This window comes from Macrotis lagotis, chromosome 8 (genome assembly GCF_037893015.1).
Source record: "Macrotis lagotis isolate mMagLag1 chromosome 8, bilby.v1.9.chrom.fasta, whole genome shotgun sequence".
Taxonomy (NCBI): domain Eukaryota; kingdom Metazoa; phylum Chordata; class Mammalia; order Peramelemorphia; family Peramelidae; genus Macrotis; species Macrotis lagotis.
Window position 1 is genome coordinate 96,418,781 of NC_133665.1, and position 72,089 is coordinate 96,490,869.

The window sequence follows — 72,089 nt, forward strand, 5'->3', positions numbered from 1 at the left end:
TCTGTTAATTGAGAAGGTTCATATGAGTATTATCAGTGTCATTTTTCTATACAGGAATACATGCAGTTCATCATCATTAAGTCCCTCATATTTTCCCCTTCTCCTCCAATCTCTATGCTTCACCTGAGTCCTGTATCTGAATATCAAACCTTCTGTTCAGCTCTGGCCATTCCAACAGGAACATTTGAAATTCCCCTGGTTCATTGAAAGTCCATCTTTTTCCCTGGAAGAAGACATTCAGTTTTGCTGGTTAGTTGATTCTCATTTGCATTCTAAGCTCGTTTGCCTTCCAGAATATTATATTCCAAGCCCTACAAGCTTTTGATGTAGTTGCTTCTAAGTCCTGTGAGATCCTGATTGCAGCTCCACAGTATTTGAATTGGGTCCTTCTGGTTGCTTGTAATATTTTCTCTTTGACTTGGGAGTTCTGGAACTTGGCTACAATATTCCTGGGAGGGGTGGTTTTTTGAGATCTCTTTCTTGGGGGGATCAGTGGATTCTCTCCATTTCTATTTTGCCCTCTACTTCTAGGATATCAGGGCAATTTTCCTATAGTAATTCTTTGAAAATGATGTCAAGGCTCTTGTCCTGATCATGACTTTCAAGTATTCCAATAATTTTTAAATTATCTTTTCTAAATCTGTTTTCCATATCAGTTGTTTTTTCAATTAGATGTTTCACATTTTCTTCTAATTTTTCATTCTTTTGGTTTTGAAGTATTGAGTCCTGATTTCTCGTAAATTCAGCAGTCTCCCTGAGTTCTATTCTTTGTCTGAAGGAATTGCTTTCCTCAGAGAGCTTTCTTATCTCTTTTTCCATCTGGCCAATTCTGCTTTTTAAAGCATTCTTCTCCTCAATAACTTTTTGAACTGTTTTATCCATTTGACCTAAGCTGGTTTTTAGCATGCTATTTTCTTCAGCATTTTTTGGATTTCCTTGACTAAGCTGCTGACTTCATTTTCATGTTTTTGCTGCATCTCTCTCATTTCTTTTCCCAGTTTTTCTTCTAACTCCCTCATTTGATTTTCAAAGTCTTTTTTGAGCTCTGTCATAGCCTGAGCCCAATTTCTGTTTTTTCTTGGAGTCTTTACATGCAGGAGCTTGTGCTTCCTCACCTTCAGACTGAGTGTTTTGATCCTTCTTGGGCTCACAGGCAAAATATTTCTCAATGGTGTTCCTCTTTTTTCTCTGCTTGCTCATTTTCTCAGCCTGAGCCTGGTTTGGGGGGCTGCTTCCTGAGCTTTTGGGACACTCCCACAAGGATCTCAGTGTGTGATGCTCTGTCCTCCCTCCTGGTCTGTGAATGACCATAAGCACCCCCCTCCACCACGGGGATGAGGTGGGGGGGCCCTGCTGTTCTATGGGGGAACCTAGACTTCGATCAGGATCTGAATGTGGTCAGAACCTCAGAGTCCTGTTCCAGGGACAGAGGACAGAGCTGGGAAGTCTCTCTTCACTCCCTTCCCTAGGCACAATGGGCTCATGCCCTGGGGGCTTCTGCTTACCCGCTCTGCCTGCTTCTGTTTCCTGGATATGGACTGCATTGGCCAAGCTGCTCACTGTGTGCCCTGAGGGCTGGGCTTCACATGCCCATTCTGGCTGTTCCCCCAAGTTGTTCCCGGTGCTCCCCAGGGCATTGGTCAGGAAACTCCCCAGCTGCTGTGAGCACCCTGGGGCTGCCTCTGGGAGGCTGAAGTTCTTTCACTCTGTTGGGCCACCCCTCTGGTGGGCCGCCCCTCCAACCCCAGGGAGCAGAGCCTTTCTGCTCTTTTCCAGTTACCTTGAATATGAGAACTGCCTCACTGGGTCCCTCTGTGGGTTCTGTCTCTTGAAAATTTAGTTAGAGTCCTTAGTTTTTAAGTTTTATGAGAGAGAGCGCCTTGTTGATCCTCTCTTGTCACTATCTTGGCTCCGCCCCCCCCTGGAAAAATATTCTTAAGAAAAAATAAGACTATTCCAAATTACAGCAGCTAGCTTCCAAGGGCATCCTGTGGAATCCCAGCTGTCTCCTTGATCTTCTGTATTACTTTTTAGTCTTCTACAACTCTGAAGAAAGGGCATTCTCTTCCAGGAATCTCTTATAAGGCTCATTTTCCCTTTTCTAGTCTTTTCACAATTCCCTAGGTACTTTCTAGAAGCCCCTGGTCTTTCATCCCAAGTCCCACTGACCTTTCTCAGCATCTATCTGCTTATTCTCATCCTTGAATAAATGCCCCTCATCCCTTCCTTTCATTGATTTCTCCCTTCCCACACCCAGGCTTCTGAGTATGGCTAACCAAAATAACCTTTTTTCTTCTATTTATGATGCCAGCTACTGTTTAGTGATCCTTTCTTGTCTTCATGACATATCCTGTTCTCCACAATAACTGCTCCAAACCTTTTCCTATTTTCTCTTATTCCTAACTACATCCTTCACCATCTTCCTCACTGATAGCATATAAATTAAACTATGAGAAAACTGAAAGAAGTAAGTGATGCTATCTCTCCTCCTCTTCAGGCTTTTCCCCATTATCTTTGTCATCATTTCTGTCTCAGAAGAACTAGTTTTACTATAGCTCCAAATTTTTGACCCAGAAAACACATAGGACTGAGTGCCTAACTATCTCATCTCCTCTTTTTTACAAGAGTTAAAACTAGAAGGGACCTTAAATATGATCTAATTCATAGAGGTTTTAGAGTTCACCACCACTAGGAAAGGTATCAAGGTGAAATAGTGGGTAGAGTGCTGGGCCTGGAGTTAGGAAGACTCCTCTTCCTCAATTCAAATCTGACCTCACACTAACCATATAACCCTGGGCAAGTCACTTAACTTAGATTGCCTTAGTTTCCTAATCTTTAAAATGAATTGGAGAAGCAAATGGTAAATCATTCCAGTATCTTTGCCAAGAAAACCCAAAGGGGTCCACAAAGAATTGGACACAACTAAAATAACTGAATAATAACAATAGAATCTTCAAGAAGGGGAAGTAACTTGCACACCACCAAGGTCCTATGAACCTAAGTCTTCTGACTTCAAATCCAAGATGTTTCCTTCCAAAGCAGGCTGTCCCCCTTCCCTATCCCAATTTCACCTCTCCAGGACAGTTGGATGTCACAGTAGATAGGGCACTAGACTTGGAATCAGGAGGATGAGGGTTTGAATCCGGCCTCAGATACTTGATACTCAATGGCTGTGTGACCTTGGGTAAGTCACTTGACCTGATTGCCTCAATCCAGGGCCTTCTCCAGTCATCCTGATTCATATATGGCCACTGAATCCAGATGACTCTAGGGAAGAAAGTAAGGCTGGTGACTTAGCACAGCATCCCCTCACTCAGATCCAATTCATGATATCATGGTCTTTAAGAAAAAAGGACAGGAGCAGCTAGGTGGCACAGTGGATAGAGCACCAGCCCTGGAGCCAGGAGAACCTGAATTTAAATCTGACCCCAGATACTTAATAATTACCTATCTATGTGACCTTGGGCAAGTTACTTAATCCCATTGCTTTGCAAAAAAAATAAAATAAAAAATGAAGGACAAATATCAACATCAGCTTGTCTTCATATCAAATTGATCTGATTTCTTTCTGTCCTTCCTTCATTATGAAGTCTTACAGTTTTAATTCTCTCATTTCTCTGGAAATATAACCCTCTACTAAACCACAACCTTGCAACCCCTTACAAAAAGGTTAGCTTGGGGATGAAACAAAAAGGCCAAAACTAGTGATATGCCCCAAGACTGATGAGGTCAGCAGTATAAAAAATGCTTCCTTGTGTTCTGTCTGATAGTTTGCATTGCCATTGTTCTTCTATAGAGGAAGCTTGTTTTCAGGTTGGGGATATTCTCATAGTTTCAGAAATCTAACTCAAACAAAATCATAACTTTCCCTAGTACACAGTTATTAAATTCGTCTGCACATTTTTATAAAAATGTATTTCATAAAGAAATAAAATTGTTGTTTGAACATATAGATACCTCGGTATATTTGTGGAATTATGAATGAACCCTGCAGGACCATCTCAAATGTCCTTCAGCATCACTTTCTTATATTTAGATAGCCCCTTTCATAAAGCAAAGTGTTTTGGCATATATTATCTCATTTGAATCTCACAATAGAAGTCCTATGGTTATCCAAATTTTATAGATGAGAAAGCTAAAGCTAAGATAGGTTATATGACTTATCCAGGGTCACACAACTCATCAGTGAGCAAGGTAAGATTGTATGTCCAGTCTTCCTGACGGCAAGCCTGTCCTATATCTACTCTGTCACTTAGCTGACTACATTACAGGCATTCTGGGAATATCAGAAAGCTGAGAAATGCTTATCTATCTCTCTGTCCATATCTACATATATTTACATACACAAATACAAATATACATACGTATACAAACACATACACATATATGTGTTTCACATCTAGTTCTTTAAGAGGAAGTATGTGACCTAAAATAAAGATGCTCATTCAGAAAGAATTTTCTTGAGACAACTAACGTGCAATCTTTCTGAGATAAAGAATGACTAGGAAGAACATGTTAGGGTACTAAGAAATTGTTATTAAGCCACATGAGAGAGCATGAATAATTGAAATTTTAGGATAAATTTTATAATTTGAATCATGGAGAACTGTAGAAGGTGATAGCTGGAAGTAAGAAAGGGCCATTAAATGTTAACAACAGCTTCCACAGGGAGAAAAATTCCTGAGAGTTACATTGCTACTGTTCTATAGAGGAAGTTTACTTTTAAGTAGAATCTGCCTTATTAAAGTTTTCTTCATCATTTTTAATGTCTAGACAGTTAAAAAATATAAATCAGAACCCACATTTGTAGTGTTTCCTGAGCTGTAGGTGCTCACACTGAAACTTTAAACCAGCTCTCTGAGCCAGCACTTGCTGGTTCCAACATCCATCTACCCCAAGACTGACAGTAACCTTAAAGATTCTAAGAACCAACAGGAGAGTTTCTGTAAAGTTCTCTCTCACAACATGTAAACTGAATATGGGATAATTGTCTTCAAGTGTTTAAAGTTTTTTTTTAAATTTAAACTTTAATCTGTTTGGCCCTTAGAGTAGAACTAAGAGAAAAGGATCTAAATTGTGAAGAAGCAAATTTAGGCTTGATTAGACTTGTCCACAAGCAGAAAGGATTGCTTGGAGGTTGGATGCAATGGCATGTATCATCCCTCACTAGAGCTCTTCAAGCAAAGGTTGCTAGTGACATGATGACTATATGGTCAAGGAAACCCTTTTCAGGTTGTCCATTAAGGTCCCTTCTAACACTAATATCAGTGAATTTTTTATCTGCCAGACTCTAACCAAGTCACCAAAAGTAGCTACTTAACCTTTCAGAGCTATTTTTTTTTTACTTATCTCCAATGTGTTGCCTATATCACAGGGCTATGATAAAAAAAAATATTCTTGTTAACTGAGATATGTCAAAGACCTGTGGTTTTGTAGGTGTGGAAACTTCTCACTAAAGCACACCACAATCCATCTACAACATAATGTTAAGCCTTAGAAACTGCCTACGATTTAGAGAAGTTAAGTGCTTTGTTCTGGTTACACATCTATTGCCCACTATATCACAATGCCTTTTGCTATATCAACCATAAATATTACAAAAATGTAAGCTTACTGTTGTTTTTCAGTCATCTTTTAATCACGTCCAACTCTTCATGAAGCCATTTGGTGTTTTCTTGACAAAGATACTAGAGTGGTTTTCCATCTTCTTCCCCAGCTCATTCTACAGATGAGGAAACTGAGTCATGCAGATTTAAGTGATTTGACCAGTCACACAGCTAATAAGTGTCTGAGGCCACCTTTGAACTCAGGAAGAGGAGTCTTCCAGATTCCAGGTCCAGTATTCTATTCCCTTGTACAACATAGCTGCTGTATCACATAAATGCAGGTAGTCATCATTATTGTCATTTTATAGACATTAAATATAACAATACCAAAAATAATTGCTCATTATACAAAATAAAGACTTCATAACCCTAAAATTTCCATAATGGGTATGACCTAGTCTAAACTACCATAGAAATTTAACATTGTCAATCTTTTCTTCATTTTCTCTTATTACCCTTCTAGGCTATATACAGACACCTGGATTCTGTATGCTTCCATTTTGTTGGTGATTGTCTTCATTAAAAAAAATCAAATTCATTGATGAACTCTTAAATTGAGCATGGGAAAAGATCTCAATAAAATTAATTTAGAAGTGCCTCTGGCATTACTTGTATCATAAAAAAGAGCCTTCTCTTATACCAGTAGGGTAGCAAAATCCTCAGTAGAAAAGTCCATCTCACAAAGTAAATCAATAGGCTCTAAGGTGGAAAATCACTGATAAATAGGCCTCTTCTGGATCAAGGATTCCATATAGCTTTATTTACAAAAATACATAAAAAAGAAAGTGATGACCATATCATTGACTAACTAAAAATTATGTTAATACTTTAAGATTTGAGATTTTGTCTATATGGACACTACTTCCACCAAAATAATTCTCAATCCATCCATGTGGTAGTAGATAAGTTTCATGAGTTGTATTTAAACAAAGTCTTTCTGACAACAGACACACTTGATCCATATATCCTGGGGGGAAAAAAGTTTAAACTGCCTCCAGAGTCACTAAATTGTGCTTATACTTTGTCCAAGAGATGTCATGACTAGCCCTATACCCGAAAGAAATCAAAGAAAAAGGAAAGGGACTTACATATAGAAAAATATTCATATAACTACTCTTTTCATAGTAGTTCCAAATTGGAAACTAAAAAGATACCCACCTATTGTTGATGTTGTTCAGTCATTTTAGTCATGTCCAACTCTTCATGAACCCATTTGCAAAGGTTTTCTTGGGAAAAGGTACTGATGTGGTTTGTCATTTCCTTCTCCAAATCATTTTACAGATGAGGAAACTGAGGCAAACAGAGCTAACTGGCTTGCCCAGAATCACACAGTTGGTAAATGTCTGAGGTCAGATTTGAGTTCAAGAAGATGTATCTTCCGGACTACAGATCTAGCTCTCTATCTACTGCCCTACCTAGCTGTTCTCTGCCACCTTGCTGCCCACCTATTGCTGAATTGCTAAACTAAGAACAGATGCAATGAAGTGAGCAGAATTAGAAGAAAAATTTATACAAAGACAACATTATAAAGAAAAGCAACTTTGAAAGGCCTTTAGACCACTAATCAATGCAAGAGGAGCCTTAATTCCAGAGCATCAGAGATAGCACATATTATCCACTTCTTTCCAAAGAAGTGGTAGACCTAAAGTTTATTATTAGACAAACATTTTTGACAATGTCAAAGTAGGAAATTTGATTTCCTTAATTGCATATTTGTTTTAAGTATTTTATTTTACTTTTTATCATTTAATTGGAGAATAGAAGTAAGAGGGGGAAATGTTAATTGGAAAAAAATTTATTATCCCAGCACAACAATTTATTATCCCACACAACTTTGGGATAATGATCCTATCCAATTCTAGACTATAGGCACAATGGTTGAAAACCAGTTTTATTCTCCAGCTAAATAGGAGATTCCAGAGCTTATATTCCATAGGAAAGTCTTGCTCAGCCCAGAGCAACATCAACAATATAGAGGAAGACTTTAGTGGAAGAAGCCCCAGGGAAAAAGAGCACAATTCACAAATTGGAATCCCCAGGAAATTCAGGATTGGAATGGCTAGGACAAAAATGGAGATCTGACAACACCATGCTCAGGGGAAGACAGATGGAGCTGTGAAAAGTAGAATCTTTGATGGAATCTCCAAAGATTACATAAGAGTAAATTTTCTCTTCAGATGGAAGCAAGATAAGCTATCAGCCTAAAACAGGAGAGAGAGAAAAATCTCACCCAAGAGAGGTCTAAGGACATGCAGTGAGGTGGCAGCAGGTGAGGTAGAACTGAGCCTCACCTCTGATTGTAAAGGGTTGAAGCATACACCTAGCATGCACATCCCTAAAGTTCCTCCTCAGCAGTTGTGAGCCCAAGCAACCAAGGGTATAATGAGGTTGAGTTCTATACATCATTCTAGATATAAAAGCTCCAGTCTTCCATTATAAAGTTTCTTTCAATCTTTTTATTTATTTGAGCTTCATCCCCAACATAGCTCCAATAAACTTGAAGGAATTCCCTTCTTTCCTTATACAATAGCATGACTGACCATTTGATCAATCAGGAACCATATCTCCTAGCAGGTATATAGAGGGCTAGACTCTGGTGTTCAGTCATGCCTACCTGGGAGTGGACTATATTCATATATGTATTCTCAGAGTCTGTCCCCTAGTAGATCCTTAGTAAAATCTTGTTGATCAATTAATTGAAATGTAGGTAAATGTATTTATTTAAAGGGTGAACAAATCACTACATTTATCAGTTTAGTCATTACCTCCTCTCTTGAGACCTCAGTTTCTTCACCTGTAAAATAAGGGACTAGAACTAGATGACTTCAAATATCCCCTTATAGCTCTAAATCTTTGATCTCATGAAAGTGGCTGATGGTTGGCAGAGGTTTCAGTTAACTATCATTCCTGTAAAGGAAACAAAAGAGTATGGGAAGCTGAGATGTAATAGTGTTGGCATCCTGTGTTTTAGCAGTGTTTAAATAATTTGTACTACCTCCCCAGAGCTATTTGACTGCACAGTTGCCTTGGAAAGTAGATCAGAACCAGTACAGAGCAACTGGGAAACATAATGAGAAATAAATACAAGAAGGCAGGGCATAGCAGACTTTCCCTTTGGTAGAATTAATTAAATTACACTGTCATTCTTCCAAAAGAACAAATTCTCTGAACTCTCCTCTAAAAAGGACCTCAGATTCGATTTTCAGCTTTGACTTAATATAGAAATTTTAGTCGATTCATTTCTCGAATCAGACCTAATCTCCACCTTTCACCCTCTGAAATGTCTGTGCATTTTCTAGTAGAGTTCTTGCTAGCAGCCTGTAGGTATTCCCAACTCTCTACTGAAATTGCTTTCAGGTTAAAATGTCTAACCTTAGGTCTGCCTTTCTACTACCTCTGAAAGGCAGAAGACCCCTGGCAACAACTACTTGCCTCTTTCTGACCTGGTTCAGTTATGTTATTAATACAGGTACATTTTGGATCCCAGGCTCATAACTGCCTTTATCTACTGAATCCATCTTTCACACATTTTAAGGTACTTCTCTACCCAGGAGTGTGATGGGCTAGGTAGAACCTCTGGGGAGCTCATTTGTTCTCTAGAAGGCAAAGGTAGGCCCAGATCAATTGCCTACACTCTAAGGAGCACCAATGGCTTGGTAAGGGCCTTGAGAAGTGGAGGCACTTCTGAAATTGAAATTCTGACCCTGGGAATTCTCCTTTTCTCCACATCTGCCAGCATCACCTTTGACTTCATTCTTTGTCATTTAGCAAAACTCTCTATACCTACGGAGGAAAATAGCTTCCTGCTATTCCTGCTAAGACTGCTTAGAAGTTATTTTCTCTGTCACATGGGTATTATTAAAGGGGATCCCTTTTTACATTTAGAAAAATAGTATTAATGTTGGATTCAAGGCAAAGATTATTTGAACTATATGAGGACAGTGTAGAAGGGTGGGGTCCAATTGGAGGGAGCAAGATGATGTAAATGGATGGAGTCAGAGTCAGTAAAAAGCTAAGTTCAAAATCTGCTTCAGACGCATATTAGGTATGAGTATTTGATATCAGAGAGGAGTAGATCTTCTGGTGTGAGGGTTTATCAAGTTCTTTTTGATCTGTTTACCTACCTTTGTTGCCCACCTGCCACCCAGCTCTCATCTATGACTCCAAATATGTATACCATTCACTACAGTCACATCCCACCAAGCCATCTCAATAGACAGCTAAATCACATTAATGGTAACCAACAGGCTTAAAATCCATTGGTGACTTAGAGAGATGCCTATCCCAAGAATGTGAAGGCTCCTCCTGGCAGAATGAGTGGATGAGAAAAATTTGTTCCAACAACAGTTTGTTCCAACATGAAGGTGGTTGAAACAAGCATTGTGGAGAGCTTAAAACTTGATAAGACATTGAAGGTGCCAAAGTCATTCACTATGTACCAAGTCATTTTCAACTGTCCCTGACTTTTGTCTCACCACTTGACTTTGATAACTCAGGAAGAGAGAGTGAAGTTGATGACTTTGTACAATTCTGTCTCACTTAAATCTGACTCAACCATAAATCAATACATCACTCATCATAATGTCATTGGCTTCTTCAAAAAGAAGGGATGAACAATAACAATGTACATGACCCTTGGCAAATTGCTTAAACTCTCTCAGCCTCAGTTTCTTCATCAACCAAATGAGTACCTACGTACCAGGGTTTTTGAGAGGATTAAATGAGATAATATGTGTAAAAAGGTTTGCAAACCATAAAGTGATAAATGTTAACCATCATCATCATCATCATCATCATCATCATCATCATCATCATCATCATCATTATTATTATTATTATTATTATTAATTTCACTGTGTATAGAACTCCCATTATGGTGATAGAAATACTTTCTGACAAAGTAGATCTATAATTCTTGAATCTATAATCTTGGATAGTAACCCAGGACCCTGAGAGGTTGTGACTTTCTCAGAGTCACAAAATATACTGTTGCTTAACATAGTTAGAAAAGTAAAGGTAGATCAGAAAACACATTTCAACTTAACTGATTTTTAATTTTTCAAATTTTGTTCAAATTTTTCTTTTAAATCTCAAGAATTGTATATTAAGAAATACTCATATATTTTAGATCTTTATCTTTTACCTACCTATCTATCTTTATATATATATATATATGAATTATATCTCAGAAAATATTTATAAATATAGATATAGCATAAAGATATAGATATACACATATACATGCAAGACCTTCCCTTTCATTGTTAAAATAGAGAAAGATTTTTTTTCCTTACTGATGTCAACTGCTACTACCTAGGAGCAGGTTTCCTCTGCAGTAGTGGTGACTGAAGCATGCAGTCACAGTACACGAGCAACCCCAGGGCAAGAAACACTGGAAGGACGTATTATTGTCACCATATGCTGAAGAAACTGTGAAAGCAGAAAAGTCAATTTTCCCTTTTTTAAAAAAATATGAGAAACTGAGAAAGGTGGCTCAAATATAATCAGTCTGGGTACATCTGGCTGCTTTGCTATTCATCACTTTTGCACTGTGGTGTCAACACAATTTTAATTGAGTTTGTGTGAGCGCTTTCAAATGCCAACCCAACAAGCAACATGAGAAAGTGCTGCTAGTGCACAAAGATGCCTATTTATAGGGAACTATGAACCATCACAAACTAGCTGTCTCTGCCTGCCAGGAATTAACTACCAGAAAAGACAGATGCCTTGTACAGAGTATTAGGGAGAAACTGAAAAATGAAAACTGTACATTTCTAGATGGAGTGACAGGTTGAATTCTAACAATCATAAACCTCTGATGACCATTTGACTTGAAATAAAACATTTTACTTTAGGAATCAACCTTGCATTGCTCTGATCAGAGAAGAAATTTCAAGCCAGCATATTCTCACACCTTGTACGTGGGGACTGAAATGAAAGGAAATGGAAGTGAACTTACATTCTGCCCCTTCCTCTTTTTCCCCTTCACTTGCCTTTATCTGTCTGACCCTGGACAAGTCACTTGAAAAGAATAATAACTAGTATTTATATAGTATTATGAAGTATTTCATGTATGCTTCAACCTTTGATCCGCCTGAGAATTCTATGAAATAAAAGTTGTTCTTATCCTTATTTGACAGATGAGGAAACTGAGACTGGGCCAGTTAAATAACTTTCCCAGTGATACACAGATAGAAACTGCCGATGAAAGGGTTCTAACTCACATGCAAGAAATTTCTGTGCTAAACACATTACAAATATTATCCCTTTTAATCGCCACAGCTCTAGGAAATGGATATTATTATTATTCCTATCTTTTACATTTAAGGTAACTGAGGCAAACAGAAGATAAGGAACTTGTCCAGTTTTCCATAGCTATTAAGTATGTGAGGCTGGATTGTCAGCACAAGTGCATTAAGAATAAGTTCCTTCAAACTAACCTCATTTCCTTTTCTGACAGGATTCCCAGATATACCTAAATTTCAGCAAAGCATCTGACACAGTCTCTTTTGTTATCTTTATGAACAGGATAAAGAAATGGAACAGGATGATGATTTAGTGAAATGGATTAAGGATCGGTGTAGTGATCTGAACCACAAAGTTAGTGGGGAACCCAAAGTTGGGGGGGGAACCCTCAGAAATTATCTATTTCAACCCATACTTAACCATGAAGTGGACTTCCATTCTTTTGCTCGAAGACATCTTAAGCCATGAAAATTGCTGAAACACTTTATATCATTGGACAGCTCTACTGTTTAGAACAAAGGAGAGAATATTTGCTCCAAAATATCCTAGTATAAGATAACTGGTGGAATGCCAAGGGACTTGTTCTTAACACCATTTTCTTTGTGCTGGAGCAATGAAGTTGAAAATAGCAATGGCAATGGTCACTTACTACTGAAGACTTACTTATCTCATAACCTCATCCCCTACACTAAATCCCATTTACCTAAATGCAAAAATTTTGTGGATATATCCTCACAGCAAACACTGATAATTAATAGATGATGCCATTGTAACAAGGAAAAAATAGACAGGATGTGAGAGTAGCAAAAGGGATATATGGTGCAGAGTCCTGGACTGATCATAGACTTATCCTCAACAAGTCAAACAATCCCATTAACCAAAGCAGCAGCCCCAAGACAACTACTAGAAGATTTAATGTCAATAGATTAATGTGCTCCTCTGAGCATAAGTTTATTGCTAATTTGGAGGGAAATCTTAGCCAACACATGTTTGGCAACAGTGAAGTAGAAAAGGAATGGACAATTTTTATAGATTCAATGTACAGCACCACATTTACTCATTTGGGCCAGAAAAATCAAACATCAAGATTTATTTAATGAAAATTCAGAAGTTGCTAAACCAAAAATGAGAATTCCACAGGGTTTACCAGTAAAAAAAAGTCCATCCAGCTCCAAGAAGTCAGTGTTAAATTCCATCAAAAATAAAGTGCAAGCTAAGTTTGGGGAGATGCAGGATTCTTGGCTTAGTAAGAAGGCATATTTTCAAAATTCCATTTTTTGCTAGTAGTAAAACCAAAAGCATTTTTAAGATGTCCTAAAGACTATTTATGTGACAAAGACCTATGATGCATCTCAACTATTAAGCATTGATGAAACCATACTGATCAGTAATAAAGACATGATCTTGGACAGAAGGAATGAATGCTTCCATACTATTCTCAACAGAGTATCCCCAACCAATGCTGAAGCCATTGATCTTATACTTCATGTTGAAGTCATTCCCTCTCTAATCAAATTTCCAACTGAAAAAGAGGTTTTGAATGCCATAAGACTCCTCTCAAGTAGTTCCTTGTGCTAATTCCATCTCAGCAGATATCTACAAGATGGGGTTCCACTGCTCATCAAGAAACTGACTGAAATCTTCTGATTATTTGGAAAGAGAAAGTTCTGCCCAAAGAGTTCAAAGATGCCTCTATTATCCATCTCTCTAATAGAAAAGGAAATAAGATTGTCCTATGACAATTATGGTGGATGGGAGAGGGAATTAAGGGGTTCTCTCCCTTACTCATTGCCAGGATGATTCTTTCCAAAGTCCTCCTTAATAGGCTGATCCTTCTGCTAGAAGATGACCATCTATTCATGAGCCAAGGAATAGTTGATATGGTGTCAACTTCAAAAGATGTTCAACTCCAGAAGAAATGCCAGGAGAAGAATAGAGGTCTGTATGCAAAGTTCATCCCTCTGATCAAGTCCTTTGGAACTTTTAGTTATGATGACTTGTGGAAAATTATGGGCAAATGAGCTTGCCCGGATACGTTTATCAGTATTGTGCATCAGATTCACAATGGCATGCTTCCACAGGTTCTGGATAATGGATGAAGCTCTTGTGCCTTCCCAGTCACCATTTGAGTAAAGCAAGCCTATATACTTGTTCCCATGCTTTTTAATATGTTTTCAGTGATGCAGTCAGTTGCCTTCAACAAGCACTAAAATATCAAGCTCAGTTACCTCACGTATGGCAAATTATTTAACTTGAAAAGACTGTTAAAAAGAATAAAGTAGAGGGAGAGTTGGCATGTGACTTTTTGTTTGCAAGTGATTGTGCAACTCAATGCAGCTTTTAGGTTGAGGTGTAATAAAATATGGATCATTTCTCCACTGCTTTGGTTATTTTTGGCATGACAAATTATACCAAGAAAATGAAATTTCTCCAGTAATCACCACATCACCATCCATATGTGAAATCAAAAAGGAGACATTTTGAAGATGTGGACCACTTACTTTGACAGTATACTTTCCAGGAATATCCACGTAGTTGATGAGAATGGTACATGCATTGCCAGAGTTAGTTCAGTATTTGGGAGACTCTGAAAGAAAGGAAGGTAAAGAAGAGGTATTCAACTGCCTTCCAAAGTAAAGGTCTGCAAATCCATTGTGCTGACCTCATTGTTGTAATCCTGTGAAACCTGGACAGTCTACTACCCACTTGCCAGGAAACTGAATCACTTCCATTTAAATTATCTTGGGAGGATTCTGAAAATCGCCTGGCAGGTAAAGGTACTTGTCACTGAAGTCTTTTCTTGAGCTGAACTGCCAAGCTTTCAAAGTCCAATTGATTAGCCATGTTGTTTGAATAACAAATGGATGTTTGCCTAAAAGACCATTTTTTGTGAAGAAATCACACAAAACATGCTCACATGATTGTCAGAAGAAGCAATGTAAGTACCCTCTCTGGGTTTCTCTAGAGAAATTTGAAATCAATGGTGATACATGGGTGACTGGCACAGGACTTCCCAGCATGGCATGCCTACACTGTGCTCTATAAGCAAAGTTAAACCAGTAGCTCTAAAGAAACTTGATATTTACAAATGTTAGGATATCTCATTCCAAATATTCATAAGGACTATTTGTGCCTGATCTTTGATAGACCCTTATGAGCAAAGTTCATATTTGTCTGAGTAACCACAGTCAGACACACTTTACCTTCACCCCAATAGAGTGATATCATTTGAGACTTCTTCAAACAGAAAAACCAACAATCAATTGATCTGTTTAAAAGATCAGGTGATGATCTGCTTATCAAATATGTAGCTAACATGAAGCTGGAAGAACAACTTATATATTAACACATAATTATAACAGGAGTCAATATCCAATTAGTTGCTATATCTTATTGGTTCTATCCCTACAAAATCTTGATATCTATAGTTATTTCTTTGGTCACATGGCAATCACACCATTTCAAATGTTCATCACTCCTCCTCCTCCTCCTCCTCCTCCTCCTCCTCCTTCTAGTTTTTAGGGTCTTCACTCTCCAATAATCCTCCACACAACTATCAAAATAATCATCCTAAAATACAAATGGCCATGTCATTCTCCTCTACTCTTAGACTACCTTTCCAAATTTGTGCCCTATTATTCCCTTTCACACACTATAGACCAGACAAATTAATCTATTTACTATTTTCCTAAACATTCCACTTCCTTTACACTTTTGTACAGATTGTATCACATATCTAGAATGCACTTCTTTCTCTCTTTTAGAATTCCTACATTTCCTTAGAGCTCAGCAAATATGCACCTGCTAGGCATAGCCTTCTCACCATCACCATGCCCAGTTGTTAGATCTCTTTCCAACATCAAATTACCTGGTATATTCTAATTAGTTTATAGATTGTTTGCCTCAGTAGATTCTAAGCTGAGGACAGAGACTACCTTTTCATTTTGTCTTTATATCCCCAAAGGTCAAGTATGCACAGTGAACATTTTAAAGAAAATTATATTTGGATTAGATCCAAAAAACTGTCACTAGGCTAGAACAATGAACCAAATCTAATCAAATTTAATTTAATAATGAAATTTTAATGGCTTGGCTTGAATTTTTTTCTAAAAACTATTGCTTCAGTACAAAATGGAAGAAATGTGCCTAGATATTAGGTCAAATGGGAAGAAAGACTTGGGAATTTTAATGAACTACAATGTCAGCATAAGTCAATAGGAAACTATGGTAGCTACGTGGTATAGTGGATAGAGCACTGGCCTTGGAGTCAAGAGGATGAGAGTTTGAATTTTGCCTCTGAAACTTAATAGCTATGTGACCTTGAGCAAGTCACTTAATCCTGATTGCCTCACATTCAGTGTCTTCTCCAGTCAACCTGATTCATGTCTAGACACTGTATCCAGATAGCTCTTGAGGAGAAAGTAAGTTGGTGACTCAGTATAGCACCCCCTCACTCAAATCTAGTTCATTTACATTGGTCACAACATCTCCTAATATCATGATCTTCTTCGAGAATAAAGGACAAACATCATTATCATTATCATCATCATCATCATCATCATCAAACATCATTATGGCAGCTCTTTCATTCTCACATTCAAAACAAATTACTTATGACTTCAGGATAAATTAATAATGTCTAGAACAAGAGAGAAGACAGTCCTGCTGTATTCTACCCAAGTCAGTCCATATCTAAAGTATTATAAGAACCACATTAACCACATATTAAGATGAGGAGAGGTTTGGGAATTCAAAACTACATCATATCAGGATCAGTAGAAGGAATGAAGAAATTTTGCTTGGAGAATAGAAATCTGGAAAGGAACATGAAAGTGGTCTCCTGTATTTCAAGAGCTATCTTGGAAGAGGAATTAGACTTGTTTTGCTTTGCCTCAGAGAGAAAAACTAGAACAAATGGGTAAAAGTTGCATGGAGATTGATTAAGTTTAAAATTTTAAAAAATATATATATATATATATATATATATATATATATATATATACATATATATATATATATATATATATATATCCTTACAAGTTTCAAGGATTGAGGGTTGTAGTGTCAGGCAAGATGATCTCCCAAACCATCCTGGCTCTAGGATTTGAAACTGAAGCAAAAAGATATTATCAATTTCTCAGGATCACACAGAAAATGCTGCAGAAGACAGATGAAAACCCAGCAGGAAGCAGATGAAAACCCAGCAGGAGGCTTAAGATCTAACTAGAACTACATACAGCAGCCACTTCATGGTCCTGGCAGATATAACAAAGGCTTCTGTATTCCCATTGACTCAATCTAATTACTTCATTCCAGGTTCTCTAGTAAAAGAAGATGAATCAATAAAAGCTAAGTAGCATCATAATCCTATGTAAAAAGTCACAGACACTGGTTCTAATGAGAGGAGAAACTCAACTTAGCCTATCTTCAACTATGCTAGAGAAAAAAGAATATAGACAGTCAATTTATCTCCTTTATCCCCCCTCACACAGCTGCCAGTGGCTTGTATACATGAGCAAGACAAGAGGCACACATAGTAGATGAGCATTCCTTCCGGATGACACAAGGGAGAATAGAAATCTTTCATCATTCACCTGAGCACAGAAAGATATATCCCACTGGTAATGCTATTAAACTGCACTTGCAACAGAAGGACTAATTATACTTCTCTATGCAAAACAACAATGTTATAAAAAATACAGAGAAATTTCATTCATTAAACCCAAACTAATTTGAAATTTGCAATGAGATTGTGCTGAAATTTAACTTTGCTCTATAAACAAGATGTTTCCTAAATAGTTCTATATGTTGTACATTAAGGAATACTGGGCAGGAATTATGTGATATTATTTCTATTTCAATGGCAGATTGGTTGAGCAGAAAAATCTCCATTCCTAAAATCAGGAAACCAAGGTTCAAATCATGGTTCTGATGCTTACTAGCTATGCAACTCTGGGACAATTACTAAATCAATGGTTCTCAAAGATCATGTTAGGTATAAACTCAAACTCTACCCCTTACCTAGTCCTGGTCCTGAACCACCATTTGCTGCCTTCTCTTCTCAGTCTGACATCAGGAAGGTCACAATAGTGCCTTGACCTATGGAACTACAGAACCATTTCTTATGCTCCTACCACTAGTTCTTCAGCATCAAAGATCACACCAACCAACCAAGTGATTGGTTGCAATTCTGTTTATTACAGTGAGGGGTATATTGTGCAAGGCATCCTTCTCACTTGCCTTATCCAGAATTGTTCCACCCCCATGGTCCAATTGTTTAGGAAATAGGAGTATTGGAGATGGAATGGCTGCTGAGGGAATCTCTTGGTCTTAAATTGTTTTCACTTCCTCCTGCATCATCATCAAGGCATCATGGCTCACCATCAAGGCTGGGCAAACACCAGTATGTCACATCTGGAGAAAGAATGCTATAATCCTATACATCCTAACTTGTCTCTCAATGGTCCAATTGTCAGTATGACCTTTCCTCTCAGACCTTCTACTTTTGTGCTACTTATCATTATACTTACATCAGCAAGGCATGACAGGGCACTACCAACAGGGAAGAGAGAGAGAGAGAGAGAGAGAGAGAGAGAGAGAGAGAGAGAGAGAGAGAGAAAGAAAGAAAGAAAGAAAGAAAGAAAGAAAGAAAGAAAGAAAGAAAGAAAGAAAGAAAACATGGAGGGTTTGGTGAAGGAGAGGCAAAAAAAATTCTAATGCTCAAGGAATAGGTATGAGAACAGACTTCCCATGAACCCTTATTTATTACCAACTTAAATGTTCAGAAAGGCCCAGTTTCTCCCAGAAAATACTATTGTGGTGAACACAAAACGTTTTACAAATTGAGAAGCCTGGTACTAAACTCAAGTCTCCATTTTCCCATCGGAAATACTGAGGTATGTAGGTATATACATACATACATACATATATATATATATATGTGCCTGTATGCATGTATGTAAGAGATATTATATATGATATAGAGGTACACAGATATGGATGCTATAGACACATAGATATATGATATAATATAGAGAGAGATGATAGATAAAAAGATGATATTGATATAGAGATACAGACAGGTAGACAGATAGATATTAGTGGGTAGAGACAGACAGATATATATGATATAGGTAAAGATTATAGCTAAATTTCTACCATTTACCCCTTAGATAAGCTTTAAGGAAAATTTTTTGTGAGTCTAAAAACTTAACATATAAATCTGATCCATCAATTTAAGATCTTCAGGTTTTTATACATTTAGAGTATCTATGGTAAATACTGTAATGTTTTCCAGATCTCTGAAGTAATAAAGATCAATCAGGTCAAACACCTGGGATCTATCACAACTTGAGACAAATTAAACAAGAGGGTAAAAGGGATGTTTACCTTACTAAAGAGAGCAAAATGTTTTTCAAGCATAGATATGAATTGTTTTTAATAATTCATATGCTAATTATGAATTATTGACCTATTCATTAAAACAGATCTCTTTTATTAGGCAAATCTAATTCACAGACTTATGTACTTAAAATAATAAAGCTAATTTATTTTCAAAATTCCATAATTCAATGATTTTCACCAGTTGCCAGACCTACTTTGCCTAGGAAGCACCTTCAATAGAGAACTAGAGGGGAGTCAGAAAGATCTGAATCCAAGCACTATTCCAAATATTTATGAATTGTGTGTTTCTGGACAAATTGTTTCACCTCTCAACGACTCAGTTTTCTGATCTGTAAAATGGGGATAATGATAATACTTAACAAAGTTTTGTGAGGATAACATAAGAAAAGATTTGTAAAGCACTCTGAAAACCTTAAAGCACAATATAAATGCTAGCTACTATTATTATTGCTCCCATTTCATCTGGACCAATGTCACAGAGAGAAAATATTCCCTTTATTTAATCAATGCTGGTTTCTATGTCTTACATGTTGCTAAATTTTCATTTTGCCTGCCTATCATCTGGATTGGAGATGCTAATTATATGCTTTGGGACATAGAAATATAGCTTACACAGTAGTCTTTGTAACTAAGCCAACAGATAGATGGATGGATGGAAAGATAAACAAATGCGAACAGATATGGTAGTGTTTTATAAATCAGGATGAATATATAAATATGTATATATACATATATATATATATATATTTGATTTTTTGAAAGGTAATGGGGTTTAGTGACTTGCCCAAGGTTACACAGCTAGGTAATTATTAAGTGTTTGAGATCAGATTTGAACTCAGGTCCTCCTGACTCCAGGGCTGGTGCTGTATTCATTTTACCACTAGCTGTCCCATATATATGTAAACATATATTCATAAATAAATATATATTCATAAATATATATTTACATTCATAATATATGTTTATATTCATAAATACATATATTAAGCTCTTTAAATACTATATATTTAATGTATATTTAATGTAGAAGACTGCACTAAAATACTAGCTCTGCTACTTATTAGCTGTGACCTGCACTGTTTACTGCTTTCTGGGCTTCAGTTTGTATATTTCTACAATGAGAAACTTGGACAACATAATTTATAAGATCCTTTCTAAATCCTGGGATCCTATTGGGACTTTTGTCTAGTTCAGTCATCTTATTTTACAGATGTGGAAATTACAACCAAGAGAAGTATCATATTCACATAACCAACTAGTTACAGTTAAGACTAGGAGAAAGGAAGGAAATAAGCATTTTAAGAGCCTAATATTTATGTATGTGTGTGTGTATATATGTGTGTGTGTGTGTGTGTGTGTGTGTGTGTGTGTGTGTGTATCTATATATACACATTCCAGACACTGTGCTAAAAACTTTACAAATATCTCATTTGATAAAGGCAGCTAGGTGGTACAATGGATAAAGCACTGACCTTGGAGTCATTAGGACAGAAGTTTGACTTCAGCCCCAGATATTTGACAGTTACTAGCTGTGTCACCTTGAGCAAGTCACTTTACCTGGATTGCCTCACACCCAGAGCCAGTTCCAGTTGTCTTGATTATATCTGGCCACTGGTCTCAGATAGTCCTGGAGGAGAAAGTGAGGCTGATAATTTAACACATGTGACCCCCCACCCCAGCCAAACCAATTCATGTGGCATCACCTCCCTCCTGTTGTCATGGCCTTCTTTGAGAAGTAGTCATCTCCTCCAGAGTCATCTGAACTCAATGGTTAGATATGAATCAGGACAACTGGAGATGACCCTGGAAGCATTGAAAGACCTTAACCTTTTTAAGCAAAAGTCTTTACCAGATCTCAATTTGACTGTGGCAACACCCATTCTAGATAGTGAGATACAAACTCACTCTTGCCTTCCAGGAATTTGAATTATACTGGTAGAGACAACACACAATCAAATAAGTAACAGAGAGCTACCAACTAGAGGTACGAGAAAGGCCAAACTGTAGTTTATCCAGTTGCTTCTCCGGTTATTTTCATTTTCCTAAACCAGATAGTGAAAATGAAGACCTGGATTCAAACTTTATTTCTGAAATCTTACCTATGTGACCCTGGGCAAGTCAATTAAGCATCTACCAAGCACCAGACATTTGATCCTCATAATAACCTTTTGAGCTAGATGCTCATTGTAATCCCATGTTTATAGTTGAGGAAACTGAGGCAAACAGAGGTTAAGCATCACAGGCTCAGGGTCACACAACTAGTAAGTTGTGACTTCAGCCCCAGCACTATCCACTCTATCCACTATGCCTCTCTGCTCCAAGCAATTCTCTGAGACCATTAAATTATAAATAAATTGCAAATCAAAATAATAGAACCCTATACTGGGCAGCTAGATTGCACTGTGGATCAAGCACCAGGCTGGTGTCATGATAAGCTGAGTTCAAATTTGTCCTTAGACACTTTCCAGCTGTTTGACCATAGGCAAGTCATTTAACCCTGTTTACCTCAAGTCTTCATCTGTAAAATGAACTGGAGAAAGAAATGGCAAGACACTCTAGTATCTTTGCTGAGAAAACCCCTAATGGAATCATGAAATGCCTCAACAACCTATATTACCGAACCAACCAGATACCTCCCCAAAAAATTCAATTCTGTTTTCATTCCATTGACTAAACCCACTCCTCATCTTGCCTTCATTTCTCTACTAGGGGAAAATGGCTCCTTTCTACTTTGCTATGTCATTAGCTTCCAATGAAAGTTGTTAACCACTTTCAATCCAATTCTGGGTTGACCTGGAGAATTGCTTTCAAACCATAAATGCTGTTGGTAGAAGACAAGAAGCAGAGCTACAGTGAGTTGGACTCTACATCAGTGTGTATCAATTGCGAATTGTTTTCCTATTTCTTAATCAGGACTTTTCTAACCTTAACAAGATGATTAATTAAGAGCCCACATACTGGAGAGACACCAACCCTAATGATTTCTGCAGTGTTTGATTTAGCATGCAGGAGGTAATCTGAAGGAGATGCTAATCAGTTCACTGAGACTGGATTATATAGATAATCCAATGCCCATGGTTTTTATTTTGTCCACTGAGCACTCAAGAAGATGGTAACCCTTTTACCTAATAACACTTCTCAAATATTAGAGGATGGGGAGGATATTATGTCAATAATGCCAGATGTTCTTGCATGTTTTATTAGTAATTGCAATGAAAATATTCAGTCTTTGGAAAGAGAGATCCAAGCATGAAAAATTATTTCACCAGATAATTTTAGGTTGGCTTCTAAAGTTGAGAGCAAGGAAAGGTTTCCAGTGTTCCTTGGTCCTAAGGTAAATCCACTGACTCCACTTGATCAATGAAATAAGAGCTAAAAGAAGGGCTCTTGCCCTCCACCCCAATCCCAGGACAAGGCCGCAGATCTTGGGGAAAAAATAGTTCTGTCAGGAATTTAGTCCATAATGTAAAGAGCATATGAGATTTTGAAGAGATAAACTGAGCCACAGAGCTCAAAATGCACAGCAAGAACAGATGATTTCACTAGTAAGGGCTGAAGCTAGTGCAGAAGACCACCATAGTGAATATGAAGACCTGACTTCAAGTCCTGTCTCTGACACCATTTGGGGATAAATGTAAAGAAAACTTTCATAAAATTGGAATAATCTCAAAGTACTTGATGGCTTCAGGCTAATTGCAGAAAAATTAGATAATGTTCATTTTCAAATGCCCTGGCTTTGAGGCAACAGGACATGTTTAAGGGAACTTGTAATCACTGAATCAGACAGCTTAGAAGTAAAATAGGTCTGATGGATCATCTAATCCAGCCTCATGGCAGCTAAGTGACTCAGTGAATGATACTTAGCCTGGAATCAGGAAGACTCCTCTTCCTGAGTTCAAATCTAACCTCAGACACTTATTGACTGTGTATCCCTAGGCAAATCACTTAATCCCATTTGTCTCAATTTTCTCATTTATAAAATGATATTGAGAAGGAAATAACAAACCACTGCCAAGTAAAGCACAAATGAGATCACAAAGAGTCACACAAAACTGAGAATGACTGAACATTCAATCCTATTTAGGAGATGAAAAACCTAGAACCTAGAAATGTTACATTACCTCTCAATCCCTTCCTTGTCACAGTCCCAAAGATGGAAGCTAATTTGAAAACTTTAAAGATTAAATGGGGTTAATATGGAAACTCAAAAAATGAAATGAATTGACTACTTTGATTCTTCTACTTGATATAGAAGGAAAATGTTGAGTTCCTCACAGGAAGACTTCCTTACATCCTACTATTCCTGATTTTATTCGTATTCTAGATATTCTAGAAAGCTGTAAAATGTTCTACTTCTTGCAAATTTTTCTTAAGTAACATTCTTTAATATTTCAAAGGACTGTTACATTGGCATGGTCATACATTCTTTTTTGTAGGTTTTTGCTAGGCAATGGGGTTAAGTGGTTTGCCCAAGGGCACACAGCTAGGTAATTATTAAGTGTCTGAGGACAGATTTGAACTCAGGTACTCCTGACTCCAGGGTTGGTGCTCTATCCACTGTGCCACCTAGCTTCCTCAGTCATATATTCTTGATCAAAAACATTTAGCCAGATAATAATAAAAAATTGTCACAACCTCACATGAACTAACACTCTGCTTCTTAAATCTGAATCCATGAACACAATTAATCAATCAACAAGTATATATTAAGCACTTTCTATGTGTCCAACACTGTGCTAGAGATACAAAGAAAAAAAGCAAGAACATTCCTGGTCCCCAAGGAGTTTTCATTCTAAAGTTAACATTCTTTTCCTTGGAAGCATAATTACACCCTTCAGATTCATTATTTTCAAATCCCAATCACCATCATCTGTAAAACTGGTTGTCCTTGGGAAAGTACTGTGACCAACATGAACTCAACCATGCCAGTTAGATACAAAGTCTAGGAGGCATCTGCCTCCACCTCTTACCTCAAACCTCCATGCTACCTATATCTCCATGACTCAAGTTTCAATATGAGAGTTAAACTTTCCCTCCAGGAATGTATAACAAGAGACATCTATAAAAATTTCATGGCTCTGCATATAATATCCTTCAAATTGTCCAAAGATTCACACCCAAATATATTCTGAGCAGCCATAACACATTTTTCCTTTCCCTCTAACTTATGTCACTGTTCTCTGAAACAACTCAATCATATATGAAGAGCAGTTGATTTGAATCCTAATTACTCCAATATTTCTATCTAATTTTCCCAGGAGTTTTTGTAAAGTAATGAATCTTATTCAAATAATTGAGACCTTTTTATTTATTGAATATTATGGTACTAGTGGTATTTGTTTCTATATTTTTGTGCCTAATCTGTTCCACTGATCAATCTCTTATTTTTAATAGTATCAAATTCTGTTTTCAAAATTACTACTTTGTAATGTAGTTTAAGATCTGTCGATGCTAAACTCGTATCAATCTTATTTCTTTGCACAATTTCTCTTGAAAGCTTTGATTTTTTCCTCCTTATGAACTGAAGCAAATTTATATTGTACATAAAAATTTGTTAAAATTAAATGATCTTGGGGTGTCTAGGTGGCACAGTGTATAAAGTATCAGCCCTGGAATCAGGATTACCTGAGTTCAAATCCGGCTTCAGACACTTAATAATTACCTACCTGTGTGGTCTTGGGCAAGCCACTTAACTCCATTGCCTTGCAAAAACCTAAAGAAATTAAAAATTAAATGATCTTTTAACTCAGCTATACTATTACTAGGCCTATAACACTAAAATATCAAATAAATAGAAAAAGTTCATTTTTGTTGAAAAAAATTACAGTAGCTCTTTGCAAAATAAAATGGAAACCAAAAGGATGTTCATCTATAAAGGAATGGTTGAATAAATTGTGGTATATCAATGTGTTAGTGTACTATTGTTTTGTGGAAAATGAAGAAATGGATGATTCCAAATGGCAAGTAAAGACAAATGAATTGAGTAGAACCAGAATAATTCATTCTATAGCATAAATGTTATAAAAATTAACAATTTTGAGGACTTTTTTAAACTAATGAAGAGTGATATGCAAGCAATCTAAATAATAAGAGTACCATAAAAAAATAAACATTGAAAGAACTATTTAGTTCTTCATAAAAGAAGTAGTAAGTTTGAAAGAACTTGTCAGAATTATGATCAACACAATAACCATTCATGAGTCCCAAGGACCATGCTCTCTATTACAAGGAGGTGACAGATTTAAGATGCAGAATGAGATGTATATTTTTGTATATAACTATCATTTACTCTACTATGTCATTTATTCCAAGAAGTCTATTTTGTTCTGTTTTGTTTTTCCCAATGGTATCAGTAGTAGGAGGGATGAAAAATAGATTTCTGTTGATTTTTAAGGGAGAGGGAGTGTAACAGATGTAAAATGTTTCATGCACTTTCAGATGAGATCACTGTATTAATTTTACTTTACTGCTTTATTTTGTTATAAGTGACCTCTCCAGAGTAATCTGTAAGTGTTTGTTATGTGAAAACCAGATACATCAATAAAACTTATAAAAAAAACAGGAAGAGGTGAATGGCTTGTATATGGAAAATACACTGTGTTATTAAGGACTTGAAACAAAGACCTTTATTTTTAGCATCTGAGTTCTTCTGTTGACTTTTATGGTTTGTAAATCTTGGAATATCAAGCTTTTTCATTAAAAGCATGGGTAATATAAGTTGCAGGTCATGAAAAGGGCCAATAGAAAGATGTGCAGTGATTATAGATGGTAGCATTTTATACCCCCAAAAAAGTATTAAATACTAAAAGTATCATAAAGGATGCCACCAGTGAGATAGATGACTGGATAAAAAGAAGGGATAGTCAAGGAGCAAGAGCAAAAAATAACTGGTTTCCACCGTATGTTAAAAGATTTGGAAGAGAACCCACATATTGAGGTCAATCCCCTAGGGAAGATTTATGGTATCTCATAGGAAGAGAAGAGTAACAAACAGCACCCCTAGAGAGATATTTCAACTATCTGTTGAATTATAAAAGTAAAAACAGACCAGTAGAGTTTAATTGAATGTCTGGTTAAATTATTTCTAAGAATGAAATACTACATGCCTTTGTTCCAGATATGGGTAGTACCATCTTGGTTACACTTTGAAAACCACTACAGAAAACAGAGTCAAATGCAACTGGTTCCACTTTACCTCCTATGCGTTCATAGTCTTATAGAATCATGGGATCTTTCATATGCTTTCATTTTATAGATGAAGACACTGTATCTCAAAGGAGTTAAATGATTTGCCCACAGTCAAAAAGCTTGTCAAGTGTTTGAAATGGGAGTTAAATTAAGGTTTTTACTGATTCCTGTTGAAGCTCTATGCCATTATAATTTTTTATCACAAAATGGTAATATAGTTCTATTTACAATTATATCAAAATCTCATTCTCATACACGTTTTGTCTGCAATCTATCAGATTCATATTAAATTTAACCAGAAGGAAATCTAATTACTGAAATCTAAATTTAAAATATAATAAAAATTTTAAATGAATATTTGCTAAACCATTCCACCAAAATATTATAGATATTTATTTACACATATATATTATGTATATTTATTATGTATATTTAAAAATATATAAACACATACTTATATATATTCATATGTGGTTTTGTATATATATATGTATCATGTGGTATGTTTGTAGAAAAAATTATTTACATTGACACATTCATATTCTCTTATAGCTTTTCCCATAATTTATGAGTTTAAGATTATCATCCTACACTAGTCAGGTATAAGAAAGTCAACTAAAATTTTATAATGTATTAAAAAGTAGTAACAGTAATTACCAATTCTTGGGACCAATAAATTCCTAATTCAAACAAAGCTTTTTCCCAGATTAGCTTTGCTAAAAATACATTAAGAGTTTTAGATCCTGACCACTGCAAATATCAGCAGTTACTCATTCCTTCAGAGAAAAGGAAAAGGGGGGGGCGTGGAGTGAGGAGAGAATCAGAAACCTGATAAGATTTTTAAATCCTCTAGTTCACTCACTCTTTGCCTTGGCTAAAGAGAGACAAGGTACTTTCTGCCAGAGTAAGCCCTAATGAAATAATATACAAACTTTTGAATAACAGATAAACTGAAACTTATATATCCATACAGCAATGTCTTAAGTTTTAAAAATCATCATTTTTTAGGGGGGAAGGACCAAATTGCTTATTCCAAGCTCCCATCTTGATGAATTTATTTCTTTAAGCGTCTGAATGTATACCCACCTCACAAAAGTTGTAAAAGAGAATTTATGCAACATTAGAAAGTCCTCTATAGTTTTCAAGGTGTTTAAACATTTTGAAGAAAGAGTTCTTTTTGTAAAGAAGCCCTTATCAGCAACATTTAAAATCTTGCAAAGACTTTCTCTGTTAAGAATCTCATCTGCAAGGAAATGATTTAGATGTCTAAGAATAAGTATTATTCCTCAATTGATAAATGATTAAAAGCTATAAGCAGTTTTCTATGGAAGAATTCAAGATACCAATAACCATATGAAAAAAATTTCTCCAAAGCACTAATAATTGAAGCAACACTACTCAAGTAACTCTGAAGTACCCCTCAGATTGGCAAAGTTAACAAAAGGAAAGTGATATATGTTGGAGAAACTGTCAGAAAATAGGCACATGAATGCACAATTGATAGAGTTATAAATTGATCCAGTCATTCTGAAAAGCAATTTGGAACTATATTCCCAAAGTTATTAAACTGTTGCATACCTGTGACCCAGTTATATAACTGTTAGGTTTATATCACAAAGAACCCAAAGAAAGAGGAAAAAGGGTGACATAAATACAATATTTATTGTAATTCTTTTTATGGGAGCAAGAACTAGAAATTAAGGAATTGCCCATCATTTGGAGAATGTCTGGACAAATTATGTGAGGTTAAGACAATGGAATACTGTTGTTCTTTAACAAATAATGGAAGAAATAGTTCCCAGAAATCTAGAAGTCTTATATGAATGTACACAAAGTAAAATTCAAAGGACTTTGCATGATAACAACAATATTGCTTTTAGACCAATCTCCCTAATGAACACTGATGCAAAGATTTTAGATATAATTTTAGCAGATAGATTACAATTTATTACTATGGTAATGCACCATGATCAGGTAGAATTTATATCTGTGGGCAGGGATAGATCAATATTAAGAAAACAATCATCATAATTGACCATATCAATAACAAAATTAACAGAAACCATATGAATATTTCAATAGACACTGAAAAAGCCTCTGACAAAATACAGGATCCATTCCTATTAAAAACATTAGAAAGCACAGGAATAAATGGAGTTTTCCTTAAAATGATAAACAGTACATATATATATATATATGTATATTTATATATATATATACATATATATATGTATATAAAACCACCAGCAAGCATTGTAATGTGGATAAAGTCACAGATTTTCCAATAGATCAAGGGTGAAACAAGGATGCCTATTATCACCACCATTATTCAGTATAATATTAGGAAATGTTAGCTTTAGCAATAAGAGAAGAAAAAGAAATTGAAGGAATTAAAATTGACAATGAGGAAGCAAAACTTTCACTCTTTGCAGATGATATGATGGTATACTTGAAGAACCCTAGAAACTCAATTAAAAATCTACTTGAGGGGTGGCTAAGTGGCGCAGTAGACAGAGCACTCGCCCTGGAGTCAGGAGTACCTGAGTTCAAATCTGACCTCAGACACTTAATAATTACCTATCTATGTGGCCTTGGGCAATCCATTTAACCCCATTGTCTTGCCAAAAAAAAAAAAAACTTTAAAAAATCTACTTGAATCAATTAACCATTTTTGTAAAGGAGCAGGATATAGAATAAACCCATACAAATCATCAGCATTTCTAAATATGAACAATAAAGCCCAGAGGCAAGAGATAGAAAAAGAAGTTCCATTTAAAGTAACTATAGACAACATAAAATATTTGGGTATCTACCCATACAAACCCAGAAATTATATGAACACAATAACAAAACAATTTTCATACAAATTAAGTTAGATCTAAACAATTGGAAAAATGCACAATATAGTAAAAGTGACGATTCTATCCAGATTAAATTACTTATTCAATGCCATACCAATCAAAAGACTAAAAAACTATTTTACAGAGCTAGAAAAAATAGTAACAAAATTCATTTGGAGCAACAAAAGGTCAAGAATATCTTGGGATTTAATGAAAAAATACAAATGAAAGTGACCTAGCTGTACCCAATCTAAAACTATATTATAAACATGGCAATCATCAAAACTGTCTAGCATTGGCTAAGAGAGAGAGAAGCAATTCAGTGGCCTAGATTAGGTAGAAAAGAAGCAGCAGTAAATGACTACAGTAATCTATCATTTGGTAAACTCGAAGACACTGCTTCTGGAATAAGAACTCACTATTTGACAAAAACTGCTAGGAAAACTAGAAAACAGTATACCAAAACCCACATCTCACACCATATACCAAAATAAGGTCAAAATGGGTATAACATTTATATGTAAAGAGTAATATTATAGACCATTAAAAGAACAAGAAATACTCTATATGATTGATCTATGGAGAGGGGAGTTTATGACCAAACAAAAGATAGAGAACATTATAAATTGTAAAATGCATGATTCTGACTATATTAAATTGAAAAGTTTTTAAATAAAACCAATTCAACCATGATTAAAAGGAATGAAGAAAGCTAGGAAACAATTTTCAATAATTATGAGAGATTTATGAACTTTGAGCATTGAAATGACAAACTAGATTTCAGAGGACTCATGAAGAAGTATGATTCCCACTTTTTAATGGAGAGGCCATGGATTCAAAGTGTCAAATGAGATGTATATTTTTTGGACACAATCAATGTGGAAATTTGTTTTGCATATTTAACAAGTTGGTTTTGTTTTCTTTGTTCTTGGGGAGAACAGGAAATGGGAGGAAAAGAAAATATATTTTTATTTGAAAAATATTTTTAAATCAAATAAAAAATAAAAATTCTTGTAATCTGGGCTAATCTAATCTCCAGGCCATTGCTGAGAAAAATTCCTATTCCAACAGAACCATCTTTCATGTCCAACTTTGCATAACCAACTTGACTGCTGCCTTCCTGATTCATTGCTCTTGAATATTATGTGGGTTTGACCAATGACACAGCTTGTTTTCACTCTTGTGAATTAGGTTTTCCATACATTTATGAATAGTTAACTTACTAAATTTTATTTATTCCTCCTTTTCTTTGTTTAGTGTAACACTAAATGCAATGCAGCCGCTCATAGAATCTCAGAATTGGAAGAAGTCTCAGTGGCTAATTAGTATAGCCTGCATCTAAATAATAACTCCCTCTACAAAACAATCCAAACCCTTAAAATCCTTTTATCTCCAGACTTATTTCCATTTTGTCTTCTCTAGGCTGAACACTCACTTCCTTCAACTGATCCACATGTAGCAAGATGGCAAACCCTTCTACTTCCTGATTGACCCTCTTTGTATCCTTTCTGGTTCATCAGCCCTTTCTAAAAAGTAACACCAACAACTGAAATCTAGTACTTTGGATGTGATCTAACTAAGACAGGGAGAAATATAAATATCACTACCTTAGTCCTTAACACAATGCATCTCTTTTAAAAAAAAAAATTATATTGTATTTTTCCTCAATTACATGTAAAACCAATTTTCAACATTTGTTTTTTAAATTTGAGTTCCAAATTCTTTCCCTCCCTCCCAACCCCCTTATTTAGAAGGCAGTTTGATATAGATTTTTATGTGTAATCATGCAAAACAATTTCCAAATTAGTCGTGTTTTAAGAGAAAACATAGATCAAAATTTTAAAAATTCAAGAAAAATAAGGTTTAAAAAAGTATGCTTTGGGGCAGCTAGGTGGCGCAGTGGATAAAGCACCGGCCCTGGAGTCAGGAGTACCTGGGTTCAAATCCGGCCTCAGACACTTAATAATTACCTAGCTGTGTGGCCTTGGGCAAGCCACTTGACCCTGTTTGCCTTGCAAAAAACTAAAAAAAAAAAAAAAAAAAAAAACAACAACAAAAAAGATATAAAAAAGTATGCTTTGATTTGCATTCAGTCTCCATCAGTTCTTTCTCTGGATTTGGATTGCAACTTTCATTTTAAGACCTTCAGAATTGTCTTGGACTGAGTGCAAAGTTCTTCTGGTTCTACTCATTTCACTTTGCATCAGCTATTTAAGTCTTTCCAATTCTTTCTCAGAGCATCCTGTTCATTATTTCTTTTTTTTTAGGTTTTTTTTTACAAGGCAAACAGGGTTAAGTGGCTTGCCCAAGGCCACACAGCTAGGTAATTATTAAGTGTCTGAGGCCGGATTTGAACCCAGGTACTCCTGACTCCAGGGCCGGTGCTTTATCCACTGCGCCACCTAGCTGCCCCTGTTCATTATTTCTTATAGCACAATCGAATTCTATTACAATCATGTATAGTAATTTGTTCAGTTATTCCCCAATTGCTGACCATCCCCTCAATTTTCAATTATTTGCCATTAGAAAGGAGTTGCTATAAATGTTTTTGTATGTATACATCCATTTCCTCTTGTTTTAAAAAAAATCTATTTGGGATACAGACTTAGTAGTGATATTGATAGGTCAGTATGTATGTTTGTATAGGTCTTTTGGTATAGTATAGTTCCAAATGGTTCTGTGTAGTAGTTAAATCAGTTCAGAACCCCATCAACAGTGCATAACGCATCTCTTAATATAGTTTAAGATCACATTAGCTTTATTTATTTTTTTGGTGGGATTGTAATTTCATACCTTTAACTCATTTGAGCTTTCAATGGAGTAAAACTTACATATCTTTTCCAAATATATATCACTAGTCTGTACGTAAGGAATTAATTGCTTAGAACAATATAAGATTCTACATTTTTTTACTAAATTCATCTTATTAGGTTTGGTCTATTGATCTACACTGCCAAGAACTTTAATTCTTTTTAACCCCTTGTGTATCTTTTGTAACCTTGTAACCCTTGTTCTATATTTATACCCTGTATTCTCTAAGAGTGACTTAATTTGTCTGTTTCCTCTGTCATCTTCCTAGTTAGAGCCATAAGAAGAAAATTTTCTAGGAGTTTCCTGAGGAAAAGAGTTACCAACGTGAACCTTCAAGTTCCCAAGTAAAACATCTTTGAAAGAATCTTTCTTACATCTCTGTTCTTTGGATGACTTAATCTCTCTTCCTTGCTCAGCTAGAAGCTAAAGAAACTTTAAACCAATCCTAGTTTACTTTAAAAATGAAATTGTTTTGCATATTTTGTCCTAATTACTACTTGAAAATTCTTTCAATAATTTATTATGATCTGATTTTTATTTCTTTTTACCTGAAATAACTACTTTGCGAATAGAGTACCAACCCTAGAGGAAGGAAAACCTGAACTTAAATTTAGCTGTCTGACACTTACCAGCTGTTTGACCTTAGGCAAGTCATTTAATTTCTGTTTGCCTCAGTTTTCAACTGTAAAATGAGGACAATAAAATTGTACAGTGATTAGCAAAATTTCTAACACATTATGCTATCAATTATCATTTAAATAAATATTTTTCCTAAAGTTATTGATAGAATGGGTGGGTCAGGGCCTTCTGCTGTTCTATCACATATCAGAAAACATCACAGTCCTCCTTAATCACCAGAAGTTCCCTCCAGAATGACCATATCTCATCCCAAAGACTCTCATGCCCCAAGAAAGGCACTTAACATAGTTTGAAGAATTATGCTTCTCTGTTTGGAATCCAAATCTTTAGACTTAGAGTAACACAACATTATCCCATTAGCTCCACTGATTGTCTAGAAATGTTCTATAATTGGGGCAGCTAGGTGGCACAGTGGATAGAGCACCAGCCCTAGCATCAGGAGTACCTGAGTTCAAATCCGACCTCAGACACAATAATTACCTAGCTGTTGTGACCTTGGGCAAGTCACTTAACTCCATTGCCTTGCAAAAAATAAAATAAAATCTACTATATACTGACCTAAACATAAAGCAATACCACAGAGATTCATTTTGTAGATGAGTAGTTCTTCCTGGAAACTGCTTCCCCAAAGACCATCCCCTAGTATGAACTGATTTGACTATCAGTTATACCAAGATATATACTTTCATCTTCTCTCTGATCATGGCACCTCAGAAGATGAAAAACACTGGTTATCTATATATTTCCACTCAGTGTGGGGATGGCCAGTGGAAAGATAGTTTTAATAGGCTCATTCTCAAATATCAAACTCTTTAAAAAGGAATATATCCCATATATCCCACTTTTCTCCTCTCTTGGTTGTACCAATATTCTAAAATGTTCTGGAATGCATAGTAGGAACTTAATAAATTATTTTTAAATGATAATGACAATAAAACAACTTGCTTAAAATTATACAGATCGTGAGGAGAAGAGTTACATCCAGATCTTATAAATCCAAATTACTATTTTCAAATTTGGTATTACTAAATAGTATTACTTTTTAATTAACTCGTATTAATTTTATTATATTCTTTAATCATATCTGGAAATTCTCTAAAGACTACTTGTTTTATGGAAATATAATAGAAATCATATTTCCAATCAGATTATTGATCTAAACCTGGGAAAGATTATCTTCTTATTGAACCATTAGACATCTTTTTATTCTTTCTTCTCCTCCCTGATAATACCATCCAACCACAGAATCATTTTGGTGAACTCCAAAGAGAGATATTTTCTATGCACCAAGTGAGGATTCTAGGCAATAGGGAAGATGCATATTTCTGAAAATGAGATAACCACTTTCGTTTATCCAATAACCCATTGTAGTACAAGTCAAATTGGAAACTCAAATTGGGTCTCTTCCTTTCATACAAGTCCTATTTTGACTTTTCAATTTTCAAATGGCACAGAAACATCAGCTCATGAATGTGTATGAGCAAATACTTAGTTGGAAAGTCTTTGGAAAGATTATATATTTTTAAAATCATATTCAGGCTTTTAAACCAGCTAAACTTTAAAGGTCAAATCCCTATTTTTGGCTAATTTTTTGAATACCAAAGAGCAGGAATAGTGGTCTGTGATGTATCTTCATACTGAAGCTTTCCACTAGTCAGTGAGGTCATTGTGGTGGGAAATCTTCCAATCAGATTCCAAGTCATGTATGTTCCTTTTGATCATGAAAAAACCACAAATGGTGAACAAGTTACTAATGAAATGTATATATTCCAATGCCTTTTTTTACTTCAACATAAACCTGGATTAAAACTGGAGTCAAATCTAGCTCAGGGGATGAGAGATTATGATTTAACTTTTTGTGAATCCTCATTCCTCATCTATAAAAAACAAATAAAAAATAATTCTCCCATCTATTTTACAGGATTTCTGGAAGGACCAAGGGAGTAATAATATACATTAAAGTGCTTTGTAACTTGAAAAGCACTATACATTTATCCAGGGAGCTATGTTATAGAGTACCTACCATACACCATGTTTTCAATGGTTTGTAGCAGCATTATCTTAACCAGCACCATTCCTTGTGTTGGCTTGACATCCTTATAAAGAGTGCATGAGGGGTGGCTAGCTGGTGCAGTGATTAGAGCACTAGCCCTGGAGTCAGGAGTACCTGAGCTCAAATCCAGCCTCAGACACTTAATAATTACCTAGCTGTGTGAACTTAGGCAAGTCACTTAATCCCATTGCCTTGCAAAAACCAAAATAAAAAAAAAGAGTGCATAAGATGGGAAGCTTTCAAGCTTCTTGTAGCCTGGAGCTTATAATATGATAGATAGGTGATCCCAGGAAAGGTGTGGGTCAGTGAATTGCATAGCTAATAGGTTTGTCATTATGCCCTAAATTCACTATTTTGTCTTTGCAGTTTTCCAGTGGTGCAGAAATGTCAGCCCTGAAGGAGCAGCAATTAGCTGGAATATTGAAGAACAGGTGGTCATAGTTGCTAGTAGATATTACATCCTGTTGCCTGATGAGCAGAAATGACTCATCATTGGAAACAGAATTCCATGCTAATAAGAGTTGACTATTCAGGATGCAGGGATCTATATAACTTGTCTTTCAGAGAGATCCTATTTACCTTGGTGTTCTAGTGTTCTAATCATGCACTGACCCTAAGAAGACATCTTGAAAGCTATTGTTATTTCTGCATCTCTCTCTCTCACATGTGCTGTAGCTGTCCTTGGTACCTTCCCTGAGCACAGCATTACTTTGTCAAAAAGGTAAGCCTATAAGGCTGGAGTAGTTCAGATTTAGTTCTCGCTGCCCCCATGCTAATATCATTATGCTTGGAACATATTTGAAAGCACCAGATTTATCCTAGACCTGGAATATTCTCTATCTTAATGTCTGCCTTAGCAATCTTTCCTCAACATCCAGGCTGATCTCATCTTACTTCCTCATAAAATTATTCCTTCTTCCATCCTTGCAATTTTTAGTACTCTCATTCTCTTTATATTATACCGTGCTTACTTATTTGTGCACATATTGGAATCCCCAATAGACTAGAAACTCTTTGAGGGTAGGAAATGTTTAATTATTGTATTTGTATTCACAGCGTTTAGGATAGTACCTACCTCTTAAAAAGTTCTTAATAATCTATGTTGAAATAAATTCAAAGCAGTTTCACAATATGACTGTGAATTTCTATAAATGCTTATGTCTGGTGTTCTATAAATTCTCACTAAATTCAAATATAAGCAAAAATCTCTAAGAGATCTGTTTTAAAGAGATAAAAATATTTTATAGCTAACAAATTAGCTTTTTTGGATGTATATGTAGGTGCTGCTAAGGTATTTTCAAAGAAAACAAACATTTCCCTTGTGATCTGTTTTAAAGTAGTAGCTGGCTTAGTAAAAAATCATGCTAATTAAAAGTTATTTTTGTGGTCGTGTATTATTTTATATCATGCTCAATTGGTATGCATATGTCTTATCTCTGCTACTTTATTGTTAACTCTTGAGAGTATAGATTGTGTTTTATTTCTTTGTGTTGCTATTAGTGTTCAATAGATTCTTGCTGGATGAATGAATGACTGTTGCCAGTTAATTTATAGGTTAACATAAAATAATTGACTTATTTCAGAAGACTGTTGCACCTCTCTTCCCCAAATCACCACTGTCTTTTTTTATACATTATGGTATTTAAGAAATAAGCTGGTTAAACCAGTTTCTAACATCTTACTAGCTCTTTAACACATCTTTTATATCCTGGTCCACCTATTCTGTCCTTCTCAGCAGTTAAGGAAAAGAAAAATGCACAATGTTTCTGCACTGTGAAGAAAATGAAACTTGTACTCCCCTAGTAGAAGAGAAGATGAAAAAGCTGGAAGAGTACTTCTTTAATCTTTAGATTAAAGAATAAGTCATCTGGCTCTATGACCAATAGGTTCAGAGTTGGATGATGATCACATCAGGAGGTGATGCCATGACAATCACATGAATGGGAAGATGAATCAGGGCAACTGGAGATGGTCCTAGATGCAAGGCAATTGGGGTGAAGTCACAGTTGGTAGGTATCAAGGCCAGATTTGAACATCCATCCTCCTGACTCTAAGGCCAGTGTTCTATCCACTGTGCCACAATCATCTTGTTTTACAAATGAAAAAATAGTTGACCTTGGAAAACAAGTGGCTTGTCCAAGTCCAGAAAAAACAAGTTTCTCTGACTCCAAAAATCAATAAGCTGAAAGAAAAATAAGGTAGTTTTTGAAAGTATGGAATAATTCTCTAAAAGTTAAGATAAAAAGGAAAAGAGAAATTGAATAAGAAGAGAGGCATACAAACTTATGAGGGGTGAATAATGGGTTCAAGGGAAAAAAGAAGGACCACTGAGCAATTGGATCTAAAGCCTGGTATGAGGCCCTTCTTTGTGCAAAGTATATGGTAAAGACACAAAAACAAAATAAAGCAGACCTCTCCCTCAAGGAACTAACATTTAACTGGGAAATAAAAAATTAATATAAAGTAATTTAAGAAAAGTAAAACACCAGCTGGTCTGAAGATCAGGAAAGACTTTGCATGGAAGGTTATTCCAAAGTCAAACCTTTTATAAAAAAATTCTAAAGATCTTAAGAGGCAGAGGTAAAGGAGTTCATTCCAAATTAATTCAGAAATGAATGGGATGTAAAAACATTAGTCATCAATAAAATAATAATCACCAATAAAACTTTAAAATAGAAACATTGAAATAAGCCTAACAATGAAGGGACCATTAATTCAAAGGAGATAATATTCAAAAGAAGGCACAGAAATCAAACATTATATATGAGTCATAAACAAAAAGAATATCTTAATGCAATAAGGAGAATTTGAACTCATCTTGATAACAGAGTTAGTGGCATGAGATTCAGAAATGGAATATGACTAAAGAAGAATATATGTTATTTAAAGGAAAGATAATAGATAAATAGGTTGCTGGAGCAAGATGAATAAGAAGAAAATATATTCATGGAAGAAAATTGAGAAAGAAATTTAATAGAGAGCATTTGGGCAAGGATCAATGAAGGAAGGAACAGAAGAAATATAATGGGAAATTCACTAAGAACAGCTTGAATAAAAGGAGAAAATGAATGAATTCTGGGAACAGCACAAACTTGGCATTGTCATGATATAGTACTGATGGAGAACTCCAGTTCTCCATAAAATGGGGGAGAGGAACTCACTCTCTGCCCAAAGCAGGGTAGGTGATTACTACTTGTTTTTACTTAATGTAAATTTTATTCTTCAAAGGTGGAAGAAGTGATGAGATTATTTCTGGATGTAATAATGACTAAGAAAGAAATGGAGCCTGAAACAGAAAAGTGGGAACCTCTGCAAGAAGTTCTCTATGTGTTAATCACAGAAAAGGAAAAGAAAGTGATTATTTTGAAAGAGTCAAAGAGGTCAGAGAGGATATAATGGAGAAGTTCTTAATTTTTTAAAAATATTTGGAAACTATATTTCAAAATAACATATTTTCATTGTAATTTTCTTATATACTTTGATGCATTTAAAACCAAAATTGATTCACTCCAGTTTCTCTTAACTTTCTCTCCTTAATTGACATTTCTACTTTCTCAGATGGAGGATTGTAATCTGAGAGTCCAAATGTGGTATTTACCCTATTATTGACAGAGAAAAGAGTTTGTCATAAAAGTCTTGGCACATTCTTTTCCATTTTTTTGTTTTTCTCCTTCTAACTCCAGCCTTAAATGTTTTTAGGAAGATCTGGACTAATTGGCTTTCTTGCAAAGATTTCTGTAAACTTGTTTTTCCCCCTCTGCTGCTTGCCACAATGATCCAATATTTTTCGAATCCTTCCAGAATCTTCCACTGTAAGATTTTACAAACAAGTCTCTAGTCTAAACTGATGTTACATTTGTCTTCCATGTCTCTCCACTTTACAATCAAATCAAGAATGTCAGTCTCTATGCTTTTGTGGTCTTCTTAGTGCAGAGATTGATATATACTACTCTTCTCGATCTACTTCCTAGAAGTTCAGTTTGGTATAATGGACAGAGAAGTGGTCTCTGAGCTAGGAAAACCTGAGTTTGCTTTCTGCCTCTGACACATATCAGCTGTGTGACCCTAGGCAAGTTGTTTTTATCTCTATGTTTGGAGCTTAGTTGCTCTAGACAGGTCTCTAAGTCTATAATTTGAAGAGAAGATCAAGATGTAATTTATTAGCACACTCTTATGCTAATAAAGTCATAAATTCAGTGCCCAACCCCTATGGCATTTCCCTGCTTAAATAGGTAATACAGTGATAAGAAGACTGCAACTTTAAAAGAGTACAGGGGCAGCTAGGTGGCACTGTGGATAGAGCATCAGCCCTGGAGTCAAGAGTACCTGAGTTCAAATGTGACTTCAGACACTTAATAATTGCCTAGCTGTGTGACCTTGGGCAAGTCAGCTAACCCATTGCCTTAAATAAATGAAATTTTTAAAAATAGTCCAGACCTTTTAAAGTTCCAGATATCTTCCTTTAGCCAAATGGTCAGGGGAAAGAAGGTTTGGTTAAGGCTAAAACCAAGACCTTTTCTTCTGCTCTTGTAGTTTGTTCATAAAGGTTTGAACTAAAACTATATATGGTCACTCCAATTTCCAGTATTAAATCCCTGCTGGATAATTTGTAGACAATATCAATAAAATAATAGAAATCATTTGATTGTCTCAATAGTTGCAGAAAAATCCTTTGACAAAAATATAACATCCATTCCTATGAGGAAAAAAAACACTAGAAAGCATAAGAACAAATGGAGTTTTCCTTAAAATGAAAAGTAGTTGCAAAGCTATCAACAAACATTATCTGAAATGGGGATAAGCTAAAAACATTCCCAATAAGATCAGATCTGAAGTATGAATGGCCATTATCATCACTATTATTCAATATTGTGCTAAAAATGCTAGCTATGGCAATAAGAAAAGAAAAAGAAATTGAAAGAATTAGAATAGGTAATGAGGAAACAAAACTACCACTCTATGTAGATGATGTGATGGTACACTTAGAGAATCCTAATGATTCAACTAAAAAAAACTAGTTAAAAAATTAACAACTTCAGCAAAGTTGTAGGATATAAAATAAATTCACAGAAATTATCAGTTTTTCCCACATATTACGAACAAAGTCCAGCAGCAAGAAATAGAAATAGAAATTCCATTTAAAATAACTATAGACAAAATGTTTCTGGCACTCAGCTTGTTATAACTGAAAATTTTCCTATTTGAAGACTCTCATCCCACAAGGAACCAAGGAAGAATCTTGTCACAATGACTTGGCCACAAGAGACTACTTGGAACACTTTTTACCCTCCATATCTGAGAAAATGTCTACTACCTCACTAACTGGCAAGTGAGAGTCCCTCTTATCGAAACTTCTTAAAAACTGACTTTCCAGGACTTTCTTCCTAAGGATAACCTATTTTATGTTATGAATGAAAAGATTTTTGTAAGTCATTTGTACATATGGAAAACTAATGCATAACATTCTAACAAGGTAAGAAGCTAATATCAGGGTTTTTTAAATAACCCATGACTCCTCTGAAATACACATTGCAGTGTATAGATTGAAAGGTCTCTACTGATCTAGCAGAGAATCTTGCTGAATTTAAACTCTAAATTTGTTAATCATATCAAGTGTTTTGCATGAAATATATTTTCCTACAAAAAGATTAAGAAAAAATAAAATAGCTGTAGACAACATGAAATATTTTGAAATCCACCTGTAAATCCAAGGACTATATGAACACAATTAGAAAATATTATTCACATAAATAAGGTCAAATCTAAACAAGTGAAGACATACTAATTACTCATTAATAGACTGAGTCAATATGAGAAAAATGACAATTTTACCTAATGAATCTACTTATTCAGTGCATACCAATCAAGTTACTGAAAAAAGTTTTATAGATAAAGAAATAAAAAATTCATCTGAAAAAACAAAAGGTCAAGAATATCAAAAGAATCAATGAAAAAGAAGTGAAAAAGACCTAGTCATATGAGATCTCAAACTATATTATAAAGCAGTAGTCATCAAAACAACCTGATACTGACTAAGAAATAGAGTAGTAGATCAGAGCAATAGATTAGTTATACAATTTATTGTAGTAAATGACAATAATTTAGTGTTTGATAAACACAAAGCTTTTGATACAACAACTCAATATTTGACAAAAACTGCTCAGAAAACTGAAAAATCAGCATGGCAGAAACTGTGATAGAAAAACATCTCACAACATGTATCTAAGATAATGTGAAAATGGGTACATGATTTAGACATAAAGAGGAAGACCATAAGCAAATTAGCAGAGCATGGAATAGTTTGCCTACAGAAAAATAAAGAATTTAGAATCAAGAGATAAAGAACTTTATGAGATATAAAATGGATAATTTTGATTATATTAAATTAAAGGGGTTTAACACAAACAAAAGTAATGCAACCAAAATTAGAAGACAGGTAGGAAATTGAGGGAGGGGAGAGAATTGTTATAGCCAGTATCTTTAATAAGGTCTGATTTCTCAAATATATATATATATATATATAGAACTAAGTAAAATTTATAAAAACACATATCAATCCCCCCCCCCATTTCTTTTCCTTCATATCTAGCATTGCATTATTTCATTTGTGGCCAAACAAGATTTCTAGGAAAACACTTAGCTACTTTATTTACAACATGGTGATCTAAGCAAATAGTATATGTATTCCAAGCAGGAAGATATCCCTGGAGGACCAAGAAGCATTTAAAGTGAAAGTATCTTATTATTATAGGGGCAAACAGTACTGTGTTCAAGAGAGGAAAAAAACTACTGCTAAAAATGGAATGCAGGAAATATAGGGAATAAAATCTCTGTGAATTGGTTGGAAGGAACTTGGAAAATGTTAGGGTATAGGCTCATGAAATTAACAGAAGTCTCCTCCATTAATGATAGTCCAATAAAACTGTGCTAAGACAGATGACTATCCAAACTCTGTCATTTTAGTTTGTGGATCCTAAAAGAAAGCAAGTCAATGAGTTCTCCCCCTCATCCCTAAGTACCCAGATGAGCAGTAGAGGAATACACTCAGAGGTATCAAACGCATACCCTTCCTGCTCATACAACCCAAACCAGATTAAAATGCAGTTCCTAGAGTTGATTCATTCATTAAAAAAAAAAAAGAAAGAAATGTGATATTCTAAGTCAATGTGCAGCCCACAGGAATCCTTCTGTAAGATTTAGTGACTCCCATTTCTATTTTAATTTGACACCACTGTATTTGACCATAGAATTCAGCCCAGGGAAAAACAGTCAAATTACATCTTGACTTATACCAAGGCTTAATGATCTTCTCAGAGGAAATAAGCATTTTAAACATTATCCGGTGTGGGGTTGAATCACTGTGTATTTTCATTTCTCAAAATGTGTTTTATGAAATTATGACATCTGTCTGAATGTTTGCACTTGAGTTAATTTTATCTCAGGAATGTACTGTTTCTTCCTCTTGGCAAAATAAAATATATGTAAAACACTATATGTATGCATATATACATATAAACATATACATAACAGGGAGTTTTATGAATCTCAACTTTATTCTTAATTCCATTATAATTATTGCATATCTAATAATTGTATTTGTCTACTAAAGGCTAACACTACTGTCTGAAGCTTCTAAATCAGAAAATGAGAGGTAGGCTGTAGCAGAGAAGGCGTGAAGGTTCCATTTGACTCTGGCCTCTAGCACCACCAGGACTACAAACTTGTTTACCTAGTATCTCAAATGTAGCCAAGAGCTTCAGTTATCATCATTGGTAGGCAAATTTAGAGATTAATGAATAGTTACAATTTTTTATGTTTTCAGTGAAATATTTAATAAAGTAATTATTAGCACATATAATAATGATAGAATCATATGTAAATATACCCACAAAAGAATGAATGAATGTATTAAGGGGAAGGGAGGAATCATTTGTTAAATGATCAATATATGTTGCTGATGATGATGCTGTTTGCTCTTCATTCTCAAAGAACAACATGACATCAAGGAAGTGATGCCATGACAAGCAAGTGAACTGGATTTGAGTGAGGGGAATGCTGTGCTAAAATACCAATCTCATTTTCTCCTCTGGAGTCATCTAGTTCAGTGGCCAGATATGAATCAGGATGACTGAATATGGTGCTGGATGCCAGACAATCAGGGTTAAGTGATATGCTCAAGGTCACACAGCTAGTAAGTGGCAAGTGTTTTTGAACTCAGGTCCTCCTGACTCTAAGGTTAGTGCTCTATCCACTGATCCATTTTGCTGACACAGAACTAGAAACTATATTAAATGCTGGAAATGCAAAAACAAGCAACCAGATAGTCTTTGTCCTCGAGAAGCTTGCAACCTAATAAGAGAAGACAACACATAAGGAGGAACCAGAGTTTAAGTGGTGAGAAGGAGCAGAAGAAAACAAATTCCCTAGCCATTTAGGATGGTTAGGATGTGTAAAACTGTTGAGGGTTGTAAACTTTTAACACCTATTGTCCACAAGCATAGGGGCATTGTTTGACTTGCAATTAGAGAATGCCTCAGGATTTGGAGTGAAAAAGGGTATTTAAGGATTTGCTTGGGGTTCAATAAATGGGGAATTTATCTGAATAAAGGATAAGCTAGCCAGCAGGAACACAAGGATGTCCTGAAAGTGCCTAGTAGCTTAATGAGCTAGAAGTGAAAATTTATGAATCAGATCCAGGGTCCAAAAAGTTGGCACCTGAGTCTCAATGAGAGAAGCATAGAGTGAAAGTAATGTTTTGGAGCAGTCCAATAATAGACTAAAGTTGGTCTAAATCAAGTGAAAGATGAACAATCAAAGAACCCAAGGTGGGGGGGAAGTATACAGAGGAGTCATAGGACTGGAGGCTGAGAGAGTGGAGAGGAGGGTAACTGAGTAGGAGCTATAACTTCATCCGAATGAGTAATATCCTTCGCCTATGTTGAATTGGCAACTCCTCTCCAAATACAGCTTAATGGTAAGTCTACCATTCTAAGTAATTTACTCAGGGTCAAGTAATCAAGCAACAAAGATCTATTAAGAACCTTATTAAGAGGTCTGAATACAACATTTGTAGATCTGACCAAGGCCTTTGATACCATCAGTCATGAGAGCTTATGGAAAATTATGTCAAAATTTGGTTACCCAGAGAAGTTCATCAGTATTGTATGTCAATTTCATGATGACATGCATATCCAGGTTCTGGATGGTGGACAATGCTTTCAAGATTTCCCAGCCACCAATGGAGTAAAATAAGGATGTGTCCTTGTTCCCAAACTTTTTATCATGATGTTTTCAGCCATGTTATCAAATGTATTCACTGAGGATGAACATGGTCTCAAGATCAGCTACCACACTGATGGCAAATTCTTCAACTACAATCCAAGGCTACAATCCAAGACCAGAGTAGAAGGAGTATTGGTGCATGATCTTCTGTTTGCAGATGATTGGGCACTCAATGCAGTCTCTAAAGCTGAGATGTATCAAAGTATGGACAGATTCTCTGTTGCTTGTGCTAATAAGAAAATGCAGGTGCTCCATCAGCCAGCACCACACCATCCATGTGTGGAACCATCGATTTCAGCAAATGGAGAAGTTTTGAGTACTATGGACAAATTCACCTACCTTGTCAGTGTCCTTTCCAAGAAGGTACACATTGACAATGAGACTGACATATGCATTGCCAGATCTAGTTTGGTATTTGAGAGGCTCCAAAAGAAAGTGTGGGAGAGAAGAGGTCTACCAAATGCTGTTGCATTGACTCACTGCTATATGCCTGTGAAACCTGGACAGTCTACCAGCTACATGTGAAGAAACTAAATCTCTTCCATTTAAATTGTCTTAGGAAGATTCTGAAGATCACCTTGAAGGAAAAAATACCAGATACTGAGGTCCTTTCTCAAGGTAAACTAGCTAGCATTCCAACATTTCTAAAGAGAGTGTAACTACAATGGGCTGGACACATTGTTAGAATGCCAGACGTATGCTTTAAAAAAAAAACTATTTATGGAGAACTCACTCAGGACAAGCACTCATAAGGAGGTCAGAAGACCTCAGTGAAGAACTTTGGAATAGATTGTACAGCATGGGAGACACTAGCCCAGGACTGCCCAGCATGGTGTGCCCTCATCAATGAGGGTGCTGCACTCTGAGGAAGGCAGAATTGAAGCAGCTCAAAGGAAACATGCCAGTCATAAGTTTAGAGTTGCCACTCAGGTGTTCACATGGACTATTTGTGTCCAATATGTGGTAGAGCATTCCAAGCTTTTATTGGTCTGAGCAGCCATAGTTGAACACACTGTAATTTGTATCAAGCATAGTGATGTCATTTTGGTCTTCTTCAATAATTAAGGAAAAGAACCAATCAACCATCTAACTTATATGCTCTGACCCCCACTTTCTTAAATCTAGACCCTCTCCCTCAGGGAATTTAGGTACTCTGAAAGATTTGTAAATTATTCTGACATCTGCTCAAGCCCCCACCAAATGAACTGACCCCAAATTTAGGGGTCTTTGACTATTACCCCAATTTCATTTAACCACTGAATAGCTTTGCCAAAGGGATATTGACAACCCAGGAAAAGCAAGAATAAATTACAAACAATTCCTCCTTACCTAGGGTACATCCCTCTTCATCACCCAATTCTCTGGAGGAGATTAGGCTCACAATTTAGCTCAGTTCCTACCTAGCCTTGGTCCCACTAAGTTCACACCCAAAGTCAACATTGCTACCAGTTTCTTCTGGGCTGAAGTCCCAGACTCTATCTCCTCAGGGTATAGATCCTACCCTAGACCCAATGCCTGGCCTGGATTCTTAGATTTGTTTCCCAGCTCAGATTGGAAATTCAGTTCCCTGTACTTAAAACAGAAAAGGGAAAATACCCAAACCTGTTTCATGGGGTTCAAATGAACTTAGTGGGAGACTAAGTTCTCCCTTCTTCTCATAAGAAGTCATTAGTGAAGAAATTACATTGCTCCTCACGCAAATGCAATAAAGTTATGTCCAATATTAATTTAAAGATGCAACAGAACTAACTACATAGTCAATGGGCAAAGACTCCTAAAACTATGGCAGACAAAATGGAACCCATTACAGAATGACCATGCATGCTCCAGTTCTCATGATTCTCCCAGAAGCACCTCCCTAATGCTGTCTACATGAGTGATGTAATTTTAGCAAACTGATTGGCACATACTAGACCCCCATTATATATACAAAATAATACAGAGAAATTTGAAGAGAGAAGGAATAAGTAACTGGGGAAATAAAGGCGGTCTCTTTTCCTTTCCTCCTCATAGCACATCATTCAGGTGCATTCACCACTATTTCTCTTTTACTCATTCCTCCTTCATCCGAAGAGGCTGCCCTTCTCCTTAACAAAGCCAACTAATCTATGTGCACAAATATTGTAACCTTTTCTGACCATCTTCTTCAGCAAATTACAATCTATTATCCCCACTCTTGCTCATCTTCAATCTCTCCTTTATTGATTATTTCCTTACTGCTTTGAAATATACCCATGTCTCCCCAATCTTCAAAAAAAATCTCATTTGATCTGTCCAGCTTCATTGGTTATTATACTATATCTCTCCTCCCTTTTGCAGCAAATTCCTTGAGATGGTAAAATCTATAGTAGGTACTTCTTTTCCTCTCATTCTCTTAATTCCCTGCAGTCTAGCTTTCAGCCTTTTTATTTAGCTGAAACCATTCTCTCCAAAGTTACCAAGGGTCACTAAACTGCAAAATCTAACAACTTTTTCTCATCTCATTCTTCTTGAAATATGTGTAACCTTTAAAATTGACAATCATTCTTTTTCTTCTTGAGATCTCTTCTTTCAAGTTTTCCTGACACTTCTTACCTAGATCTCCTTCTACTTATCTAACCACTCCTCAGTATGCTTTACTGGATCTTTACCCAGGACTCTCTCACTACCTTTGGGTGTCCTGGGCTCTGTCCTGAGTTCTCATCTCTTCTCTCTATAAACTATTTCACTTGATGGTTTCATCAGCCACAATTAATTATCAAGTTTAGACAGATGATTCTCAAATCTATGTAGCCTACCCTAATTCCTGATGTCATATTCCCAAACATCTCCTATACATTTCAAACTGAATGTAATATAGATATCTTAAAATCAATATATCCAAAACTGAACTCATGATCTTTTCTTTTCTAAAACTGTCCCTTCTTTCTAATTTCCTTATGACTAAGAATGCTACCTTTGGGGGCAGCTAGGTGGTGCAGTGGACAGAGCACTGGCCCTGGAGTCAGGAGTACCTGAGCTCAAATCCAGCTTCAGACACTTAATAATTACCTAGCTGTGTGGCCTTGGGCAAGCCACTTAACCCCATTGCCTTGCAAAAAAAAAAAAAAAACTAAAAAAGAAAAAAAAGAATGTTACCTTCTTCACAATCATTTAGACTCATAACCGAGATATCATCCTCAACTCTTCAGTCTCTCTCACTCTTCATATTCAATCTGTTGACAAGGCCTGTTAATTCTATCTTTACAACACCCCTTCTCTTCTCTTTCCCTGCCACCAGCCTAATGTAAGCCCCATCACCTCACATCTGATCTACTATAATAACCTACTGCTTCATTATCTGTTTCAAGTCTCTCTCCACCCCACCTGAGCTTCCCCCAAGGTATCAAAATGATCATCCTAAAACACAGATCAGATCATGTTACTCATCTAGTCAATAAACCTTAGTATTTCTCTGTTGCCTCAATGATCACATATAAAATTCTCTGTTTGGCTTATAAATTCCTTCACTATCAATCCTACCTTCCCACCATTTACTCTACAATCCAGTGATTTCTTGCTGTTTCTCTCACAAGACATTCCATCTCCCAGTTTTATGCATTTTCACTGGCTGTCCGCTATGCCAGAAATTCTCTCATCTTTAGCTCCACTTCCAGGTTTCCCTGCTTTCCTTCAAGTCTCAGTTAACATCTCACCTTCTGCAAGAAACTTTTCCTGATCTCCCTGTTCTCTCCCAGATTATTCATAATTTATCCAAGGTATCTTATCTGTAAATAGTTATTTGTATATTGCCTTTTGCTGTTAAATTGTAAGTTCCCCATGAGTAAGGACTATTTGTGCCTTTCTTAAATCAGCAAACTTTTAGCACACATAGTAGTTATTTGATCAATTTTTGCTGACTTGATTTGACTTAATGTGTAAAAGATTGCATTTGAATTTAAGGGAGCAGATAAATTCAAGAGTCATTTATCTTCCTGAGTTCAAATCCAGTTTCAGACATTTATGAACTATGTGATTCTGGACAAGTCACTTAACTGTTTTCCTTAGCTTCTGTATCTGTAAAATGAACTGGAGAAGGAAATGGCAGTCTCTACCAAGAAAACCCCAAATGGAATAATGAAGAGTTGGACAAAACAGAAATGACTGAACAACAATTTAAAATAAATGTTGAAAGAAATCACAGATTGTTGAAAAAAGAAGTTCATTCTAGGCATGGAGCAGCAGCCAATGTAAAGGCACAGTGATAGAGATGGAACATCAAAGAACCATGTGCATGGGTAAGGCCATACCGGATCTTAAAGGTCATGGAAGGGGAATATAGGAAAGGGCCAAGTCATGAAGAACTTTAAATGGCAAATAGAGGAGTTGATGTTTGATTCAGGGATAGTAAAGAGCCAAAACGAGATGGAATGAGTAAGATGTAGGATTTGAAGTTTAGTCTTCCAAACTCCAAGGCAGTCTCTCTCTCTACTACTCCACATTGCCTTTTTGAATGACTTTTAGTAGCTAACTAGTGTTGTACAATAGTCACTGATTATGTTACATGTGCAATGTGACCATGTCCTTCATGCTATGACAATAAAGTGATATATGTCCATCCTTTTCACTGCAGTCTCTCAATGTCTCTACTCTGATACTGTAATGTGTCTTTGGCCTCATCAATGGAGGAATTTCATCCAGTGGTTCAGATCTCAACCCATCCACCCCTTCTTATCCTGTATGGCTATGTTTTCCCATAGATTCCCCCAAAGTTGGGTTCATCTCATGTGCTTTGGAGTCATCCTCTATAGTTTTTGATACTGTATAAGCACAAATGATGCATACACTGTCCATTAATTACCATGCACTCTCATTATATAATCAATCTACCTCCTTTTCCCATAATGCATCTCTAATGATGTCTTTTTTTATATAAGTCTTCGGTAAAATCCTGTAGTCTATCCACACTCACTCTGGGTTTTTCCATTGTCTTTTAGATGAACTATAACTTCAGTGCTTTAAGGACTCTGGCACTCCATGATTCAGAGTCAAAAGCATCTCAAAATGGTGTCCTCAGGAGAACTTGGGGATCATTAAAAGCAAAGTTGCAGTTTTCCAATTCAGCTGGTAATTCAATCAGCTTTCCTCCTTTGATTTAGTTCAGGGTCTATCTGTGGAACCTGTCCAAGATATATGTACTGAGAAACCAGCTTTATTGTCTGTCCATCCAACCATGTATCATAAGTACAGGCAAAATAAAAGAAATCTGATAAAAATAAAAAACAAGTACAGGCAAATCTGTAATGATTAGATATCAAAAAGACCTATTAGCTTTACTCAACTATCCCTGGAAAGGCTTAATCACTAGCCTGAGACTTTTGAGTTCAGAAACAGATTCCAAGCTTTTTATCAAATTCATTCACTTGATTGTCCATCAAGCATCTCCTTCTCAGAGCCAGGGAATGTTCATTTGTTTGTTTAATTTTTTCTAACTTTGGGCAAAAATCAAAATAATTCAAAGAAATTTTCCAAAAGATACTTTTTTTCTTCCAAAAGATACTTTTTTTTCTTCCAAAAGGTACCTTATTTCTCACCTTTATTTAATATCTTCATTTTTTCATTAAACAGTTTCAATACCAAAACTAAACAATTGTATGCCATAAATCTATGCAATCTTGCCCAAATTACTTCCTTCTCTCTAGAAATGTTTTTTAAAACTATAAAATATGTTGGTTAAATAAAATTGTGTCTAAGATACTTATAAAGGAAACTAGGTAATACAGTGGATAAAGCACTGAACCTGGAATCAGAAAGACTTCAGTTCAATACAGCCTCAGACATTCACTATCTGTGTGACCCTGGACAAATCATTTCACCTTGACTCTATTTCTTCATTTGTAAAATGAGTTGGAGAAGGAAATGGGATCACAAAGAGTCGGACACAAATAAAAACAACTAAACAGAAAAAACCTCATCAGTAAGTTTGAAATAATAATAACACCTGCCTCATAAGGTTATTGTGATCAAATAAGATAATATTTGTAAAGAATTTAGAACAGAGACTGGAAGTTATTAAGTGTCATATAAATGCTAACTATTAATAATAATCCAGATCTAATAACCCTTGAATAGCTCTCAATTCTTCTGAGAGAATACAGGAGTGGGAGGAATTTTAAGGGCAAGAACTTCTAATTTGATATAAACTATAAATATTAGTACAAAAAAATCTAATTATTAGAAGTAGAATGATTAAATAGAGTGATAGGTAGCAAATAATTTTGTTCCTACATTTAGAACAAATGTTGCAACTTTAATATAACTAGAACTCAAAACAAATAAACAAAAAAAAATTCAGATAGCTAATTAACAGAACTTCCAACATGTATTTTTAAAGTATCTATTGTGTGCAAAGCATAAGATGTGGTTTCAAATCCAAACTTTATGTTAGCTGACCTCAGTCATAATGTCTAGAGCATGAAAGATTGAAACCATTGGAAAAAGATAAGGGTTTCCCAAACCTGGGTCTCAGATATCAGACTGAGTAATAAAAGGATATGGCCTTAGACAATAGCCCTGAAACAGAACAGAGTGCACACTCCAAATATGGGATATTTTCTGGGAATATCCCATCGCCCCTCCTCATTTAACCTCTCTGGGTCTCAGTTTCATCATTTATAAAATGAAGAATTGTACTGGAGGACCAACTAAGGTCTCTTTCAACTCTAAACCCATGAGTCTATGAGCATGTTGATAGAGAATATTTAAGGCTAACCTGTTTCTTCATGGAACCTTAGAAATTAGGGGATCCAACCAACTAGTATTGACAGCTAGCAAACTTGAACCTCATGCTTCACTAAGCCCAGTGATTCAGAACTGTCATCACTAGAGATAAAAGTCTCTCTCTCTCTCTCTCTCTCTCTCTCTCTCTCTCTCTCTCTCTCTCTCTCTCTCTCTCTCTCTCTCCCCCCATATTTTCAATGCAAACCAACTAATCCTACCACTCCTCCAGACCATTTCCTTCTCTCCATGTCCTCTGGAACATCAGTCAGTGCAAAGATACAGAGAGTAGCTAGAGTGGTGTATGTTAGGAACAGGAAGATGGTTGGTTTGACTGGACTACAAACAACATGAAGGCTGTTATGCTTACTACATAAACCTGGAAAGTTTTGGACCTAGTCGTGGATGACTTTAAATGAAAAAGAAAGTTAATATTTGTTCTTACAGATGATAGGGCAATGCAGAAGGGTGAGATAGTTGGACTTACCATTTAAGAAAATCAGTTATTCAAGTTGGGTAGAGGATAGATTTAAGAGGGGAAGGGCTAATGGCAAGGAGACTGATTTTAGATACTCCTATAATAGCCTAATTGAGAGATGATTTTTGATCTAGAATCATGGCTATGTGAATAAAAGCAATGAAACAGGTACAGGAGACATCAAATGATCACACTCCTTATTTACAGATGTTGGCCCTCAATTAGTTTAAAAATAATCACAAGCAACTTTGAAAGAGTTAAAATACTGTGATCAACAAAAATGATCAACCACAATCCCAAAGGACTAAAAGTAAAGCAGGATACCCATGATCTTGATAGGTGATGAATTCAGAGTACAGAGTACAACTTGATGCAGAACTTCTTTTGGCTATGGTCCAAAGCAGAATTTTTTTTTTATTTCCCACTACATATTTGTAAGAGGGGGTTTGTTTTTCTTGCTCTCTCAATTCAGAGATCAGGGAGAGTTGGGAAGACTAGAAGAGATAGGAGGAAGAGAATATGGATTTCAAAATAAACTTAACTTGAAAAGTAATAAAGTAAAAACCATTTACCCCACAGAAAATAAAGAAATTTCTCATATATACCAAAGCAGCAATAGTTATTGTTATAGCTGAAAAATGAAAATCAAATAAATGTGTATCAACTGAAGAGTGGATAAATAAATAATAATGATGGATAACATTTATATAGTGTTTACTATAGGTGCCAGGTGCTCACTAAGTGCTAGGTGCTAAGTGCTTTGCAATTATTATCTCATTTGATCCTCACAACAATCCTGGGAGGTAGGTGCTATAATTATGCCCATTTTACAATTGAGAAAAGGGAGGCAGACAGAGATAAAATATCTTGTTCAGAGTCACACAGCTAATGAGTATCTAAAGCTGGATTTAAACTCAAAATGTTTAGGCTCAGCATTCTAACATTGAGTCAACTAGCTACCCCAGTTATTGGAAACACCAATGTACTGGAGTATTACTCCGTTGTAAAGCATTCTGTATATAAAAATTTTAGAAAAGCATGAGTAGAGTTATTATGAATTGATGAAAGTAAATAGAACCAAAAGAAAAATATATACATGGTGTCTACCAAAAAAATAACACCAGAAAAAACGAAAATAAACCTGAAGCAAATCTATAAAACCTAATCCCAAAGAAGAAATAAGAAAATGAACAACTATCAACATAGTGCATGGAATATACGATCAGAGGTGGCTGATGGATTGGTTCATTTTGCAGTCCTTGTTTTTTACCCCTTGCATTTCAATTCTTTGAAATAAGGGATGATTTTCTAGGTAGGGAATGAGAGGGATACATTTAGCAATGAAGGTATTGTAAAAAACAGAAGATACCAATAAAAACTTGGATAGATAGATTATACAGATAGAATGAATAAATAAATGATTAACCAAGTCATAAAAACAAGCAGAAGTATAGTATATAGAATTTGGAACCAGCTGACCTTGTTTCAAAACCTAGTCCTACTAAAATTATAAAGCTGATCATAGGAAAGTCCTATTATCTCTGGGCTTCTGGTTCTTCATCTGAAATATGTCAGAGTTAAACTAGATGTTCTCTAAGTTTACCTTCCAACTCCAAATTTCATAGTCTTAATAGCTAGTTATAGGATAATTATCTACAAGTTTATACATAGATTGTATAAGCCTCTTTGACATTAGAAACTGCTACCCATAATTACCTAGCTGTGTGGCCTTGGGCAAGCCACTTAACCCCATTGCCTAGCAAAAACTAAAAAAAAAAAAAAAACTGCTACCCCCTAGCATTGGTTACTGAGTTTATTTTTGAAATCCAAAAACCATATCTGTTGGTCACCCTAGTAAAATCAAAATATAAAATAATTGATTTTTCCTTCATGAGTTAGATGCACATCTGGATATAACAAAATTATATATGCATATATTATGAATGCATAATTTTTATATTCATATTAAATTTTTCCAGATGAATCAGAATGAATCTTCTTGTTTAAGTGAATTGTTCTAAACATGTTATCATTATCTTTATGCAACAATACTTGTGATTGGAACTGAAAAACAATTCACAGGAAAATGACAAGTAGAAGTTAAAACCAAAAAAAGGTCAGATTGTGTTTGTTTCAGTACCAGAGATTGGTTTTGTGTATTTTGTTACTTGTAGACATAGATAACACTGCTCATCACTGGCATGCTATAATCAGGCTCCCTGAATAGCAATGTTCCAGGGAATGGAGTTGACGCACATCTCTAATATATCTGAAAATATTACAGTTGCTCTTTGAGCTTCAAAAGAAAACTTATGATATCAAGACAGAATAACTCGCTTCAGGTTTTAGAAATAGGAAAGATGAATTTAAACTCAACACGTGTAGGAGAATCTTCTTTCAAGTAGGTTGAGATTGTGGAATGAGTTTAAATGTTTCAAAGATCTATGGATAAAACACTGAAGTTGGATTCAGTCTCAGACACTACATGATCCTTGGTAAGCCATTTACCCTCTCTCAGCCTCAGTTTCCCCAGCTGTAATGAGAATGATAAAAGCAGCCATATTTTAGGATTTTTCTAAGGATAAAATGAGAGAATATATAAAGCACTGTGCAAACCCTTAAATCCTATGCAAATATTAATATTGTTATTATTCTGGCAACAGGATAAAGATGAATTAAAAGGGAGAGAAAGTAGAGGTTATGAGATATATGGAGACATTATTACAATGATTAGTCATCTACTACCTCTAGGCTTGTTTGCAATTCTGATTTGCTTCCTCCCTGGTCAACTCCTTACCAACTGCCCAGGTATTGCATTCATTTCTTCCCCTATACTACCATACCCCAATTCTTTTCCAGTTGTGGGATCATTGGCGCAACACTAGCACAACACTTCTGTCATTGCTCCCCAAAATATCAAACTGTTTCCCTTCTGGTTCCATTCACCATAATCTCAAGCCAAAATACCTGCCCCCACCCCCTACACCCCCACCCCCACCCCATCAGCTACTACTTCACTATATATACTGGTTCCCTTATTAGAATATAAGTTTCTTGGGGCAAGAACTAGCTTTTTTTTTTATTTGTTTGTTTTGGTTTTTTGCAAAGCAATGGTGTTAAGTGACTTGCCCAAGTTCACATGGTTAGGTAATTATTAAGTATCTGAGGTCAGATTTGAATTCAGGTCCTCCTGACTCCAGGGCTGGTGCTCTATCCACTGAACTGCCTAGCCACCCTGCCACCCCTAGCTTTTCTTTTATATTTATATACCCACTGCTTGGCACAAAATATTTAATAAACATTTTTATTCATTCTTTCACTTATTCATTCATTCAAGGACCAAGTGGTAGGTAATGAGGGCCAATGCTAAAATGGCAATGGTAGAATTGGAAGGGTAAGGATAAATTTCAGACAAAATTAACTGATAAAATATGAGAAGTGAGAAAAAGAAAAAAGGAAACGATAACTCAGTACATGCTGGTCACAAGTTAACATAGTGATATTAGAAGGGAAGCCTCCACTTACCTTAGAATACTGTTTTTCTTGAGTTTGTTTCATTTTGAGACTGAGGTCAGACCTCTCCCCCAGTGGGTTGGGTTAATTTCAATCAATTTGTAAGTGGTCATTTCTTCCTCCCCACTTTTACAGTGTCCTTAGCCTGAAAAAATGATTTAGTGCTCTGCTAAAAGGCTGAACATTAAATGTAATAGTATCTAATGTTCCTTTTCTGTGTTTGTTGCAAATATGTAACAAATATGTAACACATATGAGCTTCTTTAAGATGGGGACTAATTTTGTCTCTTATTGTATCCCCCAGAGCTTAACACAGTGCCTAGTCCCTAGTAGATGCTTTATAAATGCTTAAAAATGACTTGACCCTAAAATCATAGGATTTAAATCTGGAAGGGAGTATAGCAGTCATCATTATAGGACTCTCCTTGTACAGATGAAGAACTGAATGCCAGAGAGAAGGTATGATTTATAGAAGATTATATGAGGAGTCAATAGCCAAGTCAAGATTCAAATCCAGATTTTCTAACTCTAAACCCATTGTTCTTTCCATCATGTTGACTCATTACAATGGTTGTGATGCCTTCAGTTTTTAAAGGACTCTGATGCTGAAATTTCTCTATGTTCCCATTGGAGTGGAAGATAATTGTCTTATTAATGATGGGGTCATTATGGTGGTGCCCAGACTCTCAAGGAAGGTATACTTATTTCAAATCTCACTTTTACTGAAGAATAAGTAGAAATAGCAAAAGGAAACTTGCAGAGTTTATCTGCAGACGAAATAATATTCTGGTGTAACCTGTTCTCCACTTGTATTATCTCTTCCTTTCTGAGGTATCACCTTTGAAATGACAGAATAGAAACATGACCCAAACCAGTTAATCAGCTTCCATGGCACAGATTCACTGTCCATCATACAGATATCATTACTAGCTACAAAATTCTTTGTAATAGTTAAAATACATTGCAATCAAATGAAAAACTTTTATTTCTTCTTCAGAAAACTAGGGCCATTCATTTATATAAGAAATATTAACTAAAAAGACTTCAATTACTCTGAGATCAGAAGTGGCACTTACTTAGAATGCTAGGGCAGCATGGAACTGTTTAATGAGGTCAATTAACTAATAGTAGCAATCTTTTTCTTTCCTAAAATTATGTCTATTAGTGTATAATTGAAAAATAAAAGGTAGGAATTTTGAAAATTTTGAAATAATTTAAATTGTTTTTAAAACTAAGGAAGATGAGAGAAAAACAAATTATTTCTTGGATCATAATTCCAGCACTAAAGTTAGTGGTGTGAGAATGACCCTGGGTTCCTGAAAACTGTACTAGTAGAGTACATGCTTCAGGAAAGACTCTGAATATAGGTTTAATTACAGAAACATATAGCATTATTATTTGAGAACTGGAATATACCATAAAGTCCATTGAGTCCAGACTCCTCTTTTCTGTTCTTGTTGTTTTTTGAGGCAATGGAGTTAATTGACTTGCCTAAGGTCACAAAACTAGTAAGTATCAAGGTCTTAGACTGGATTTGAACTAAGATTTTCCTGACTCAAGGACTCATGTATCACCTAGCTGCACTCCAGGTCTCCTCATTTTTACAGATTAGGAAACTGAGGCCACGAGAGATTAAGAAATTTATCCAGGTGTCATACAACTAGGAAGTATCTAAGGCAAAATTCAAACCCAAGTTTTCTGAACTCAAAGTCTATTTACTACAGCACTTGCATTTTGAGGGTATTTTTTCCCAGAACCAGCAGCGTTGATTTCAGAGAAACCTACCATAAAAGATGTAAACACCAAGCAATTAAAATTAAGGGCCATAGCACTTTGCAAAGATCATCTGTTAAGAAAAAAAGAATTCATGATCTTTATCAGTGAAATGAGGGCCTCCAACAAATTAATGACAGGTATTTAGAAAGCTTAGTTAAATAACAACACTATTTTTGGTGCATACCTGTACTTTTACTGGTATAAAAGAATTCTCAGTGAGGAAACTCACTCCAAGAAATGCAGATCATCAGTTGTTCTGCTATTTATGATATTGAGAGTTACCTGAGGAACAAAAAGATTAAATGACTTGTTGGGATCAGCCAGTCAATATATGTTAGAGACAAGATTTGAACCCAAATGTTCTTAACTTCAAGGTCAACTCTCCTTATACTAGTCGATCTATAAACATTTGTTTTTGTCACTGTTCAATTATTTCAGGCACGTTTGTCTCTTTGAGATTCCATTTCAGGTTTTTCTTGGCAAAGAAGTGGTTTGCCATTTCCTTCTCCAGCTCATTTCACAGATGAGGAAACTGAGATAAAAAGAGTTAAGTGATGTCTGGGGTCACATTGCAAGTAAGTATCTGAGGACAGATTTTGAACTAATAAAGTCACCTAACAGCCCTATAACCACCAACAGCAGAGCACTTGCTAAAAATTCAGAGTTGAGTTAAATTTTATAAATGTAAAATGCAAAATGTCTAAATTTGTAGCTAAATACTGATTTGTGCTACTCACTCCAATTCTCCAATGAATCTACAGTCTCATCAATCAAAGGTTACATTGTAGTGGGGTGGTGCAGGATAGACTCCATTTAGAGTCAGGAAGACTCAAGTTCAAACTCAGCTATAGTCACTTAACAGCTTTGTCACCTCTTTCTTCCTCAGTTTCCTTAACTGTAAAATAAGGATTACAATAACAAAGGTTGTTGTGAGGATTGAATGACATAATTTCTGCAAAATGTTTAACATTGCCTAGCAAATAGTTGGCACTTAATAAACTATTATTTTCCTTTCCTCCCAATCATAGCTATTTTTCCTGGGTGACTCTTGTCTAGATTCCCACCTATAAGACTCCCTCCAATTCTCCTGACCTTATATAGATACCAATTACTCTTGCTGCATGACTGAACTATCTTTTTTTCCTCATATATATCTATCCTATGACATTGCTTTTCCTACATAATTCCTGATTCATAAAGTCCCATAGTCTGTTCAAACCCACCATGGGTCTTTCCTTTATCAATCTGAATCTTTGGAACATTCACTGCCATATAACTATCTGGCAGTAGGTAGAAGCTCAAGAAAGGTATTCTGTGTTAGATTCAGGGAAATAAAAAAAGTAGCTTTGAGTTTGTTAAGATATACATTTTTCCCCTTCACCTTGGTTTTAGCCTCAAGATCGAAACATATGATGAACTGTCAGATGCACAATATTTTGTTTGCTAGGGTAGCATGTAAGGGCTAGGAGAATAAAGACCTGGGAATAGGCTGACCATCTCAGCTGTTTTCTTCTTGTCCCTTTAACCTGTTTCCAAGTAACTGGCCTCCTGGTAATATTTTAGAATAAATAGATTTCATACTGAAAAAACCTCATCCTGCCCCCAATGTCTGGAACAACATCAGACTTTGTTGAACTTAACCTACTGACATCCTTTCCCTCCAGCTTTCTCTACTAATTAGTACATGCTTAGAGGTTTTCTTTCTGTAAGGGCATTATGCCCCATATGTCAATGACAAGCCTTCTCTTCCTCACTCAGAGCTTAATAGAATTAAAGAGTATTTTGTTAAAATACTAGAGAGCCTGAAGAGTTATAAGAAAACAGCAAAATTTGAGGAGAGAAAAATCAATTGAAGACAACCATGCCAAGATGAGTTAATCACTTGAAGGAATAAATAGTTGAGCAAGAAAACACTTGACTCAAGTCCATTAGCCAAAGCCTGCTCTTTAAAGAAGGGTCAGACACATTAAAAACATAATCATGCCATGACTTTCAATGATTCTCTTTTTAAATATATCAAAGAATCAACAATAAAACATTGCTTCTAATTAAATGATAGTTTGTACACCCATTTCTCCTCTAAAGTCCCTTTTTTCCCCTTTCTTTAGATACACAATGAGTTGGTTGCTCTAAGAGATTTTCTAGGGATAAAGCACTGGTTTTAGTATAGATTATGAAATCTCACACACACAAAGAACATTATTAATCATACTGGTTCCTGAAACAAGGAATTGAGTAGCAAAAAGGGAGAACATGGAACCAAGTGGCAATGACCTTAAGAGAGGAATAGGCTTTGGTCCACAGACACATGTGTTGGACATAATGAGAATTCTTCAAAGGGAGGGAACAATATAGGCCTAGGGAGGTGGGGTGGTAGAGGAGATACCCTCACCTAAGGTATAGGCACTGGCAAAAGGAAGAAGTATCCAGTAACTCCCTATTTTAACAAATTATTTTGTTAAGTAGGTGCTAATATCTTCCAAAGAGAGTATAAAATCCCCTTTGAAATGTAATACCCTGGGGCAAAACTTGGTTGCACAGCTCTAATAATGGTTTTTTTGCACACCCACACATATATTACACACACACACACACACACACACACACACACACACACACACACACACAAACACAGCAATATATCAAAGAAGTACCCCACCATTATTAGTTAACATCTATTTTTTAAGGGAAAAAAACAAAACAAAACAAAAACTTCAGTGGTGGTCAAGAGGCTGAATTAGGGGGTAAGTTAAGTAGTATTTCTCAAGAACTGGCTCAGTTGCCAAGATCATGTACCTAATGACTTAAGTGAATCTCTAAAAATAATTCTTCCCCTTCCATTGCTTGTAGTAAATGTAGAAAAACTCAAAAGTTATTTGGGACTAAAGCAGAATGATATGGAAAAGGGAGGTATACTCTGGACAAGTTCAAAAGAAAGGACCTCCAATGTCCTACGATACATTGAGTCAGCAAATGCTCAATTTAAGTAAACTTTTATATTTGGAAAAAAATAAAACAGTGAGGATTTATTGTTGATGTGCCTCATTTAGTTAAATATATTCTTGGAAAGTTGTATAAATTAATAGTTTGTGAGTCAAAGCATGCATACATTTATTGCACAATAAGTATTAAATCCCTACTATATGCTTATATCATACAGAGCTTTTGGTAAAGGGATTAATCATCCCCAAATTTATCTACTATGTTAAAACCAGATTTTCATCTACCAAGTTTGCTTAAAAAAAGATACACAACTTAATCTGCCAAAGACAGCCAGAGAGCTATTTATTTTGTATATAATAAAGGTTAAGATGGCCCTTTCTGAAGCTTTTGCTTGAGGACCCAGCTTTCTGATATATTTTTATAAATAGTCTCTTTTCAAATGCTAGAAGAAAAATGTAGGGAGATGTTACCTTAAAATAGAGATCTACACTAGAAAAATCAAAATCCACAGAGAGACTTTAGAGCCTTATCTAATGACTTACCTGCTTTGGACTTGTCTTTTCCTCAGTTTTCTGGGGTTCCTAGGACAGAAGTGTGAGGAATGGCTGTTAATTCTTTATTTGTCAACCATCTCATCCTATACTATAACCATTACCCCATATTAGCCACCCCCCCCACATACACAGGTTCACACTTCCCTATTCTCAAGGATTCAGGGAAATAAGAAGTAACTGTCTGTGAAAAAGTACAAAAGATGGAATTCTACGTATATTGATTGACCCAAAACATCCTTGGTCTTTTTGGAACCTTTAATTATGAAACAAATGTTATAATATTGCAAGTGTTTATAACTCCTAGCCCAAGAGCTGGAAGGAATCTTGAGGATGATTTGCAACAAACCCTTTGTTTTATAGATGAAAAGACAAGGTCCAAATAAAAGAAGCTCAAGGTCATACAAGTTATAAGTATCAAGGTCAGGACTTATTTAAATATGATGATCTCACGTTCAAGATTTTTTCAACTCTATCAAGATGCTTCTCTTGAGAGCCACCATATGAAAAGGTGAGAAAACTCTATTAAGTTGCCATGGCTATGGAACAAAATGACCCCCCATCTATAGGTTCATTAGATTACAACCAGGCTTGCACAACACTTAAGGAGTCAGTTTATGGAATATGCTTCAGACTGTGGCACATCCATGTCTGTGTTGAACAAAGAATATTCTACTACAAAGAGGCATTGTAGCAGAGTGGATTGAGTGTTGGATTTTAAGTTGGAGGACCCAAGTTCAAAATTTATCTCTGACATTTAACAGGATGCCATGAACAAATTATTTACTTTTGCTCAATTTTCTCATCTGTAAAATAGGGATAAAAATACCCATAATATATAGTTCATCAGATTGTTGTAAGACATATACATCTAGTGTTAGAGGCCATCTCATCTAACTCCCTAATTTTACAAATCAAAAAACTGAGGCAAAAATAAATTAAGTGACTTCTCCATGGTCACACAGTGGCAAGTGGTAGATTGGAACTCAGGTCCCATGACTCCAAACTCAGTGGTTTTTCCACTGAAATATATTGCCTAAAGTATTTGGCAGACTTCAAATGTCTACATAAATACTATTTATTATAATTTCAAACAAAAAAATTAAATCAATTGGACTAATGAAGAAATAGATACCCATCCAGTGACAGGTTATCAAATGCTGCTAAGGGGAATACTGAGGTGTACTGGGCAAGTTACATAGAATTCTCTTAAATCTAGATCTGTGGAGTGGTTCAGGCATCACAGGACAAGAGAATTCTCATCGTACTCTTTGCCCTTTGATCAATATCTTGGGTTTGATTCTGTGTTATTAGTTTGATTTGTCTTTGGTTCATCCTATTTTAGTCTTTTTTTGAGATTTTCTACTACCTCTTAATGGGTCTCTGCTTAAGCCCCATTCTTGCTAATCAGGAAACTGGGATGTTTTGACCTGTAGCTTTTGTCATACCAGGAGACTAACCCTATCTTAGTGGGTAGATCCAGATTGGCAAGCCCTACCCCTAACACATATCTGGTTGGCAGATGGAATAAGTCTCAAGAAAAGGTTGAGCTCCACTAGCAGGTCTCTCCATGGGAGATAATATGGCAGGAACAACTGTGATGTGACCCCAAATAATGTAATGTGAAATAAGCTGTGAAACAAATAGAATTCAAACTCCTAGTATTTGAGAGTAATGCTTTACCAACTGGCAAATAAGTTATATCTGAGAACCCTCTAGTCAATAATTGCAGACTTAGGTCTGGTTCACCCACATTAGCGTGAATAATTCTTATCAGGAAATTTAAAGGGTACTCACACTTTGTGGTCCCACTGGGTCTGGCTTGCCCCTGGAGTATTACCACATGACTTGTGATAAAGAATGGAAATACAATAGGATTATTTTATTCTTTATACTTGAATCCCCAGAACTTTGGCACACTGTAGGTGCTTAAGACATTCTTATTGATTGACATTGATTGATTGATTGATAGGTTTGCTCTGGAGATTAGGGGTTGTATTACCTTTCAGTCACTCCCTGGTATTAATATTCACAGGGGGGCTATGATGCTTTTCTTGAGGCAAGGATCTATAAATTTGCTGATATGCAATCTTTCACCCTCAGATGAATTACTTAGAGCCCTCTGATCCCAGGTCTAGTAGACCTGCCACTGCACCACACTGCCTAGTCTGGTTTTTCAGAGCACCACTTCTCTCTGGAGAGCTTCAATTGCTTAGGCCGACCTGTGTGGAAGGTTACAGGAAATTCCCTCTCCCTTGCCCTGCTCCTTAGGAAAAAGTATTCTTTCTTTGTTTAATTTTTTTCAAGCTTTACTTTAAAAACAACAACAGTGAAAATTCTTCTTCAATACTTCAAGGAAGTGAACTCTCCAATTTTGACATTCGTGTCAACAATGAAGATAGCTGGCAGCTATAAAACCATAGAAGAATTTGGTGAATTTTCATCTAAATTGAGGGATCTTTCAAATATGCAGGGCAGCTAGGCAGCGCAGGGGTGACTAGGTGGCTCAGGGAATAGAGCACTGGCCCTGGAGTCAGGAGTATCTGAGTTCAAATCTGGCCTCAGACATTTAATAATTACCTAACTGTGTGGCCTTGGGCAAGCCACTTAACCCACTGCCTTGCAAAAAAACTAAAAAAAAAAATATGCACCCAGTGTATTCCTTTCAATTCAATAAATGGTTTTGCACATCTCCTCTGCACCAGACCATACACTCAGTTTTTAAAATGCAAGTATATAAAAATGGCAGAGTTTTTGCCGTCAAGGCATTAAACTCATTGAAATAACTGAATGTTTTATTTGTATCATAAACAAGTGACTTTAAAGTTTTCATATTTAACCAAAAATATATCCAATTATAAGTCTAATCAAGCTTTTAATACCTCTTACTCAATTCAACTCCACCTGAATATTCCTTCAACATTGATTCTGATGCACATGAACATTGAAGGAAGACAAGAATTAAAGATAGATAAGTAGTGCATTGGATACCTGGAGTCAAGAAGATGTGAGTTTAAGTCTGACATCAGACATTATGAGAAAAATAATAAGGTATGGGACTTTGCACAAATCTCTTAACCTGTTTCTGCCTCAGTTTCCTCATCTGTAAAATGGGGCTAATAATACCATCTGCCAGGATTGTTGTGAAGATCACATGAAATATTAATCATATGGGGCGACTAGGTGGCACAGTGGATAGAGCACCAGCCCTGGAGTCAGGAGTACCTGAGTTCAAATCCGGCCTCAGACACTTAATAATAAGCCATGTGGCCTTGGGCAAGCCACTTAACCCCATTGCCTTGCAAAAAAAAAAAAACCTAAAAAAAATAAATAAATATTAATCATAAAGTGCTTATCTTAGTGCCTGTCCCATAGTAAGTACTATATAAATATTAACTATTACCATTATTATTTAGAATGCTTGATGAATATGTATTATAATGATATCACAGTAGTTCTGCCTAGGGCTTCAAATATCCCAACTCCTTATCTTGGTGGTGAGCCTAACGTAAAGATTCTCTAGCCAAGTTTTTAAATTCCATTATATCAGTTCATCTCTCTGTATGACTGAGATAGTATTTATCCTTTCTCTTGGAGGGATTAGGCAAGTCCTAATAAAAACTGATAAAATGCTTTGAGGAAGATCCCATACTCAATTTCATTATATATTGTATGAGTGTTTGAGAAAATCCAATTAGGTTTTAAGATCTTAATATAAAAAAAATCCATTACTCATTTTTTACCCAAAAAAAACCATTTTTCTAAAGGAAATTACTTTCTACAAATAATCCAGATTGCCCTGTCATTTTTACATTTTTAATATTTTAAGTATCAGCAACTTTTGATGTGAGCTTCTTTACTGAAAAAAAATTTGATATGAGGGTGGGACTAGAGCTTCATTATACCACTAAATACTTGCCTTTTGAGGGATTGAGAATAAGATCCAAACCCATGAACATGTAGTCATTTGTTCCTGTGGAGACATATATGCTAATAGACATAATACTTAATTTTTTTTTTAATTCAGAGGGAGTCACAAGTTTGGTCCCTTATATACTACCTGGCAACCATCTGACTTTCTATGATTGTGTTGTCATGACAACAAAGAGATTTATCTTTTGGTTAATAAATAGGTGAAGAAAAAAATGCCACTAGGCAGCTATTTATTGCACAGATTTATGGGGTCTCAGTCCATTGGGTAAGTTGGCAGCAGTGGGCACTGCCTGTCATCAACTTTGCTTCAATAAATTACAAACAATTCCAAAGTCTCAGCATGAAAAGAAACTAATGCTACTTCCTGCCACATCCATTTTTCATGCTGTTTCCCACTGCTACAGACAACCTCTCAGACTCTGTGCAAAGGAAAGCATAAAAGTAGATGGATGTCTGTCTGACTCAAGAGACTTCCTCTACATGCTAGAAGATAATTATAAATGTCAGACCAGTCAATTCATTCACCTCCTATACCACACCATAATGTTTTCAGATAAATGGAAATCACAGAAGTAGGTAAAACAAAGCACCAAAAAAATCAGATATTTTGGTTCTTTATTTCTAAACCAATGAAAAAGGCATTTGTTAAACATCATGCTTAGCCATGAAAGGCAAAGGGAATTTCCTGCAACCTCCCCCACAGGTCAGCCTAAGTAATTGAAAGTAGACAATGCTAAGAGTCAGGATAATCTGAGCTCAAGTCCTGCTTCTGAGCAGTACTGGTTGTGGAACCTAGCCAAGTCACTCAATTTCTCAACACCTGATGGAACTCTAGAACAAACAATTTCAGAGGTTCCCAGGATCTTTTAAATCTCAGGTCCCAACTGGTGAGTAAAGATACAAGGAAGACTCTATTCTAGGTGGCAGCCCTGCCCTGAAGGATTTTAGATTCTATAGAATAGTTGTTTTGTTTTTCAATTTCATCCACAGGTAAATGTAAAATGAACTTTTGTAATGAACTGAACAATGTCCAAAGAATTTTGGATATAAGCATGCATAGATCTGTATCTATAGATTTACAAATATAATATTTATATATCTATATGAGAGTATATATCTAATCAATATATTCATATCTAATTATTTACATAAATATATAGACAGATAGATATATAGATAAAGATAGAGACATAATCAACCAGGACTTGGTGGGTGGATGTCAGAAGAGCTCTGGGCTTTACTAAAAGCTGAGCTACAGCTAAATCTACTCGACAATCTACTCCGTAGTTGACTCTACTCCACAGCTTTACAGAAGAAAGGCAAAAGTCACCTTTTTATAAGATATAAGTAACATTACTAATCAGGAAAGTTTCCAAGAAGAGATGTTGCTTGGGCATAATGGACTAAGAGACCAGTTAACTACAGTGGAGCTCTAGAAAACTTGAGAACACCATCAGTCTGTTTTTTCTCAATCCTCTTCCTGAAACACAGACAAGGAGAATTTTCTTTCTTTAAGAGTAATTCTTGTGGCGACTAGGTGGCACAGTGGATAGAGCACCAGCCCTGGAGTCAGGAGTACCTGAGTTCAAATCTGGCCTCAGACACTTAATAATTACCTAGCTGTGTGGCCTTGGGCAAGCCACTTAACCCCATTTGCCTTGCTAAAGCCTTAAAAAAAAATTCTATTCAACCAATCAGTGCATCCTAGGCAGGATTTAAGAGATACCAAAAAATAGCAATCCCTGCCCTCTAGGAGTTTATATGTACAATAATAGATATAGGTAGATCGATAGATGGATGGGTGGATAGATAGAAAAATAGATAGACACATAGATAGATGATAGATGGGTGGGTAGGTAGATAGATAATGTGCCGATGTCATAAGCATATTACATTTATTATCTCATATGATCTTCTCAACAACTTTTGTAATGATGTAGATGCTATTATCATTCTCATTTTACAGATGGGGAAACTGAGGCCCAAAGAGAGTAAGTGACATATCCTGGCTCACACAAATGTTCATATTTGAATTCAAGTCTTCTTAAATCCAGGTTCCCTTCCCCCTTCCCCCGCCCCCTTCTTCCCCTACTCTGTACACTATAGTGCTACCTAGAAGCCAGTACAAAAAAACAAATAATTTTCAGAAAGTTTGATAAAAGCAGATCGCTTAGATAACTTAATTCTGCTTCATTAACTTACATTCTAAATTCTAACTTCATTAACTTACATTCTAGACCCTGTATCAGGCTGGGAGAAATTGTTAAGAAACAAAAATATTAATATCTAGCATTTATATAATGCTTTAAGTTTTATAAAGCATTTTGGATGGCTAACTAGGTGGTGCAGTGGATAGAGTGCTGGCTGAGGAGTCAGGAGGATAGGAGTTTGAATCCAGCCTCAGACACTTGACATTTATTAGTTGTATAACCTTGGGCAAGTCACTTAATCCTGTTTGCCTCTCATCCAGGGTCATCTCTAGTCATCCTGATTCATATCTGGTCACTGAACCCAGATGGCTCTGGAGGGGAAAGTGAGGCTGATGGTGACTTAGCACAACACCCTTTCATTCCAATCCAATTCAGGTGCTTATCATGGCATCACTATCCCATTATCATGGTCTTCTTCGAGAATGAAGGACAATATCATAAAGCATTGTGTATATTATCTGATTTGATTAAAGAATCAAATCAGCATGAACCTTGAAGTTGTTAATGTATTTATCCATGGGGGCAGCTAGGTAGAGCAGTGGATAGAGCACCATCCCTGGATTCAGGAGGACCTAAGTTCAAATTTGATCTGAGTTAATAATTACCTAGCTGTGTGACCTTGGGCAAATCACTTAACCCCATTTGCCTTGCAAAAAAACAAACAAAAAAGCAATATATTTATCCATGAAGAGTATGTTTTGGGAATTCTTAAGAGTTATAGGGACAGGGGCAGCTAGGTGGCACAGTGGATAAAGCACTGACCCTGGAGTCAGGAGTACCTGGGTTCAAATCCAGTCTCAGACACTTAATAATTACCTAGCTGTGTGGCCTTGGGCAAGCCACTTAATCCCATTTGCCTTGCAAAAAAAAAAAAAGACTTATAAGGACAATTTGGCAATTTGGATAAATTATCTTTTTTTGTTTGTTTTTTCATCATGGCCTTCTCTCTCCATCTGACTTTTTCTGACAATGATAACATCTTTCCCCAAAAAATATATCCTTATTCCAAATTTGGGGGTTATCTTTGGCTTTCCTTTCTTCCTTGCCTCTCATATCTAATCATTTGACAAATCCACTGTCATCAATCTCCTATAGACCCTCATTAACACCATTAACTAGTCTTACTCCCTCCACTCTTTTGCCCTCCAAGTGTACCAAACCAATATTTCTGATGCACACTGTTGATTACATCACTCTTCTACTCAAAGTCTCTTTTTTCCCTGTTGCCTACCAAATCAAGTTTAAATTTCTCAGTCCAATATTGAAGGCTCTGTCCCATATCTTTCTAGTCTTATCTCACACTTTTCTTCTCCTTGTGTACTATGATCTGGACCAACTTGTTACCTTCAATCATATATGTCTAGTGTTACCTTTTTCTATGCCTGATTCCCACCATTACTTATGCCTAAAATGGAAATTCTAACTATTCTTTAAAGTCCAATTCAGGTGCCACCTCATCTGCAAAGCCTTTTCTTATCAGGAACCAATGTCACATTCAGACCATCGTATCAACATTTTGCTGCCAGACATCATGTAAAAAGATGACTAATATTCTTCTCCTATATAAAGGGTTAATACATACATTAGCTAATTTACTCCATAGAGATAACCAGTTTCTCAACAGATAGAACATTGGACCTAGAGTCAGTAAGACCCGAGTTCAAATCCAGCCTTGGACACTTCCTAGCTTGTGTGACTTTGCCTGACAAAATGGATCCACTGGAGAAGAAATAGCAAACCATTCCAGTATCTTTGCCAAGAAAACCCCAGATAAAGTCATTAAGGGTTGAATACAATGAAATAATAACAAAATTTGTTCCATTTTCTGCATTAATAATAACCAATACATGTACAGAAATATATTATTGCAAGAATTTTCCTTAAATTTAAAAGATTGATAATATCTTGTTCTGGCACATTTTTATTTGTATTCCATCAAAAATATGAGAGGTTAAAGACTAATAATAATAACAATAATAATAATAATAAGGATAAGGATATGACATGATTGGAATCAGGAAGACCTGGGTTTGAAGATTTGACTCTTTAAAACTAATTGGCAATAAGACCCTGAATAAATTCCTTATGCTTTCATTACCTCAGACAACTCTCTAAGTAGTTAAGTTAAAGACGTATACAGAGGTACAGGGAGTTTCCATATTAGGAGTTACCTTTGAATTTCAGTTTAATAATAGATCTAATAAGAAGATTATTCCCATCTATCAAGAACAAAAACTCTTATCTATGAACATGCACCCACACAGGAGCACTGACACACAAACACATGATGAATTAGAAGGATTCTCTTATCTGCAACTGGCTCAGTTCTATCCTGGCATTGATCTTGTAGGTTGGGCTCTGTTCTCTCTTCTCTTCTGGATTCAAATAAGCCTGTCCGTTTGGACCTTTAATTTTCAAGTGAACATTTTGAAGGGTTACTCCCTGGATACCATATGCTACATGTAGTCTTTGTTCCTAGCAATCCAAAGAATGCTTAAGCCTGTCACTGTCCAGTTAAGGTTTTGGCACCACTTACCCAAAGCAAGAACAGGTGTATGGCACTCTGCCGACATTGTCCAAGTCTATTTTGCATTGGTGCTTGGAAAAGTCACCCAATGGTTCTGAATAGAACCTTAGAGATTTAATTTACCTACAAATGAATATTGAATAATGAAAATAGATTGAGAAACAGATTGAAAATAGTTCATTTGTTGGCATAAATTTCGCATGCTAACCAAAGTTTATTCTATAATAGTCATTCCAGACTACTCCCCAGCTTTCACTCCTGTTCCTCTCTTGGGTATCCAGAGAATGGTGATTACTACCAGGATTCAAAAGCATGTCCTGTGGCATCACCTTTGTGATACTATTGCTGACAAACCCCCACTGGTGTGCTTTTAGTTAACAATTAGCTAGTGGACACAATTAAGTGCTAGCAAATGTAACAGTAAAAAAGTAGCTATAAAACTTTCTCCATATAAATCTGAGGAGCAAATACATATGGAGTTTATGACAAACCCAAAATTAAGTACAAGGGTAGCAGGGTAATAAGACACACACAGATAAGATATGTGAATAGCAAAGATAATCACAATTCCTGGTTCTGTAGAGCCTGGAAGTCTTTTTTTTTCCCTTCCCCTTGAATATACCTAATCTCTGCTAGGTCAGTTAATTAATAGGGATTAATCTTCACAGGACAGAATTGTATCACCTGGGTAACTTGACTTGCTCAAGATAACTGTAGTCTCCATCTTTTCCAACATTAAGATCAATTTTAATCCTCAAGTTACTACACTATTTCAGAAAGAACAGGAACCCCAGTAGAAGCAGAAGACTCTCCAATCCTTCTCTCCTGGGACCTCAGTTATGAGACTTGCTACCTTCCACTAAGTAGAAAGTCAGAAAGTAGGATTAGTTTCACAACTAACTTTTCTTGATTCAGAGCTAGATCTCTTCAGTGAGAGATGTCATTCCAACTTATGGTGACCATCTGGTTACTTTTCACAAATCTTCATCTCTGCATGCTAAGTCATGAATAAGCAATTGTCCAATAATCTTCAAATATCTCTGGAGTTCAGAGTTCTTCAGTTTGGTTGTTTTTACTCTAAGGTTTACATGTTTAACTATATAAACATGTAGTCAAGAAAAAAAATTTAGAGATGATCTATATGCAATGGTCAAGTGCATTGTCTTTGAATACTTTTTCATAATTTTAATTCAGATCTGACTTCAGGTACTTACTTGCTGTGTCACCCTGGGCAAGTCACTTAACTTTTTTGTCTAGTTTCCTCATCTATAAAATGAGTCCAGAGAAGGAAATGGCAAATCATTCCAATATCTTTGCCAAGGAAACTCCAAATGAGATCAAAAAGAATCAGATATGACTGAAATAACAACAATAAAGTTCTTTGGTAATTATAAGTTGTATTTCTATTTTTGTGGTTTATAAAGTATTTCACAAATAGATCTGTTGATTTTCTCAACAACCTTCTGACTGAGGTAGATAATGAAGATTGTTGTTATTCTCCATTTTGCAAACAAGGTAACTGAGTTTAAAAAGGTGAAGGAGACTGGCCTAAAATCAAACATTTAACAAGTGGATTAACTAATACTTGAAGCTAAGTTTTCCAATTGCATTCATTTCACTGTGCCACAGATTGCCCACTCCTATTTTAGACATATATATGCAAATAACTACAGTACAAGACAATATATAAAGGATATCACAAAGTCTCAGGAAAGTTTTTAATAGGTTTAAACTGCACAAGACTTTTTGGACATATTCTATGAGAGGTACAGACTAATAGGTACTATAAGAGAAAAAATGTTCAATACATGACAAATGTATGAATTAATTCATTATTGGAGCAATTTGATGTGGCAGAAAGAAATTAAGATTTAGGATAGAAAGAGATGGGTTCACATTATGGCTCTGCCATTAACTCCCTCTGTAACCTCGAGCAAATCACTCCAGTTCTCTAAAGCTATTTCCTATTCTTTAAAGTGAGGGGGTCAGACGAGGTGATCTTTCATGTCCTTGAAGCTCTAAGTCTATGATCCTATGAATGAATAAGAGTTCATACAAGGGAGAAATAGCAGTAACAAACCAATGCTTTTTAAAATTTATAGATAGATAGATACATAGATACATAGATAGATACATAGATACATAGATAGATACATAGATAGATATAATGGCTGATTTGACTGACATGACATCAAATTGATATCTAGAAATGTGGAAAACTTTAACAGAAGGAAAATACTATGATAAAGTATTTATTTCATGGTTCAACCATGTTAATGAATTTTGTGATACATAGATGGTTCTTAATAAGAAATCTCTTTTTTCAGATTAGCATAAGAACATTAAAAGTTCAGCTTAGTCCTTTATTTAAATTTAAATGAAAACACTTATTAAATTCTAATTATGTACAAAAAACGTAAATACTAAGCACAGGAAATATGTGTGTCTGTATATATATGCATATATGCACATGTGTATATATGTGTAAATACATACATGTTATAAATGATTCATAATTATAAAAAAAACCATCTGGAGTGATTAGATAGCTGTTTTTAACTTCTCTGCAGAAAAGGGTTATATCCCCTAGTGGAAAAAGCCCAAATTGTGACGATGTTCAGTCATATGCAATTTGAAAGGCTTTCTCTTCCCCTCTGAGCCAGCCACTGGTCTGAATTGTCAGAGTTACAATTTAATCAATATTAACAGCCTCATTTGTCACAGGGAGAGTGTATAGTAATATGTATGGACCTCATTAGGCAAGTGCACTTGCAGAAGTCAAGGACTCCAGGTCAACTCAGTATAAATTGGGGCAGGCAGAGTCTAATCTCAGGTCTGAATAGGTTGGGAGATCTCTCCCAGTTCTGTGATTGGTTAGGGTCAATTCCTTTGTCTCCCCTTTTTTCTTACTCACACATACCTGCACATAGGCACAATAGTCATAGGCAGACCTTAGTCTTTGTATGTTTATATTTTTTTAACTAATAGTCTCCTCTTACATTCAATGGAAGCCAAACACCCTATATTTCTCACATGCATATATATGTATATGTGAGTTTGACTACCATTTAAATTTGGCCTTACTAAAGAATTAAATTAAACATGGTGCTAACCTGTATAGTTTCTCCTAATAAGAGTCAAACATTAGCCTCTAGAGTTTGGTCTCAAGAAAGAACAAATAGAATTAGTTTAACATACACTGTTAAAATTTCTCTAAACTTGTTGATTATGCAGGCATGAGAACCCAGCTAGAGATCCAGATCAAATAATGGGGTTTTAGAGAAGAATTCTTAATACAATTCCACTATTAAACAGTATCTGAAAAAGCTGCTTCTGGTTTGTCCATCCCCGTTG

The 72,089-nt window shown here is 35.8% G+C and overlaps 1 long non-coding RNA gene across 1 annotated transcript; it reads right to left on the bottom strand.

Annotated features, from left to right (window-relative positions):
* Positions 1-12,076: 12,076 nt before the first annotated feature.
* LOC141495843 (uncharacterized) lies at positions 12,077-60,151 on the bottom strand. The gene is made up of 4 exons (XR_012470874.1): positions 60,057-60,151; positions 56,756-56,853; positions 54,808-54,940; positions 12,077-14,439 (listed from the first exon to the last, which is right to left on the bottom strand). It is a non-coding gene; the product is annotated as an uncharacterized LOC141495843 (long non-coding RNA).
* Positions 60,152-72,089: the final 11,938 nt, after the last annotated feature.